Source organism: Mercenaria mercenaria, unplaced genomic scaffold (assembly GCF_021730395.1).
Source record: "Mercenaria mercenaria strain notata unplaced genomic scaffold, MADL_Memer_1 contig_2105, whole genome shotgun sequence".
Taxonomy (NCBI): Eukaryota; Metazoa; Mollusca; class Bivalvia; order Venerida; family Veneridae; genus Mercenaria; species Mercenaria mercenaria.
The window spans coordinates 783-72,871 of NW_026460142.1; the positions used below are offsets into that span (position 1 = coordinate 783).

General features: G+C 35.0%; 2 protein-coding genes across 2 annotated transcripts; one reads left to right on the forward strand and one right to left on the reverse strand.

The window, feature by feature from the left end:
• Nucleotides 1–14,285: 14,285 nt before the first annotated feature.
• On the forward strand, nt 14,286–26,017 carry LOC128552175 (uncharacterized). The gene is made up of 4 exons (XM_053533198.1): nt 14,286–14,417; nt 23,257–23,807; nt 24,085–24,204; nt 25,782–26,017. The coding sequence occupies exons 2-4, from the start codon at nt 23,573–23,575 to the stop codon at nt 26,015–26,017; spliced, it is 591 nt and encodes a 196-aa protein (XP_053389173.1). The 5' UTR covers nt 14,286–14,417; nt 23,257–23,572.
• A 35,817-nt stretch (nt 26,018–61,834) lies between these two features.
• LOC128552174 (uncharacterized) lies at nt 61,835–66,183 on the reverse strand. Its single transcript, XM_053533197.1, has 4 exons — nt 66,082–66,183; nt 64,923–65,450; nt 64,381–64,500; nt 61,835–64,060 (listed from the first exon to the last, which is right to left on the reverse strand). Exons 1-4 carry the CDS (start codon nt 66,143–66,145, stop codon nt 63,930–63,932), a joined length of 843 nt encoding a protein of 280 aa, XP_053389172.1. The 5' UTR covers nt 66,146–66,183; the 3' UTR covers nt 61,835–63,929.
• Nucleotides 66,184–72,089: the final 5,906 nt, after the last annotated feature.

Here is a 72,089-nt window from a genome sequence, read left to right on the forward strand (position 1 = left end):
CTTCCTCCACCATCAAAGCTGGAATGTCGACATATGAACAATAATTGTGTCGGTGCGACGTTAAACCCAACAAAATAAACAAAAGAAATTGATATAGAAGTATGAAACTTAAATTGAATCTCCATAATGTAGTAGTGCATACATAATTTCGTCAGAATCTCTTTAGTTACTTCAGAGTTATTGCACATATCACATAATCACATATTTGTACATAACAAACTAACTATTGGTACTTCTTCTGTTGGTATTGCATCTGCTAACTGCTACTGCTCACTGCTACTTTGATACCGCCGCTGCTGCTACTGCTACTGCTGGAACTGCTTCTGCTGTTACTACTTGCATTGCTACTACTGCTATTGCTTCTGCTGCCACTGCTGCTATTGCCACTGCTCACTATTACTGGTGCTATTGCTTCTGCTGGTACTTCTTCTTCAGTCTACTGCTATTCCTGGTACTGCTAGAGCTGGTACTGCTTCTGCTGGGACTGTTTCTGCACACTGTTACTATTGCTACTTCTGCTGCTGCTACTGCTTATACTGCATGTATCCACTGTTACTGCTTACTGCTACTGCTGGTACTGCTTTTGCTGCTGCTGGCAATGTTTCTGCTGCTTCTTTAACTGCTGTTGTTGCTACTGCTACTCCTACTATTGGCGCACCTTCTGCTGATACTGCTGGTACTGCCTCTGCTCACTGTTACTGCTTATACCGCCTCTGCGGATACTGCATCTGCTGCTACTTCTGGCATGTTTCTGTTGCTACTGCTACTGCTACTGATGAAATTGCTTTTGTCTCTAATGCTACTGATGGTTAAGCTTTGACTACAAATGCTCCAATTACTACTATTGGCACCACTCACTGCTACTGCTGCTTTTTGTTTTTGCTGGTACTTCTACTGGTTTTACTACTATTCCTGGTACTGCTTCTGCTGTTATTGCTGGTATTGCTACTGCTTACTGCTACTGCTACTGCTACTGCTGGTACTTCATTTGCTCACTGCTACCGTTGGTGGTACCGCATCTGCTGTTATTGCTACTGCTTGTACTGCTTCTGCTGCTGCTACTTTCATTGTTTCTGCTGTTACTGCTACTGCTGCCGCTTGTACTGCTGCTATTGCTACTGCTGCTATTGCTGCTGCATAAACTGCTACCGAGCACTGCAACTGCTGCTACCGGTACTGCTACTGTTGGTACTTGTGATGCTCATTGCTACTGCTCACTTACATTTTCTGGTTCTGCCGCTAATGCTGCTGCTAATATTGCTTCTGCCGCTAATGCTACTGGTGGTTAAGCTTTGTCTGCAATTGCTGCTTCTGCTGCTGCTACTGCTACTCTTGCCACCACTCACTACTACTGCTGCTTTTGCTTCTGCTGGTATTTCTACTGCTTTTGCTACTATTGGTGCTGCTACTACTGGTACTGTTATTGCTGGTACTGCTACTCTACTGCTGGTTCATCTTCAGGTACTACTATTGCTGGTATTGCTACTGCTTACTGCTTAGAACTGCTCACTGTTGTTAACCATTCTTCTTGTAGTGCTACTGCTTATTGCTTTTGCTGGTATTTCTACTGCTCCTGTTAGTACTTCTTCTGCTTTTGTAACTACTTCTTATCCTGATATTGTTGCTACTGCTATGCTTCTACTGCTAGTATTTTAATGCCACTACTGCTTCTACTGCTGCTGCTACCACTATTGCTATTGCAGCTGCTGCTAATGCTGGTACTGCTCCTACTACTGCTACTTGCTTTATTTCTGCTGCTACTGCTGTTACAACTCCTGTTGCTACTGCTACCGCTTATATTGTTTCTGTTGCTTCTACTCATTGCTACAGCTGGTACTGCTTAAGATGCTACTGCTACTGATGGTACTGTTATTGGTCACTGCTACTGCTCACTGTTACCGCTGCTATTGCTGGTTTTGCTTTTCCTGCTATTGGTGCTACTCCTGCGACCGTTCACTACAACTGCTGCTGCCGGTACTGCTGCTAAGCGTACTTCTAATGTTCATTGCTACTGCTCACGTTAACCGCTAGTACTGCTTCTGTTACTTCAGCTCACTGCTGCTAACACTTCTGTTTGTAGTGTTACTGGTCACTGCTACTATCAGTACATCTTCTGTTGCTACTGCTATTTCAAGTCCTGCAATTGCTGCTACTACTTCTGCTGCTACTGCTACTGCTGGTATTTCCTATGCTACTTCTGCTATTGCAGCTACTTCTGTTACAGCTTCTGCTGCTACTGCTACCGCAGATACTGTTTCTGTTGCTTCTGCTCATTGCTACAGCTTGTACTTCTTATGCTGCTCCTACTTGTTTTGCTTCTGCTGCTACTGCTAGCAACCAATGATACTGCTACTTCTTGTACTGCTACTGCTGGCACTTATGCTACTCTTTACAACTGATCATTGCTCCTTCGAACTTATACTGCACGTACTGCTTCTGTTACAGCTGGCACTGGAACTACTTACTGTAACTGTTTCTGCTGCTACTACTTATTGTCAATGCTTCTGCTTGTACTTGCCCTGCTGTTACTGCACACTGCTTCTGCTTCTACTGCTACTGCTAACCGCTACTAATTATACTGTTACTGCTCACTCCTACTACTGGTATTGCTTCTGCTGCTTCAAATGCTACTGCAGGTCTGCTTCCGCTGCTGCTTCTGCTCTAGCGCGCTGTTGCTTCTGGTATGCTATTACTGCAGCTCACTGCTACTGCTGGTACTGGTGATAATACTTCTGCTGTCTCTACTGCTACTTCTACTGCTACTGCTACTGTTCACTGATACTGCAGGCACTGCTACTACTGCAGCTTACAGCTACTGCTGGTACTGCTACTACTGGAGGTCACTTCTACTGTTGGTACTGCTACTGTTACTGCCGCAGCTCACTGCTACTGCTGGTACTGATTCTACTTTAGCTCACTATTACTGCTCCTGCTACTGATGCTGCTGCTTCAATTCACTGTTATTGCTAGTACTGCTACCACTAACTCTCGCTCCTACTGCTGCTCCTACTTCTACTGTTCACTGCTGCCGCTGGTACTGCCATTGCTACCTCTGCAGCCCACTGCTACTGCTAGTACTGCTGCTGCAGGCGGTCACTGGTAATGCTGCTTATAACTACTGCTGGTACTGCTTATGCTGCTACCTCTACCTATGGTATTGCTGTTGACCACGGCTATTGCTCACTGCTATTGCTCACTGTTACTTCTGGTTTTGCTTTTCCTGCTATAGCTGCTACTCCTGCGACCGCTAACTGCACCTGCTGCTGCTGGTTCTGCTTCTACTTGTACTAATGTTCATCGCTACTGTTCACTTAAACTGCTAGTACTGCTTCTGTTACTTCTGCTCACTGCTGCTAACCATTCTGTTTGAAGTGTTACTGCTCACTACTACTATTAGTACTTTATCTGTTCCTTCTGCTATTTCTAGTCCTGCAATTGCTGCTACTGCTCCCGCTGCTATTACTACTTTTTGTATTTTCTATGCTGCTACTGCTATTGCAGCTACTGATACTTCTGGTACTTTTTATGCTGCTACTGCTGGTTTTGCTTCTGCTGATAAAGTTAACTCCCACTGCTGCTGCTACTTCTTGTACTGCTACTGCTGGTACTTATACTGTTCAACTGCCCATTGCTCCTTCTCACTTATATTGCTTGTACTGCTTCTGCTGCTATGGGTACTTTAGCTACTTACTGCAACTGCTTCTGCTGCTAGTACATGTACTTACAACCACTGCTCCTGCTTGTACAGACCTTGCTACTACTGCTACTGCTCAATGCTACTATGTGTACTGGTACTGCTTACTCCTACTGCCGCTATTGCTTCTGCTGCTACTAATGCTATAGCTCGCAGCTACTTCTGGTATGCTATTACTGAAGCTCACTTCTACTACAGCGGCTTATAGCTACTGCTGATAATGTTACTGCTCACTGCTACTGCTGGTACTGCTACTGCTGTTACTGTTTCTTCTGCCTCCACTACTGCTACTTCTACTGCTACTGCTACTGTTCACTGATACTGTCGGCACTGCATCTAATGCTACTGCTACTGTTGCAGCTCAATGCTACTGCTGGTACTTCTATTACTGCAGCTCACTGCTACTGCTGGTACTTCTACTAATGGAGCTCACTGCTACTGCTGGTACTTCTACTACTGGAGCTCACTGCTACTGCTAGTACTGACTCTACTGCAACTCACTGTTACTGCTACTGTTACTACTGCTGCTGCATCTATACACTGTTATTGCTAGAACTGCTACCACTGATCCGCACTCCTACTGTTCTTCTTCACTGCTTCTGATGATACTGCTACTTCTGCTTCTGCAGTCCACTGCTACTGCTGGTAGTGCTTCTGCAGGCGATCACTGGTACGACTGCTGCTCACTACTACTGCTGGTACTACTTATCCTGCTACTGCTGATGGTACTGCTATTGATCACTACTACTGCTGGTTTTGCTTTTCCTGCTATTGCTGCTACTCCTGCGACCGCTCACTACAACTGTTGCTGCTAGTACTGCTACTACTTGTACTTCTAATGTTTATTGCTACTGCTCACGTTAACTGCTAGTACTGCTTCTGTTACTTCTGCTCACTGCTGCTAACCTTTCGGCTTGAACTGCTACTGCTCTCTACTACTATAAATACTTCTTCTGTTCCTTCTGCTATTTCTAGTCCTGCAATTGCTGCTACTGCTCCTGCTGCTACTGGTACTTCTTGAATTTCCTATGCTGCAACTGCTATTGCAGCTACTGATACTTCTGGTACTGTTTATGCTGCTACTGCTGGTTTTGCTTCTGCTGCTACTGCTAGCGCTCATTGCTGCGGCTACTTCTTGTACTGCTACTGCTGGTACTTATACTGCTCAACTGCCCATTGCCTCTTCTAACTTATATTGCTTGTAACTGCTTAAGCTGCTGCGGGTACTTAAACTGCTTACTGCAACTGCTTCTGCTGCTACTACTTACTACCACTGCTCCTGCTTATACAGGCCCTGCTGCTACTGCACACTTCATCTGCTACAACTGCTACTGCTCAACACTACTACTTGTACTTGTACTGCTCATTCCTACTGCTGGTATTGCTCCTGCTACTTTCACTGCTACTGTAGGTCTGCTTCTGCTGCTGCTACTGCTATAGCTTGCTCCTGCTACTGCAGCTCACTACTACTATAGCCGCTCACTGCTACCGCTGGAAATGCTACTGCTCGCTTGTATCGTTACTACTGGCACTACAGCTACTGCTACTACTGCTACTGTTACTGCTGCAGCTCACTGCTACTGTTACTGATTCTACTGCAGCTCACTATCACTACTTCTGCTACTACTGCTGCTGCTTCAATTCACTGTTATTGCTAGTACTGCTACCACTGACCCTCGCTCCTACTGTTGCTCCTACTGCTACTACTTCTACTGTTAACTAATACCGCTGGTACTGCTACTCTGTTACCTCTGCAGCCCACTGCTACTGCTGGTTCTGCTCCTGCAGGCTGCCACTGGTACTGCTGCTGCTCATTGCTACTAATGGTACTGCTTATGCTATTACAGCTACCGATGGTACTGCTATTGATCACTGCTACGGCTGGTTTTGCTTTTCCTGTGACCGCTCACTGCAACTGCTGCTACCTGTACTTCTAATGTTCATTGTTACTGCTCACGTTAACTGCTTAGTACTGCTTCTGTTGCTTCTGCTCACTGCTGCTGACCTTTCTGCTTGTACTGCTACTTCTCACTACTTATATTTGAACTTCTTCTGTTGCTACTGCTACTTCTACTGCTCACCGCTACTACTAGTACTGATACTGCTTTTACTGCTTCTACAGATATTCTTCTGTTGCTTTTACTGTTACTGCTATATCTCGCTGTTACTTCTGGTACTGCTATTGATGCAGCTCACTGCTACATCAAAGGTTCACTGCTGTTGCTGGTAATGCTTCTGCTGCTATTTCAGTCTGGTCAGGATCCATGCTGTTCGCTGTCAAAGCCTATTGCATTTAGAGAAACCATTAGCGAACAGCATGGATCCTGACTAGACTGCGCTGGTGCACAGGCTGGTCTGGATCCATGCTGGCCGCAGAGCCACTATGTTGGTTTTCTCATGGCGCGGCTCATAATGTCCGCTCTGTGATAAGAGTGCCGTCTTGACTTTCACATATATATATATGTCATGTGAACTGCGACGCTCTGAGACATACGTATGCCTTCTTACCATGTAACTGCAATGTCTGGCCTCGAATCCAGCAAAAATGTGATAAAGGAAATAGAACTTTTCCGTATGTTATATATCATAGTACACTGGCTACGAGTTAATTTAGCGATTTAAATTTACAAAAACCACAATGTTTGGTGTACGAGAACTCCCTTGCTAAAGACAGATTATACTGTTTGTAAATGTACTGGAGAAAAAGAAACACGTACTTTTTCAATATCATTCTTATGACTAATTACGGCATTACATGTTATCCAAAGCATCAAATTTAAATTCTATTTATTTTTATGCATCAGAAAATGAAACACTGGTCTTTGTACTCTCCAACAAAGATATGGCGATTTTGACTGCAAAAACCTGCTACGGTATTCTTCCACTAAGATTAAATATCACAAATAAAAAGGTTTCATGTTTTTACCCTGTATAAAAGATCGGTGTTTTAAGAAAATCGCAATTTTCAATTCCTTTAAATTTTTCATATCATATATGCAAATTACTGAACTTTGATGTCGTTGATTATGCAATTCATTGTGATAACTTTCAAATGTAAATAATTGTAAATGTGTATAATTGTTAAGTATTTTGATAATTAACAGTGAAAAGATGTTGTAGTCGCCGAAATAATCACGGAAGTTCGTAAAATTTCGAGATTTTCCGATTTTGATATTGGTCTTGAAGTTGCAAGACATGATTTGAAGTTTACTTACCAAACTATGAAACAATACAATCTAATGAAAAATCGTCTCAAGGCGTTTGTAAAGGTTTGTCAAATTTACTTCTAAACGCTCAAAGAAAACATTTCTGCCAAATAATCATACCATTGATTATTGTATGAGATGTTGAGCATTTCCTATCAACATCAGAATATAAAACCACTAACTGATGAGAGATCATTAATACTGCAAGAAATATTTTGTGGTTATAAAATAACCACGGACACCCGCAAAATTTCGAGATTTTCCGACATTGATAATTTGATATTGGTTTTAAGTTGCTAGACTTTAACATCAGGGAATTACGGTGTTCCGTTAGAGCCAGCGGCTGCTCCCTGTGAACGCGAAGCGCAAAGGTACGACGGCACGATGGCGAAGTGCGACGGTACGACAGAACGACGGTGACAACACGACAGTACGATGGCGAAGCGTGACAGGACGATGGTGACAGTCTGTCGTACTGTCGCGCTTCGCCATCGTACTGTCGCGCTTCACCACCGTAGTGTCACGCTTTGCCATTGCACTGTCGCGCTTCACCACCGTAATGTCACCATCGTACTGTCGTGCTTCGCCATCGCACTGTCGCGCTTCACCATCGTAGTGTCACCATCGTACTGTCGTGGTTTGCCATCGCACTGTCGTGCATCACCATCGTAGTGTCACCATCGTACTGTCGTGGTTTGCCATTATACTGTCGCGTTTCACCAACTTTTCTCTGTTTACTTAAGGGCCGAATTTAATGTATAGAATTGTACTGTCAGACGGATGGACAGGCTTTTGACTAAATATCTTGTTCATTAACACACCCTATTACCTGATGTCCACCACGCCGAGGGATGCGGCTGCCACAGAGGTCAGAAATCAATAACGATGAGTAGTGGTGCTAGTCTTTTGAGCTGTATTTTTTCATTTCGACTTTCCATGAAAATATTCTGGTGCAAGCATACGTGTAAATGCCTTAACATATTATATAATTAATCCTGGTCGCCAACTATGCGAAATAAAGAAGTATTCAGCTGTTTAAATTGGACGTTTATTAAAATTGATGCGAAAATCATATTCAACGGCCCAATTCGAAGTGTTTACAAAATATTTTGACCGAATTTACCTCACACGTCAAACGACCAATCATCTGGGGATAATCCTGGCAAGTTTCAAATCTGTCCGTACGTCTATACCGACGTTATGACCCTCCAATGGGACCCGGGTACAGTCACATATGATAAACTTTACCGCAGAGGGCATTTTTAAATGATGCCCATCCCACCGAGGAGTCAAAATATAGGATACCGTTTACGGCAGAGGGGAATTTGGTATAAAAACGTCTATTTTGGCTGTTTGTTCCGCTTGTAAGTCTTGTGAGGTCATGGAATCATTTGCAGTATGCATTGTTTATATACTGATGTTTAATAATTGGCGATTTTCAATGGCGAACACCGCTGTAACACAGTGTTAATCAGTCCAGATTGTATTTCTATCTATCTCCGACATTGCATACTATCTGCTACATGTATAGATGCTGCTGTAAATGTTCATTTTGTAAATTCATTTTTGCTTAAATTTCTTTTATGAGAATTGTTTAAAAAAAGCTAAGACACTGACTTGCAGCTTACGCTAGAGTGATTGACCATTTAAGTACATGGAACTGGAATAAGATGAAAACATTTGGAATGCTGGATATAGGACAGAAAATATATACCGACGTGATTCCAAAGGAAGGTGAAATATTCATTTCAAGTGACCAGCGTGTGGGCATGTATCGAAGTTAAAGGGCAAAATATCAAAATTGAATACATCTTTAAAGTTTTCAAGAGAGACCGATCAGAATGAAATCTTCATTTCAGATAGTAACTCGGTAATAACAGATGGTTTAGTTATTTCCATTGCATTGTGATAGATCTCTCTTGACGTGACAATTAACTAAATGGTCAATCACTCCAGTGTTAACTTCAAAATCATTGTTACAGTAATAACACGTGTATGCCTTCATCTTTGGTTCTGAAAATGAATACAAAATAAATTGTTTAGAACATTTCTGTAAACGATTAATGAATAACAGCTTTATTTAGAACCGATCACTTGACTTATGCCACTGACAACAAATATATTCAAATTTTCTAGCCTAAAAGATCTTTTGTGTAGAACTATGTTACTATCAGTAGCCTCTTAGTATGAAAGCTTGATAATGCAAAACAATTTTATATTTAATATTAACATATATTCAACACTGAAACCAGCAAGAACGCAAGTACCAGGACTTAGGATTTCATTGCTGGCAGCAAATGTCTGTATATTATGATAAAAAAGAAACAAAAATGATTTTACAAAACGAAGACTTTCAGTGGTAAAACAACTCTATACATGTACAGTATCAGATTGTATGCAATGTATATACAATCTAGACTGATTGCAAAACGATTTATCATTTAATATAAACCGTAAATTCAACACTGAATCCAGCAAGAACGCAAGTACCGATACCATCAGGACTTACGATATCATTATTTCTGTATATTTCATTATAAAAGAAATTGAAACAAAATTGAGTTTACAAAACGAAGACTTATAGTAGCAAAACAACGTCGGAGATAGATAGAAGTTCAATCTAGACTGATTAACACCGTGTTACAGCGGTGTCCGCCATTGAAAATCGCCCATTATTAAACATAAGTATAAACAATGCATACTGCAAATAATTCCATGACCTCCCAGGTCTCAAAAGCAAAACAAACAGCCAAAATAGACATTTTTACACAAAATTTCCCTCTGTCGTAAACGATATCCTATATTTTGACTCCTCGGCGGGATGGGCATCATTTAAAAATGCCCTCTGCGGTAAAGTTTATCATACGTGACTGTACCCGAGTCCCTTTGGAGGGTCATAACGTCGGTGTAGACGTACGGACAGACTTGAAACTTGCCAGGATTATCCCCAGATGTTTGGTCGTTTGACGTGTGAGGTAAACCCGATCAAATTATTTTGTAAACACTTCGAATTGGGCCGTTGAATATGATTTTCGCATCAATTTTAATAAACGTCCAATTTAAACAGCTGAATACTTCTTTATTTCGCAAAGTTGGCGGCCAGGATTAATCATATAATATGTTTAGGCATTTACACATATGCCTGCACCAGAATATCTTCATGGAAAGTCGAAATGAAAAAATACAGCTCAAAAAACTAACACCACTATTCACCGTTATTGATTTCCTACCTCTGTGGTAGCCGCATCCCTCGGCGTGGTGGACATCAGGTAATAGGGTGTGATTAACATAAATCTAAATTTTTATCCAATAAGTTTCTTCTCAGTGGTAAAAAGACAGGTCGGTCGGGTAACTGTAAATAAAAATAAAATTTATCCAAAAGCTTTATAAGCAAAATTTATACAACAGTGTTTTTTTATTACTTTTAGCTGACAATACATACTTTTACCATTTCATGACTTGAAATTTATGAGCTGATTAAACAACATTTTCTCACAAAACAATTAATTACATGTAAATACATTTTCATTTATTATTCATAAATAACATTCGGCTGGGTGATATTCGTTTTTATTATCCCTCAAGTAAACATAGACCAACGGAGCCTATTTTGGAGTAGTACATTTCAAACAATATTAAGATATGATATTTGTTTTTAATATCGTCATGCCAGATGATATTCATTTGAGTGATAATCTGGCGGGGGATTTTCATTTGAATAACACCAGGTCTGGTGATATTCATTTCAATAATACCCGTGCCGAAAAGCGCTCCAATTATTTGATCATTGGACAGAGTTGACAATACTATACAATACAGTATTAGAGTTGGTACCTACCCAAGATAATCTAAGGGGAACAACTCTGAATTGACCAATAAACTGAAGCCAACATAAAACATTGGTCAAAAGTGAAAGAAAAATCAAATAGGTCCTTTTAACAACAACTGATCAGGCAGACAAAATATGACCTACCTTTGTTTAAATCTCATTGTATTCAATATACAATATGCACACTTTTCTCATGGCTTACCCTGACAGCTATTTTATAAGTTGTAGTAAGGCCCTGATAGAAAGTTTGGTAGTGCATAAAAATAAAGTAAAGTAATGCATAAATTCCATTAAAGAAATTTTACGACATTAAGAAACGTTATTAAGATTTGATCTTTAAGCCACAGTTATTTATTCTTCCCAATGATGATACATTGGCTTACTCAAAATTTACATACTAAATTTTAAAAAAATAAAATGTATATATCCAACAATGAAAAATTACAAGAAAGTTAAATTGGTATCACGTTTGTGTAACAACGTAGCCAGAATGGTTATATTTGTCATTTCCGTCGATCATTTTGGAATTTTTTCTTATATTTTAGTCATTTTGAAGAATTTTCTCATACTTTTCAGGTGTACCTTGCTGCAAATAATGTAACACAAAAAGTCATTATCATCAAATGAAATCACGACATTTTAAGGTAGTGGTTGTAAGTACAACATGTTAAGGTAACTGATAGGTAATGACTCTGCAATGTATTTTAGCAATTCAACATTTTCTGGATGGAACTCTCACGATTATTGTTTTCCATGAAAATCGAATAAATGCTGAAAAAGCATAATATTATGGAGATTACTTTGATGATTTTCGTTACTGGTCAACTACCCTTAAAAACTACAAGGTGTTTATTTATTCTTGTAAACAAGGTAAGCGGGTAACTTCAGCAGATATCAACATTAATTTACAACTTAACGAAGTAGGTTGATGGCACATTTAGTGTTTAGACAAACCAGTTTTATTTTTGTATGTTAATAAGAACAGCCAAATTGCCTTCTATGGAACTATAACTTTTTTACATCGTTTGCTCACCACACAAGTGTTTTTTTCTAATTCTGCATATCATTTACCAAATCATATTTTTCCGACATTCTTACAATTATTTTTTTTAAAAATGAAATCGCCTAGTAAATATTGGCAAAATACAGAGGAAACCCCCTTAAAACCCTTACAAAGTAATAAAAGCACTAACTAGATATAAAACATATAAACCATTATCAAGAGAAAAGCACAAAATATAAGATTCCACCTTTAACGTGCAGTTTGAAACTCAAAAATCATCGGATAAGGTATTCATTCGCGAAATATTTTAATAAACTTACTGTGTTTGTTTTTAGACATGAATTAAATAATGGAGGTGCGTGCTTTCTTCGTAAAAGTACGGAATTCGACAATTGAAATTTTATTCTACATTTTCATGTTAGAACTATTTTAATTGACTTTTCAGTCTATCTGGCATTATCTAAGAATTATTTTTAGATATTTTCTGAACATTTACACGTAAAATATCGAAGATATTAAAATCCACCATAATCAAACACTGATTTGCTGGTATATTTAAGTGCAAAATGAAGACATATATTGATAAATTATTCGGATTACTTCATTCGATTCAAAAGAAGTTATAGACATTTCAAATTTAATCTTAATTTCCATTTGAAATGATAATCCAAATGACTTCATTGTTTCAATCATATATTATTCCTAAAGATTACGCGATTAATATTGCAATAAAAAGAAGACTTTAAAAAAAATATTCTGTTAGATTCAACGGACAATCCGCAAAAAATACGGCGTGATTTCGAAAAAATCAGCGGCATGCTTCTGTTTCTGATATTTTTTCTTTTAAACTTTTTCTTTGAGTACGTAAATGTCAGGTATAAGTAAATATAATAATATAAAAAAATATAATGACAAACACGCATTTGCTAGTATCTTTTACCGCAAATGGAAGAGACAGCGAATTATGAACAACTTTTTAACATACATTTTAAATTTTTCAAATTGATTTTCAATTTACATTGAAACATTGAAAAATAAACCCAGTCGACTTAATCGTTTCAATGATGTACTGTTTATTTAGATCATACAATAAATATTTCGATGAATAAAACAATTCTGTAGGATGTGGCGGAAATCCGCAAAAAATACGGGATAATTTCGTAAAAATCTGCGACATACTTCTGTTTCTAAAATTTCTTCTTTTCAACATTTTTTTGAAAATTTATATGTAAGATATTATTAAGATATCTGATCACCATTATCAAACACGAATTTGATAGTATTTTTAACCGCGAGAAGGAAAAGACATGATAAATTACGTGCGACTTTGATATAAATTGAAGAATTTTTAATTTAATTTAAAAGTTAAATATTCACTGAATCACCCCCAAACGATCACATATTGTCAATTATTAATCATTCATAACGATATCAAGATACAAAATTCGATATAAAAAAAGTTAAAAGACTTTAAAGACAAAAACGTAGGATTTTACGTGAGATTTCCGCAAAATTTTGAGAAATCAGAAATGTAGTAAGCAGAATAGCTCACCCTGTCACTAAGTGGCAGGTGAGCTAAAAAAACAACACTTTTTTTTGTGCCTTAGAATTTGAGCGCATGAACTAGGTTGATAGGTCAAAGACCATGGTTACAGCAACGTCAAATGTGTCCGTCATGTTTTGTGTCCAGAGCATAACTTAATAACCATTCAAGGTATTGACTTTGAACTGGGCATGTAGGTAAGTCGTAATGAGTCGATGTGCAGAGCGCATGTATATTCAAAGGTCAACGTTACAAATTTAGTCAAAGCTGTATTGAGCACAACTTCAAACATGTTCAAGGTATCGACTTTAAACTTGGAATAAAAGTGGACAGTGATAAAGTGGTTTTAGGAGTGCAATAATCTGTATTACTCACGCACCCCCCCCCCCCCCCCCCCCCCCCCCCCCCCCCCCCCCTCACACACATTAACATCCCACCCAATTCACATTCAGTTTCTTATGCCTTATATAGTATTTTAACACCGCGCCGCGCAAAAGCCCCCAACCTCCCACCCTCTGCCACATTACACCCCCTCCCTCCCATTTATTTAATTTTTTCTTCCTCCTCCTTTGATCTAGAACTTCGGGCGTATCTCCTCTTTGTGGAGCTCTTGTTTTGTATATGGGTTTGCTGAATGTTTGCTTTATGTACAAAGATTATTGCTAAGATATATTTTTACAACAATGATATGCCTGCACGTTATATTCATTTCTTTGTATGTTTATTGAAGATAGTTTTGTTTGGTTGAAACTGATATTGTAGAGTCACGATGAGAATATTTCTATTTTTGAAGAACAAGTTGCAAATGGCTAGTTTCGAAATGTTTACAAAAAGTAATCTGTATACCCTATATTGACGTGGTCTATATTATTCATTCTAAAGATGCAAAACATGTTATTTTCCTGGTTGATTTTGAAAACACTTTAGTAGCTATTGTTTATTTACACTTGCTAAAATATCTATCAACCATACCAGTAGAATTATTCACTTTACTGTCGTCTATCTTAAAAGAAAGACCGAAAGTTAAGCTACGATGCGAGTTGTGATATTAGTTTTTCTTGGAATTTGGACTAACGCTTTAGCAGGAGAAAATCTATCAATTCTTAAACGGGAGATTTATAGACTTTTCACCTTTTATATAGGTAGGTTGAATTACAGTGCATGACATAGTACGATATATGTTGGCGCGCCCGCGCTCTGCGGTGCAGGAGCGTAGCCCAAAAAATCAGGTGCCTATGGTCTTTGGCTGAAGAAGTCTTAAGAAGTCTTATATTTTCTGGTCCTTCGGGATCATTGATTTCAACTCATTTAGATTTGAAGATTGAATACTGCTTTAGCCGGTGCTAGGGGGCGTGGGCAGTGTTGCATTTTCCATTACTGCTCATGAACAGACTCAACCAAACCGAATCTGCAATTTTCACTGTTTGCCTTGTTCTCGGTGCTTCCGAGGGATCTACTTTCCAGATTTTATGAAGAGCCACACTATGTGTTATTAAACTGGTTGTATGTAATCTACTAGATCCATATTATATGTGGAAACAGATAAATAAAATAAACAAGTGACTGTCAATCAGAAAGATCTAGAATCTACAATATTTTATTTCAAAAGTGCAGATCTACTTACTTTCGATTTCGCAAGCTCCGCCATCTTGTCTCTTCAGGCGGCGAATGATGAAATTAAAACGTGCGAATCACGCTTTTCTCCAAAGATGTAATTACACCGATAACAGATATTTGCCCATGGGTATGTCAAGCAAGTTATTAGAGTCTTAAATTAACAAGAAGTTTTACTGAAGAATAATAGGACAGTTTTGAAATAAGCAACTCATTATTTGCACATCGCGGCCATGTTTTTCGTAGATTTTTAGACAAAAAGGTCATTTTCAGAGCGTGTAAATCTTATTATTTTGAGTAGCTATTCACAAACAACAGTCCCAGGCACAATATTTAACACCTCTAGCAAGTTTTAAGACAATCTGATTCGTGAAAAAGATAAGTGACTGTGTTCTGCAAGTTTTTTCAGAAGCACCATAAAAACCGGTAAAATACGTCAAATTGGGCAATATTAAATTCTGAAAGATAGCTTTTGTAACTTACATAATTTGATTTTGATTTTATATTCCTGAAATTTAAATATATTGATTTGAATATGCCATTCAAATCAATATATTTAAATTTCAGGAATATGCCATTCAAATCAATATATTTAAATTTCAGGAGTATAAAATCAAAATCAAATTATGTAAGTTACAAAAGCTATTTTGAGAATTTAATATGCAAAATTTTGCAAATATTGGACAAAGAATAAGCATGTGGGCAGGTTTTGAAAAACATATATAAACCGTGGACCTGGTCACGACCGTGTGATAATCACGCTACACCGGTAAAATATTTGATTTCGTAACAGTAATAGTAAAAATATCAACGAAAATGAGAACAATTTTATGCATGCTTTATATGTTAAGCGTATCTATACAATACCGACAGGTAACAATGTCACACACACACACACACACACACACACACACACACACACAACACAACAACAACAACAACAACAAAAAAGTACAACATCATTTATTCACGTGTTTTCCAACAATTAATTTGATAAACATTTTTTTTTCATATTATATATGTTAAATATTCCAAGTTATTCCCTAACTTCATTGTCCACGTGTATTGAAAAAGGAAGCGAATGAATAACGTATATGGCATGCAATCCGCTGCATTAATATATGAAATGGTGTTAAACGGTCTATCAAAATGTTTAGAATTTTAATTGCATGCGTATTATACAAAATTTTCAAGCCAAAAATCAACCATAGTTGAAATTAAGTCCATAAAACATTTTCTGATTAAAAAAGGCACTTGTTGGATCATAACTGAATGCACGTGCTAATAACTAAAATTGCACGTGCTGACGACAATTAAGAAATTTAATAAGATATTTAGAATATAATCAGTGCAAACAATAGGTATTCATAACTTAATAAAAATATGAAAAATATCAAGTTTCTAATCCTACTACTTTTTGAAATATGACAAAAGAAAGATTTTTAGTTTCCGCGATTACCAGCTTCAGTAGCCGTTTCCATGGTTACGGCACACCGCTAAATTTCTACGACCTCATTTAAAACCTCCATTTGTTGCCGAACTGTATTCTTACATAGGTGAAAAAGTTTTGTATGTTGGGTAAATTAAAATCCTTACGGAGGGCCCGTACACACGAAAGCTTCTTCAGATACAATTTTATTTTATTTTTATTGATATTTATCACAATTTTTGCAATTATTGGAACAGAAATCAATAATGTGTATAGTTAACCAATGTTCTGCCTGTACATTTTGAATAAAGTCGAAGGCACGGAAAAGCATATATCGATATTGCTTATCTCCCCTCACTTCCACAATCTTTAACATACGTTGCAACTACTTTCTCAAAAAGTAAATTCATTGACTAGAGTTTTACACTTGGAAAAAAATGCTGGCTATAAACTTGAGAGGCCCACTACGATCCCTATCGAGCTAAGAAAATAACCTTAATCATATTCAAAAAAAGGCCCCAGGCTGTTAGGAGTTAGGTAAATTAAATTGGATTTCTTGAATTTCGACCATAAGTGTTTGTGTTATAGATAAAATTCTGGTCAAGAACTTTTTAGAATGAATTTGAAATAAGAATTTTACATGTAAATGGTTGTTTGTCATTCTCACGTACATGTACAAGAGTTTTACCATAGCTGAATTAGTGGACCACAATTTGTCCTAAAAGAGTGTCATTTGACAATAATGGCATTTAAAAGAATTGAAATAGTCAGTGTTTAAGATAGCAGGATTATGTAAGTTCAGGTATCTATACTACAAAAGAATATCAGAAGAACATGAGGTTGTTACGCAGGCTTAATGTGTAATTTATTTTTTTTTTTTTTTTTTTTTTTTTTTTTTTTGGTCGTTTTCAAAACTATTTGTAACAAGTGAACTGAAAAGAAACTGTGCATTCCCGGACTCAGAAATTGTATTAGAGAAACAAATTGACAGCAAGGCATGATCGTTGAGGCGCATAGCGCCAAGTGTAAGTTCGTACCGAAGAGGGTATACTGAACAGTTTTAAATATAAGTACGTATGTAATTGGTGGCCTACTGGTACTGATGATAAACCCGGACAGATGATAAAATCGACCACCTTGGAATTATTCGATTGCAATCGGTTATTTATATAATTGAACACACCATCTAATAGCAACCACTTACAACACCAACTATAACAGTAATTCTGGATGGAACAAGTGAATCATTAAATGAAACCTTGACAGAGTTGGACTTTTTTGTAAATATTTCAGGCCTCAAAATCAACTTTGAAAAAGCTCATGTAATATGGTTTGGTTCTAAAAAATTCAGTACCGAGTCCATTAAGACAAAGTTCAAGCTGGCTTGGGGAAAACATGAATTTAAATTACTTGGCATTCAATTTCATGTTGACTTAGAGAAGATGATTATACTTAATTATAAAGATAAATTGAGTAGCTTAGAAAATTCTGTTAAGTTTTAGAATAGGAGATACCTTACGCCAATTGGAAGATGTACAGTTATTAAGAGTTTATTGTTACCAGCCTTTAATCACTTGTTTATCTCTCTCCCAGATCCTGGTGACAAAATACTGAAATCTATTAATGACACCTTGTATAACTTCCTATGGCATGGACCAGCAAAAGTGAAAAAATCAGTCATAATAAAAGATTACTGTGAAGGAGGAATTAAAATGACAAATGTCCAGTGTTTTATTCAAAGTTTGAAAATAACCTGGATAAGAAGATTATTAGCCACACAAGCAAATTGGGCAATTTTGGCAGAACATTTATTTGATAAACACAAACTGATTAATTGCGGGAAACATTATGCAGACAAAATGGAACAAAAAATAACAAATAAATTTTGGAAAAGTGTTTTGCAATCATATTCCAATTTTCTAAAAGTTACTCCTGTGGAAACTAAGACAGACTTTTTAAAGTGTCCAATCTTTTATAATCATAACATTCTTGTTGGAACACAAAGTCTGTTTTTCAAATCCTGGTATGAGAATGGTATAAGATATATTAATGATATGTATAGACAAAACAAGCTTATGTCTTATGAAGAATTTAAAAATAGCACAAAAATACATGTGAACACATAACATTATCTTGGAATAACAAGAGCTATATTGAACTACAGTAAGCAAATTACACTAAAAGACGCAGAAACAGAATCTCAGTGTAATCCATTCATTCCTTTTCCTATAGGAATACTAAAATCAAAATCAGGATGTAAAGACATCTATAATATTCTAAACAGAAACTCTGATACCCCAACAAGCCAAACAAAATGGAATTCAGAATTTCCCTTCAATTATGATGAATGGAAATATTTTTATAGTAAGCCATTTAAAGTAACCAGGGACAGCAATTTACAATGGCTGCAATATAGGCTTCTACATCGTATTTTGCCAGTCAATAAGTATTTAAGAACATTAAGCTTGAAAGATAGTGATCTATGTGACTTTTGTAAGAGTGAATCAGAAACCATAGCACATTTGTTTTGGAAATGTATACACACAAGTTCGTTCCTTCAAGATCTTAAGAGGCAGTTGGAGATTAAAAATATTTCCTTAGCATTAGACAAAATAAGCTTCTTGTTCGGAGCAAAAGGTACTCCAGAATACTAAACATCGCTATATATTAAAAAATTCATATTCTCAAGTAAAAGTCTGGGTAGATTATTATCAGTGAATAATATGAAATATTATCTACAACATGAATTCAATATTAATAAAGAATTGTCAATAAAAAACCAAACTTCCAACAAATTTGAGGCAAATTGGAAAATAATAAACAACCTTATTAATTAGTTGTCAGGTTTTCCATATTGTTTTATTCAGGCAGAGGAATTTTTCTATACTTCAAAAAATAAACAGAAAAAATTCCAGACTATTTAACAAGAAATACAGAGCACAACCCTTTCTCTCACTTATTCTTAAAGGCTTATTTGATACTTTTACTACTTCAGCATTATATGTTAAGCATCATATAGCATTTTCGCATCTGTATTATACTATTTTTTTTGTAAATGCAATGTTACTAGATACATATCATGACATCTGTATATACTTCATAATGATACTTGTGTTGATGCAATGTTTCTAGATATGTTATATGTCATGACAGTTCACACTTTCATATCTGTATATACATCATGTACTTCATAATGATGCAATGATTCTAGATACAGGTTATATATCATGACATATTAAACTCTCATATCTGTATATAGTATGCAATTCATAATGATACTTGTGTTGATGCAGTGTTTCTTGATATGTTATATGTCATGACAGATATGTTATGTCATGACAGTTTACACTTTCATATCTGTATATACTTCATAATGATACTTATGTTGATGCAATGATTCTAGATACATGTTATATATCATGACAGATTGCACTTTCATATCTGTATATACTTCATAATGCTACTTGTGTTAATGCAATGTTAAACTTTCCAGATACATGTTATATATCATGACAGTTCTTTCATATCTATATATAATGATACTATGCCATGAATCACACTTGCATATATTATGCTTATACATATTTATATATAACTTGTAAGGTGTGGAGTGCGGATGGTTCCCCGACCCACACACACCTATGACGGGGATAATAAAAGTATCAGAACAAAAAAAAAAGAAGTGTCATGAAGGCATCAGCAAACGTAAGAAAAAAAAAAAAAAAAAAAAAAAAAAAGAAACACCAACTGGTGTAAACAAAAACAAAATTGGTAATATTATGTATAAATAAATGACTTACATTTATCTGTATAATAAAATATTTATCCAAAATTACTGGGGAAGAGGGTGTTTTTTACGCATGTTCACTGTCAACACATAAAGGCCTTACATAGGGTCACTTTTCATTATTTGATCCAGAATGACTGTTGCAGCATTTTTGGGAAAGTTTCAATATAACACTATGAGGAAAATTTTGTAAATGACAAAGTGGTCGAATTTATCATCAGTCAACGTTCGTACAGTCCCCAATTTATATACCCCTTTCAGGCCATCACTTCGTGTGAGTTTGCTTACTAAATATAAATTTGAATTATGTAAAGTTTTTAGCAAATGTTAAGCATTATTTTGATACCAACCATTGATAACAATTTGCAGGAAAAAAAATGTTACAGGTAAAAAAAACCAACCCGCATTTTCTGTCCGGGTTTATCATCAGTACCAGTATGGGTGCATTTTGGGACTAGATTCTGTGCACCCAAATATCACTATTATCTTTAACTCATGAACACTATTTTCCATTGTCTGTCTATTCTTGACATATTTGAAGAAATGATTCGATCTACGTTCATTTAAACAAAACATTTTAAAACATTTTCCTTTCTTACTTTTTATAACAAGAGCAAAACAATCTGGCTTACTGTCAAAACTGAAAGCCAAACTGAAAATATCAGAAACAACAATTTATGCAGAAAAAAGAAAGAATCCGTATGACTAGGTTTTCCCGTCAGATAGGCAGCGCCTAATTTCATATTATTTGTACAACATAAACATGTTTTTATTTCCTTCGAAATAGTATACAATAATGTATGAGTTTAACCTCCGTCGGGCTTAAAGTTAACGCCATATTATTTTATTATTGAAGATTCACGTTAGTTACGTAAAATATTTTTTTAGATATACACACTGAATTGTTTATATATGTCATAGTGTCAAACAGGAAGTGCGACATTAGCGTTGGTGTTGCGACATATAACGGTGGGCAAATATTTCCGACATTTAACGTTAAAGGTGAGACATTTAGCGGCAGATAATTTTGCGACATTTAGCAGTAGTTGTGACATTTAACGTCAACCTTACGACATTTAACGGTGGAAGCGACATTAAGCGGTGTTGCGACATTTAACGGTGCAACAATGTAAAAGCGAAAGGAACACGCATGATTTTCAAGGGGAGTTTCATCCATCGACAGTTGTTCACCCTTGAACAGATTTATGTTTTTATTAACTTAATTCAAATTTTTTGAACATGATTTATCTAGTCTTTCAGCTACTGAAATAGTTAACAGGGTAAATTGGATAAATTCTATATATTATAAAGCTGTACACTCCAGGTAGTAATATGTCAAATAGAGATCTATTTCTTTCTGAAATTAGATACATGTCTATTCTTTTAAAAGGTGGCCATTTTGCATTAGGGGAGTTATTTTAAACACGCCCAATTCAGTAATTTGTTGATTATATATTTTGAAAAGTAGATTTTGTATAAAAGTCAAGTACAAAATCTACTTAACAAGAGGTAAAAAGAAAAAAGAAAACGTAGAAAGTTTGTAAAATCGAAGGTAAAAGGTTCGAGGGATCTACTTTCCAGATTTTATTTTTTGTTATAATGGGCTTGACACTGAAAAATCATTTATTTTTAAGAGAATGTTTACAAACCAACAGACGGAATGCCACGAAACATTTCATTCTATCCACCGATCTTTTACTTTCAGATCGGGATTACGAGGTGCTGTAAATGTAACTTTTGGAAATGAATGTCTCTGCAAAATTTCCTAAGTTTCTATATATCTTTGGCAGTTTAAACGCGCACAAGTTTGGTATTCTCTACAAAGGTGGAAAAGGAGGCTGAAGTGACAAAAATAAGATCAATGCTTTCATATAATTCAGTTATACATTTTCCGTCGGTAAAGCGAAGCGAATTAGGCAGGTCATATTTTCCTTAAATAGGTATCTTTTTTTATATCAGGCGAATCTTTTATCGATTATAAAATTAAGAATTATTATTGTGTGAAATAAAAATTCTTTATTAAAAAACTTGGCTTGGCTACTTTAGTAAATAGAGTCCAGAGGAGGCAGTTGTTTCAAGCTATTTAATATCCTGTTTGAATATATATTCGCCAGAAGAAGACAGTTATGACCGAGGGCGACATGTGTACATATAATACACTTTGAAACACCGGACATATTCATTGCTAAAAAGTCAACAATTTTTACTATACAAAGTTACCTTTTAGGCTAAATAGCAGTAAACAACATTTGATAGAATAAAACATTAAATAAAAAACTTACCAAATTCAGTAAGTATCAGGAAACAGTCATATGTATGCCTAGTTGATTTATTCGTATCGGAAGCATCCTTTTCATTTTAGCTTTACTCTCAAAATTTCCTTTTTTTTGTTACTTTCATTCTGTTTTGTTCATTTTGATAACACAAGTGAGTGAACATTATCAGGAAGCATTAAACTGATAATAAGGTGGCAAACAGTGAAAACAGGAAGTTGTTTTTCGTAAAGCTAAAACGGCGCACAGTTATACTAGGGACCAAGCAGTTTTCTGTATTCAGGAAAGCTACTGTGTTTTCTTTTTAACCGAAAATATAATGCCTGGTTGAAAGCGAACCATCCATTGGACAGCAAAGGTTGCATTGACCAATCGTTGGAACTTTAATATTTTCCTCCTTAAATGGATTGTGTTTCTCGGCTTCTTCTATTACACTAATCTGCATTCGGGGATTCAAAATAATCGTAAACAAAATAGGTCCAAGCCAATAAAGGAATACCCCTAAGAGACGATCTTATCTAAAAACTTACCTGGGATGACGATAGTAAGTAATTATTAAGTGCATTATTTCATCAAGAGATGGCAGACTGGGTAGAACCAACGACCTTCCGTAATCCAGCTGGATGGCTTCCTCACATGAAGAATTCAACGCCCTGAGTGAGGCTTGAACCTACATTGATGAGAGGCAAGTGATTTGAAGTCTGTGACCTTAACCACTCGGCCACGGAGGACCCTCCAATACTATAGTCCTAAAGACTGCTGAAAAAATGTACAAACCAGAAAAACAAAATGTAAACACCATTTATTCAAAATTACTATGAGCTTTCTTAAATATAGTAGCATTAACTGAGAACAAGTAATGGCACTGTCTGTTTCAGGTATGACCACAATTGGCCATTCGTCAGAATGCTCGCAGTTTCATGCTGTCATCGTATGGAATACAAACACGGATGTGCAGGACATAAGTTTTGTGTACCACAAACGCTTTTTATACGCATTAATATCTAACATGCCGGAGGGTTCATATATAGTTTTGAAAACAGGCGATTTTAACACCGAGCTTGATTTTAGAAAGGACTCAGGATGGACAAACGAGTTGGATGGAATCACGTTTTCATTTACCAAAGAAGCAATGCCATACTCATTGCTGAGAAAAACTGTTAAAATGCCCTTGGTCGACACGAAACAGCTGATATGGATATACAACTGTTCTTATTAGTAAATGATATATCACGTTTAGACAACGAGGAGAAAGCTTTGGAAGCTCTAATGATAGTAAACACATTTGTTGTATTTACTGGAATGATGCAACCGCAAAATATTTGGACAGATTTGGCCTCAGATGAAAAACACTTATATATAACTGACAGCACAAATGATGAAAAATTCCTTAATGGGACAGAACACTTCCTGAATTTATCTTGTCAAAGTAAGTGTTTAAAATAGTTTGTCAAAAATATACTTAATACCACAACAAATCATCTAAGGCAGAAGAGCTGGAAAATAAAGTCTTATGACATTTAGATACATGGTTTCTGTATTCAAATATTTATAATATACATAATAAATGCCTGCTCATTTAAATTTCAACAGAAGGTAATTATTTGTTTATATTTGTATCTACATAATTATTATACGCATTTAATTCAATGATTAAACTTCTTGTCAAAATTGTATGATGTTTGTATTCAATTTGTATTAAACAGATTCAAGATCGGATTGTGGAATAAGTATGTATCTGAACAAGAGCAGATGCTACAAATGTGCGTACATTTGTGGACGGGTCAAGAACACCTTGAGTCAGTTCTGCCTAAATACCTGCCCATGTATGTTATTTTTTCAATAACATCTTTTCTACTTTGGAATACTTCTTAAAATCATATTTTTAATCCCCCGCCGCGAGTGGTGGAGGTTGTAGGAATGGTCTTCGTCTGTCCATCCGTCCTTCCGTCTTTCCGTCCTTCCGTCTTCCGTCCTTCCGTAACATTTTGTGTCCGCCCTGTATCTCCTAAACCCCTTAAAGGATTTTCATGAAACTTGGGTCAGGTAATAATCTCATCAAGAAAATATGTAGAATACATGAGTCAGCCATGTCGGTTCAAAGTCAAGGTCATAAATCAATGTCAAAGGTTTGAGCCTTCCATTTCGTGTCCGCTCTGTATCTCCTAAACCCCTTGAAAGATAATGATGAAATTTTGGTCAAATAATCACCTCATCAAGACGATGTGCAGAACTTATGAGTCAGCCATGCCGGCTCAAGGTCAAGGTCACAACTCAAGGTCAAAGGTTTGAGCCTTCCATTTCGTGTCAGCTCTATATCTCCTTAACTCCTTGAAGGAATTTCATAAAACTTGGGTCAAATGATTATCTCATCATGACAATGTGCAGAACTGATGAATTAACCATGTCAGCTCAATGTCAAGGTCACAACTTAGGGTCAAAGGTTTGAGCCTTCCTTTTTGTGCCCACTCTGCATCTCCTAAATTTTCATAAAGTTTGGGTCAAATGATCACCTCATCAAGACGATGTAAAGAATTCATTGGTTAGCCATGTCAGTTCAAGGTCAAGGTCACAGCTCAAGGTCAAATGTTTACCTTTTAATTATCCATACTAGTGGCGGGGGATTTAGCTGTCTTTCAGACTGCCGTGTAATTACTTGATGACCCCAAGCGATTAGGGATCACTTGACTGTGACCTTGACAAGTTGACATGCAATGAAAACGTATAAGATGAATTCTGTGGAGAGATATCATTGGCGCCCATCGTTCGTGTCCAGAGTTTTGGATACACTTTCTATGTTTTTCACTATGTCTTTGTTATCATTGAATGGATTTGCTTAAGACTTCATCTTACGTCAAATGATAGAAGGTATATAATTTAAATCCAGAAACATTCCTTGAATAATGCAGCCGTTTTCATTCGGAATTTCGTGTTAACGCCTCGGGAACTTGCACTCTATTCAAGTTATTACAATAGATTTTATATCAAATGGAACGGAATTATTTTTCATCACTCCTGCATTATATAATTATGCTAACGTTAAACCAACAAAAACAAAAGACATAATTTATGACAGTGCGCTAATGTATATTCGAGAGCAGCAGCAAAAGATAATGTCTACGTTAATTTGAATAAATTCATTTCAAATGCTAATCTTTTTGATGCCCTTATTTGGAGGTATACAGTATATGATTATATTAAACATGGATTTCTCAGCAAGATATAAATATTTTCCTAACTTAAACGAAAGCTCTTAAGTAAATGTTTTCTGAAATGCACTAATGCCATAAAATTATTAGATAATTTAGCAAATGGCTTCGCCGTTTACTACAAGTGTACCTACTCATATTTATCATATTTGAAGTATTTATATTAATATTAACCAATACAATCTCGACTTCAGATTTCGATTGTCACCTTGATATGCCAAAAGATTGCCACTGTGATATGTCAGATTGTGAGAAAAGTTCCACGGACCCGTTGTTATTTCAGCTGGTAATCGTGTTGTTCACCGTTATAGTAATGGTACTTGGTGTACCTTTAACGTTGATGATGTGCAAATACTTCGAAGCATATAAGGTACAGTCTACAGATAATCCAAATTTTAATCCAGCTTCATTTTTTTACGATCCCGGATGAAAGTTAATTTTATTTAAAAAATACGGAATACAGCAATATTCGTTTATTTTTATAGAAACTAAAACGTTACTACAACACAGTGTATAGATCTACATGTAAATTGTGCTACCATGATATTTTCTCGTGTTTTAGATACACGAGGAGAAAATGAAACTTTTAACAGGCTATCTATATTCAACATGAACCTTGAATTGTACACATTTTATCATTCAATAGTTTAGAAGATTTATCTGACCAAAGATACCATGTAAACCTTGTAATGGTAGACTCAAGTACCTTTGACGGTACACTTAGAGGATTGTATTGAAGAACAAGTATAAACTTGTATTGTGTCACTGAATATAATTATTTACAGGTAACGTTTATTTCATTTTAGGCCCACTCTGGTGAAAATTAAAATGCTTCGAAACAGAAGACACAAAATATCATTCCAATGCAAACTCAAGAAACGGAATAAATCTGCGACAACTGTCAAATGATAAAACAATATTTTTGTTTTTGGCAAATGTGTTTTGCAAATGGTTCGTACGGATAATGTCAACGGCAAAGAAAACTACTGTTGCTAGTGATTGAAATTAACAACTGAAAACACTTAGTAACAGAGAATGATTCAATAAGAGGGAAGGGTAGTAATAAGATACGAACTTAAAAATCCTACAAACTAAATTTAAAACTGAATTTGTTGCATTACCGTTTAATTTTCGTAGAACTCTGGCAAACTTTATGAACATGAACAGACTAAATCAAACCTAGTTTGCTATTATTCTTCTTGGTTGCATTTCTGGCTTCCATAGGATCTTTTTACAGATTTTATTAAGTATGTGTAACTTAAGTCATAGAAACAAGGAGAAGGGAAAAATTAGATGTAATGATAAAACTAGATTTGATTGTATTATATTGATGAGAAACCTATTTTACTCAGTCCATTGAATTCATTTGTAAACATATATTAGAAGGATTTTGAACGAGTTTGATAATTTATCAGATGAGGACAAATATTGTTTACTATGTTTGAATATTTTAAAACAAAAAAAAACTTTTATTGTATTGTAAATAAAGTAAATATTATTTAAAGGTTGTCCATTTTTTCGTATTTTGGAGAAATAGTAGAAACAGTAGATCAGTCTATATCACATTTGCATTGATGTAAAATATAACATATTTATCTCATTATCTTAAAGGTACCAACATAAAGACAAATTAAGAAGCATAGATCTTAAAAAAGACTATACATTTTGAAATATACATCTAAACATTACGATAGCCGTGCAATATTCCCTTCAAGTCAAAACATGTGCAGAGAAACGAATGATTTTTTTTTTGTATTTTCTTAGACTGACATGGGTGGTCATTTTGTCCTACTTACGCGTTTATCGTTTTTCCGTAACCGATCGGAAATTCTTCGGGATCACGTGATTTTATAATAATTCAAACGCATGTCCGTTTAAAGACACGCCATAAAATAACTGTAATTGTTTTTTATTTCCATGATTGATATTATACATGATTTACATGAAAAATATGAGATATACAAGCTTTTAGTTTTAAATTGACAGGGACATATATTAGGCCAAGACAATGCGTTTAATGTATAAAATTTTATTGAATTAATAAAGCAACAGGTACATAAATCAGTGTATGTAGGTATATTTCAATCACATTTTGTTTCTACGGTGTAAGATAGCTATTCATCTATATTCCTAAATATTTTCATGAAGTTTTTGTGAGTTACAAAAATGTTGAATTCCCTATGTTATGTTTGTAAAATCACGTTATCGTTGGATCTATTTATAAATTATAGCCTCGTTTCGAAGCATTCTTCCGAAAAAATCCAAAGATGCGCGATGGATTCGTAAGCAGTCGGCAAACATACTTTCGGTTTGAAATAGGCCAAAGCTTTTTGTTTATTTTTTGGCTATTCTTGAACATATTCACGACTATTTGGTCAAATCCGATGCAGTGGGTCATATTTAAGTGGCAGGGGCCAGTTTCGCATTTGGCCCGGGTACGTTTTTTAAATAAAATAGACATATGTACTTTACAGGCATATATATTCAACTGGTTATTTATGATGTTTATAGAACTAAGGATTCCTGCGTACGAGTGATTATTGTGTAAAATAAATATGTGCATGTATCGATTTTCCTAGCTCCATGTAGACGGCCGGGTCTAAAACTTTACCTGAGGTAACGGAAGTCAGACGAATTTGAAACAGTCCTCCATCCATCCAGCTTCAGCTCAAATTTGCGGAAAAAGTAAACGGTTATGTGATACTTTTCTTCCCACCATTATTTTCGTCTGGTCACATGCTTTAAAAATATGCATGTGTTTTAGGTCAGTCATTTGCAGATAATACGGTACAGGTCGCGCAAGGAGTGCATTTTGGGCCATTTTTGTCTAAAAATTTAGTGTCCTGAAACCTGCGTTTTACTCGTTTTTATCACAGAAGCAACATAATCGGCAGACTGAAAATGTCACATAATGAAGTGCTATGTCTATGCGAGACATTCGCTCAACAATTGCCTTGAATTTGTCGAAATTGGATTTTTTATGACTTTTTTCGCACTGGTATCAGCGCAGAGTTGTGGAGTTTTCAAATTTACTGTCCCTTGCCCCCATAAGTGAATTCGGCCAAAATTAAATTTCGAAAAATCTCTTGATTTTGCGCAGTTTTAAGTATTTAGAACCTCTAGATTGATATTTTAAACTTTCTGGGGACTTAAAACGCTAAATGACGGCACAGCAGCTCAAAACTGTTACGGTGAGGACACATCAAGGTTTGAAAGTCAGTATCTGCACAGACGATTGTTTTTAATTCTACCACCATTAACAGTGTTTTAGCACTGTAAAAACACCGTTTTCATTATTCTTAACCCACGTAGCGCATATTTAGCCAATCAGCTCTGATTTCCATCTATCAGGGGGATGCTTGGAGAGTGGGGACCCCATGAAATAGGCAAATAGGGGGTGGGGGCATTTTATTTTCGCAAAATGATGCGAGTATGACTTTATTTCATTTTTACTGATGGAATACGTTGAATTACGCCAGAAAATGATAAAAACAGACGTATTTTACATTATATGTCTCGTAGCGACAAATTTTAAATTTTGGCTCATTTTGCGCGAGAGGGGTGGGCTAGTTTAGACGCTCACATACAGACATCTTTTCATGCTACTAAAATTATTTTTGTGTGGTTTTATTCGCAAAAGAGGTATTAAAGTTCAGAAACAGTAAAATCCGCTTTTGGTCATAAAAAGAAAAATCTTAAAGTGGCAGGGGCCAGTTTCGCATTTGGCCCGGGTACGTTTTTTAAATAAAATAGACATATGTACTTTACAGGCATATATATTCAACTGGTTATTTATGATGTTTATAGAACTAAGGATTCCTGCGTACGAGTCATTATTGTGTAAAATAAATATGTGCATGTATCGATTTTCCTAGCTCCATGTAGACGGCCGGGTCTAAAACTTTACCTGAGGTAACGGAAGTCAGACGAATTGGAAACAGTCCTCCATCCATCCAGCTTTAGCTCAAATTTGCGGAAAAAGTAAACGGTTATGTGATACTTTTCTTCCCACCATTATTTTCGTCTGGCCACATGCTTTAAAAATATGCATGTGTTTTAGGTCAGTCATTTGCAGATAATACGGTACAGGTCGCGCAAGGAGTGCATTTTGGGCCATTTTGTCTAAAAATTTAGTGTCCTGAAACCTGCGTTTTACTCGTTTTTATCACAGAAACAACATAATCGGCAGACTGAAAATGTCACATAATGAAGTGCTATGTCTATGCGAGACATTCGCTCAAAATTGCCTTGAATTTGTCGAAATTGGATTTTTTATGATTTTTTTCGCACTGGTATCAGCGCAGAGTTGTGGAGTTTTCAAATTTACTGTCCCTTGCCCCCATTACAGTAAATATGAAGTCTCAGCTACAAACTCTATAGCTGGTTTTCATATAATACTTGTTCGGGTTTAAGTAGTGGACCTTTAAGCTATTATCACAGTATTTTAGGCGTAAATTAGACACTTATTATCAATAAGGGTATTATCAATAAGGGTACGCATGCATTTACTTCTGGTTAGTCATAGATAGATTCACAATTTCTCCGTGCTTTTTATCTATGGCAACGTTTTAGGGGTCTAGTTATTAATAGCAATTTAGAAGTTATATGTATATATACCATTTATGTTATACCATTAACTGTTAAGTCTCAGAATGTTTAGATGTATGCCTTTGACTTAATTTACATTCAGTCGTGTCAATAATTAGCACGTTGATTCTCCTAAGATTACTGAGAGAATATTAATATGATATATAATTATAATGCCCTTCCCCCCACTTTCGAAGAAGCGGGAGTACATCATTGCTTGGCATCTGTCGGCCGCGTAGAACCTTCAATCTTGAAAGTAGACGACTCGTATTATATTTGGGGTGTCAAAAGGCCAAAGACCAAGGTCACGGGGACCTGAACATTGTAAACTGTTTCTGAAAGGTAACATGAGAATCACTGAACCAACCTTCAAACTTGATAGCATGATTGGGTTTAATAACGTAGAATTCTATAGAGATTTTTGGGATCAGTAAGTCGAAGGTCAAGGTTAAAAGGGCATGTACTTTAAAATCGTTTCTGTTCAATAACTTGAGAAGCACTTGACCCAGTATTTTCAAACTAGATAGCACGATTGTGCTTATGAAGTTGAAGACCCTTGTTGCTTTGGGGTAAGTAGGTGAAAGGTCAAGGCCATTTGTGATCACGGAACTGAAAACTGGACAACACAATATGGGGGCAAACATGTTTCAGAAACAGCTCTTGTTATACTAAATGTTACATAACATAATAATTTATCAACTGATTCTTCCAGGAATATTAATAGAATACTGATATAATCTGTAATTATTATACTAAATGTTACTTAGCATATAATTTACAAACTGATTCTTCCAGGAATATTCCACTGGCACCAGAACAGAAAGAAAATACCTCTGTACATGTTATACCTTACCCCTAGGTTTTCTATAAGAACCATGGTCATGAAGGGAAAAATATACTAACCCCTTTTTAATCGCGCATTTCATACCTAAAGCGCGCAGTTCGGTAAATGTGTACAATGGATATCAAACAAGTGGTAATTTATCTTCCATTGTGTACCGGTCTCATTTCTTCAATACTTCTTATCTTACAAAAACAACGCGTAGTTTATTATTGTTTTCAACGTTACACAAAAAAAAACTTGCTTGACCTTCCCTGGTGAAGTTCCATTCTAGATTACAAAACCATACTTACTGGCTGTTGTGAAAATGTATGTCAATCGTCATTTTACTACACGTGTTCGCTAATATGTGGAAATGCAGCATAAATGTGCAAAATGAATAAAATAAACAGAACAGATGTAGACCAATGTATGATTTCAAATTAAAAATCATATACAAGATGAATTTCATTATCATTTCGAGTTTTATTGTAAAATTGTGATTTTTTTTAATTCTGTTTTTGTTTGTTTACGTTTCGCCTAACATGTGCACACTGCCGTGACCTCTAGACCGGATGTTCATTAGGGAAGGTCACGCAAGTTTTTTCTGTAACGTTGACGAAAGCATAAAATATGTGGATAATCTCAGCAATATATAATATTGAGACAATGTGACTGGTGCACGTTAGATGATAAATTATCGCTTGTTCAATATACTAGGTACCCATTCACCGAACTGCGCGTTTAAGTTGAGAAATGTACGATTGAAACGGGTTAGTATATTTTCCCGTTCATGACCATGGTTCTTATAGAATACCTAGGGGTAGGGTATAACATGTACAGAGGCATTTTCTTTCTGGTCTGGCGCCAGTGAAATATTCAAGGAATATTGATACCAATCCCCAGTGATAACATTATTCTCGCCGAAACGAGAGGACGGGTCCATTTTATGATAATTGATAAAATAACAATTCATAAGTGATTGAGAAGTAAATATTAGTATGTGTTCTATTTTAAATAATTTGGTAATAAATTGCAGCATACCTCAGTCGGGTAAAATGCGGATAATAACTGGATATAAGCCAATCGTTTTGTGAGTTCGAATCCTCATGAGATTTTTTTTTCAATTTTTTTATCCTATATGTTTTCATTTTTGTTCCCATATTTTCGTTTCTTTCTTTAATGGTTTGCATTAGCATATAATTATGTCTTTATATAACATAGTATTATGTTTATTATTCGCTTACGTGCATGCACTTAACAGACATCATCTCTGATATGATGCTAAACTTTCTCATCTTTCATATCGGCTTTTTGATATTTCTCTGTCGTGTTGTCACAAAACATATTTTTTTTTATGCAAAAATGAAATAAAAATTAAACGTCGATGATGATTTTTGGACCTACACGGCAAAAGATCTATTTAACATCGACAGTATGCTTTACCTCTGAGCACAGGTGTTTGAAGCTCAATCAATAAAAAAAGTTTATGCAGGTAAGATCTCTTGAGGAGATCGTAGATCTCTGTTCAAGAGATCCAGGTTGGCAACTTAACGCCGCGATGCGATTTTACGAACAGCGATTTTGAAGGCAAATGATGACGGATTGCTGTCAGCTAAACACCATTTGAAACACAGAAAGTTAATTTTCAAAAGTACTTACATAACGGGTCATAATTTTATTTAAAAGTTACATGTTTGATCTAAGATATACATGAGCAGTTTTGGTATTCGGACATTCCGTGTTCAGCTCCCGGTCTATTAGGAGTGAATGGTCCGTAGCACTGGCACCAGACCAGAAAGAAAATGCCTCTGTACATGTTATACCCTACCCCTAGGTATTCTATAAGAACCATGGTCATGAACGGAAAAATATACTAACCAATTTCAATCGCGCATTTCATATCTAAACCGCACAGTTTGGTTAATGTGTACTATGAATATTGAACAAGTGTTAATTTATCTTCCATTGTGTACCGGTCACGTCTCTTCAATATTTCTAACCTTAGAGAAATAACGCATAGTTTATACTTTTTCAACGTTGCAGAAAAAAACTTGGTTGAACTTCCCTGGTGAAGTTCCGGTCTAGATTACAAAACTATTCTCATTGGTTGACGTGAAAATGTATGTCAGTCATCAGTTAACTCCACGTGTATGCTAAAACGTGATATATTCAGCATAAATGTGCAGTATGAATTTGATAAACAGTACAGATGTACACAAATGTATGACTTCAAATTCAAAATCATTTCTAAAATGAATTTCATTCATCATTTCGAGTTTTAGTGTAAATTTGTGAATATTTTGCATTCTGTTTTTGTTTGTTTACATTTCGCCTAACATGCGCACACTGCTGTGACCCCTAGACTGGATGTTCATTAGGGGAGTTCACGCAAGTTTTTTTCTGTAATACCGACGAAAGCATAAAATATGCGAAGTGTCTCTGCAATATGAAATATTGAAACAATTTGTTTGGTGCACGATGGAAGATAAATTACCGCTTGTTCAATATGCTTGATACCCAATCACCGAACAGCGCGTTTTAGGTGAGAAATGTACGATTGAAATGGGTTAGTGTACTTCTCCCGTTCATGACCATGGTTTTTATAGAATACCTAGGGGTAGGGTATAACATGTAAAGAGGCATTTTCTTTCTGGTCTGGTGCCAGTGGTCCGTAGGCATTGCTTAGCAACAATTTAAGAATCTTTGCATCACATAATTTATGGGCTAACAAGGTAATTGTTCAGTGATCCAAAATTACGAAGTGGGAAGTGTCATTCATGGTTCAAGAAAAAAAAACGCAAAAAGAAAAAAAATCTGTAAAATATACCTTATAGAATCTACAATAATCATTGAATCTTAATACTGGTACCCAAGTGGTGAAATGTTTAATGAATATATTTTACACACGCTAACAGAATTAATATTTCTACATATATTAGCCTACGATGTGTAACCCATGCTGAAACCACCGACATTTCCAAGTATTATGTGACGTCATTTGCTATAACTTACGTCAGAAGTTAAATGGAAAAAAAACAGAGACACGTCCAAATGTTTTTGTACATAAATGTAATGCCCAATGAATGGTGTTACGATTACTTAACATATGTGTGTTTCTTATTCAAATTCGTAATTTTTAAGATTTTACACACCAGTTTCAGAACGCAAATACCCCCGGTACTTTTTCCAAAACTTTACATGAAATAGAACATTAGCCTTGAACTCGAGACAATCACAATTCAGATTTTTCTCCATTTAGTAAGTCTAAATGCGTTTACTAATAATTAGAATAAGCCTTGCAACTTTAATTTCTGCACATATAGAAGAAATATGTACATGATGTATATCTCTCTTTTTTATTTAATAAAACACCGTAACTTTAATAAGCATGAAACGCACGTGCACTTTTCCCGCTAAAGTAAACGCTTATGTTTGTTTGCGACAACAAACAACATTTGGGTAAACCGTGCGTATCCTTCAAAGCGTGAAATTCGGAGAATTCTATCATGCCATTAAAAAGATTCCGTAACTGAAATATAAGTAATGATATCAAGCTGTCCCTTGACATATTTTAATACAGATCTTTTAATTTGAAACCCTACAAAATTAGTTTTTAGTTTCAGCATTCTATCATCACGCCGAGGAAGTCGAAAAATCAGAACGACCAATCATCACAAAGCAGAGACTCATTATCTTCAAGCTGTAATGCTTCTAGCTGTAACAAGTCAAATGGTTTATCGCGGCCAGAAATTTGTACAAACCGGACAGAAGTTGCGAAATTCTCATTTGTGCAGGAAAGAAGCGTTTACCATAATGTCCAGTACTGGACAGGTATAGTGACCATGCACGGACACAGCCAATTTTCTCAGATGTTGCCTTTTTCGAAAAACATTTTCTTTCCTTCTTGTCTTCTTTCCTTTTTTAAAGATTTTTTTAAAGATTTTCCAGAAGGGGTCCGGACCCCCGGTCCCTCTCCCCTCTGGATCCGCGCATGGTGACATATCATTCTTTCTGTTTGTGCAGGTAAACTTGTGTTTGGTTAAATTTCAACAGAGCACAATTGTCTGAACAGTGTACAAACTCATTACTGTTTTTTCAGGCAAGGGTGGAAAAAAAGTGGTAGACAATAAACTTGAGGATGAAAAAAAACGTGTTTTTTAAATGTTGCTCTTAAACAAGGGTGGCGGTTGAACTACTAAAAGTACAACAACAGTTAATTCACAACAAATCGTACGGTATGTTTTATAATCAGTAGAAGCTAGTCGTATTTACGCTTCTGAGACCTGTTTCACCCATAAGTAAAGAATTCACAGATCCATCATGAAATATTTTCCCCAGCGCGCATATACTTCACCTATTCAATATGATCGCGGCCAATAATACGTCACAATTATTGAAACCGTTGGGGTTTTCCAAAGTAAACAAATGTTTCTTTTGGTGTAATCGGCTCGGGATGTTTGAAGGTAGTCTTTATTTAATTGTTCAATCACCTTTGTTTTTGGTAAGAATTGTTAATGATGAATTAATGTTTTCTTTCGAAAGTGATTTACCTCGTTTTTTACAACCGAAGGCTGGATAAGGTATGGCGGACTACCTGAATAGCGATTTTGATAGTGCTAGTTAGCTGGTAAATTGAACGATTTTAATATCTTTATCGTTAGTTGGGGTCAGCGTTACAGAGGATGAATGTTTTTTCTTTCATCTGAAAGTTTGTTTACATTGATAATTAAGATGCTGTTCGAGTTATCAACTGGTATAAAATGACTAAAAATACGCGATTTACTTGCCAACCTGTGGTATATTAGGTGGGCGGGATATGATAGTGCATATATTTATTGATAGAGCTTAAGCGCCTGTGCTGCTCTGAGCTAATTTGTTATTGGTAATAAAAGTAGAAATATTTAGATTTTAACATGTTAGAAAAATGTTGAATTCCCTATGTTCCATTTTAATCTATTTATGGTCATGTTAGTAAGCATCAAGGTTATGAAATTTTCGATAACGTTATGAAATTTTCGTTGTTTGAAAGAAGTGAATAAGATGAACATTGATTTCCAATGGTAAGGTAAATCTGAAAGAGGTCGCTGTAGATATTGCACGTGTATTTATATGTAGTTTTGGTGCTAAATAGACATTCAGCTTTGGGAACGACCGACAGCAATTTGTGATTTTCTTGCGACCATGGATAATCCTGTACACACAGACACTGGTAATGGCGATTCAGGGTGATGATACAAAATACCTTATTTGTGAAATAAGATGACAAAAATATGATTTAATGCGTTAAGAGAAGTTCGAGATATTCGTTGCCAGTATCTTCTGAAGTGATAAAAATGAAGGACTGAGAGACAATACGAAGGAAATCGCATTCAGTATGATTTTAAAATGAAGTTTCAAGATGAGTTTTCTATTTACAGATCTTTATAGTATGATAGATTAGGTTTAAAGACATTCTCTTTGAATGATTATGAAGCAGGACAGACAGATATCATATTTTGAAGGCCATTGGTGCAAGATATTTTAGATACTATATTTTTTGTGGATACAAAATCCTTTTTTACAAGTGGATCTTAGTCTGGTAATAACTTACCTGCTTTGAAAGAAATTTTGTTAAAGAGGCTTTCCAGAGATTGTTAGACAGAGGTAAGGAAATCCTTTTCCTGTTTCTACTCAAAATAATGACAAAAACGTCTATTTTTAGACTTAAGATAAGTAAAGATACATGTAGTTAAAATAGAAGATAATCACTCGTGTATATTAAAAGGGACATTTGATATTCACTCTGCATATCATTTTGTGGATATATTTTATATTTTCATTCAGAATTTTTTGTTATATAGATATAATGTAAAGCTGTTTAGTTTTACTATTTGGATTAAGAGAAGCTCCTTATTTGTATACTAATAAAGACCCGCTCTTTAATTGCAAAATGAAGAGGGGACGGGGAAGGGGTAATTATGTTTCATGTTGACGGTTTTGGATTTGCAGATAATGCAGTTTAATTTAAAAATTGTCTGTGGATATTTCTTACAAGGTTTGCTGATTTGGATTTCATAAGTCAAGCTGATAAGTAACAGCTGGTTTCGGTATAAATTTAAAGTGGTATGGTGCTATTCTAAACTCTGTCGAATTCTCTGTTTGTATTTATCAGAGAAAGAATGGTAAAGTAATTTAAACACTTTGTGAGTTGCAATTGTCTAAATAGGTACCGGTAAGAAAGGCTGCTAGTTTTGTCAAACAAATTATTTCTAGGAATATTGTAGTAGGTCCTGTATCACAAATTATGGCGTAAAAATTTCAGCATGTATATTTTACAAGGCTCGTACGTAGAACTCATACATAAAATTTCCACTGAAAGTCAACAGCAGTTAGTTAGCATTTTGGGAGAATACATTGCTTTTTCTTAATGGTAGGTTCTTCATTACTCCTTATTTTGATCTAGGATCTTTAGAAGCGATACCTATAATACGGCGTCCGCTAGGTATGAAGTTAGAACTATTCAGGGATGTCTCACTGGACTTGGTTTTAATAAGAGGCCGTTAAATCCTCAACATGGAGGGACCTATTTGCAGTTTATATGGTATTGCGACCTTTAGTTCATATATTATGGAATTAAAGAATGAAATGGTTTACAGACAATATGGCCGTATGCAGTATTGTTCAGAAAGATTTATAAAGCCATAATTGCAAGACTTGCCCTTAAAGATTTTTTTTCCTCCATTCATTTAGAGACGGAATGGATACAAAGGAGTTTGTATGATAGGACAGATAGGCAGAAATTGCAGAAACAGATTTTGACTTTCACGTCTAAACATAATGCGGAATTGTCAATTGGTACAGATTGCGTTAAATTTCGACTGAAACCGGAACCAGATATTTGGATGATATGGTCCTCCTAACATTTGAACAAGCAGGAAGAATGCACTTGGGATTCTTTTGTAGAGGACTGGATTTATTTACCTGCAGATAATGGGAACTTGTACAGCGTAAGGTAAATAACCTTGAGTTCATAAACATAAATTATTTGCATATTTTAAACCAAATGTTCTCCCCTGGTATATTGTCGTGTTTATCTTTTCTAGGAACAGCATGTTATTGTTTCATGCTGGGAATTATGTGTGGATATACACTGTAGTTACACTGACATCAGTCGTTAGAGTCCTTCAAGATAAACATCTCTGCCATATAATCCTCATAAATAGCGCTTTCTGGGAAGAAAAAAAAAACAATATCTCTTGTCTCTGTTTTGTTTTTCTAAAACAATAACAGTATCAGTTTGAAGAAAGAAATAAACTTTATTATAGGTTACTATTTATATCAACAGACATTGAAAGTCTAGGATATAAGTATATAGGTTAGTAATATCGTATTTCATTGATAAACCTTTTATCATGTTTAAAGATGGAGAGTAATTTCAGACTTAGCCCGGTATTATATGTTTTACAAATAGGGATGTTGTAAACATGTTTGTGGAATTCTATTTTATTGATATACTTGTGTGTGAATATTGATTTGGTTTAAACAATATTTATTTTCAGCAGATATACAGCAAACATACATTTACATAAATCAAGGATTGAATAGAAAGCTAAGCTTATTTAGAAACTCGTTCATTATAGATAGCAGGGATAGCTGGTAACTTAGAGAATAAAGTATTTATAAACTATGGAAAACATGCAAATGAAACATGCATATCAATAATACAAGACAACTATTTATCTCATTTTGTTTGTTTTAAAATGGTAATGTAGTAACTGCATATATTTAAACGTACTTAGAAACAATAAGTATTCCTTACACTGGTTTGGTTGTCAATCTACATTTATAACTAAGAGATATATGAGGGAAGTAAAAAAGGTAGAAATGAGAGTGTGGTGGAGATAGAGGTGGCCTAAGACCACAGTTATTTTTACTATATGTTCTATATAGGCACTGGACACTATAGCAATTTTGCATGCATTCCAACCCCTATAAAAATACCTGAACTCAACAGAACTATCCAAGAGAAAAAAATCCAGCCACAGTAAACATTGGGTTGACCGGCTCTTTTTTCCACCATTTTGAACCAAATCACATGCGTATGAAGAATACTCCCTAGATGGCCGCAAACAGGCAAAACAGGACCTATCAAAAAGTCATGTTATGCATATTCTGACATTTTCATTCTGTCAAATTGTACATGTACGTACTATTTCATATCTCCTCTATTAAATCATGCCATTTATTGCAGGTCTTTCACTCAAAAATTCACCAATATTCACCATCAAACAGAGGAACTATTTTCCGCGTAACCACTTCCATATTGTGGTCAACCAAGGGCAAATTACTGTGGTCTTGTGCCTATAGAGAAATATAGAGATATAGTCACGTACACGAGCTGGGAGTGCGGTTGGTTCTAAAATTATCAGCATGGAAAAATTGAGCAAGATGATACATAATATCCAATAATTAATAGTTTATTGTATTATATAGTTGTATTATACAGTGTATATAAAGAGGAATGCTATGTATCAAAACGCTTGGTTGTTCTGATGTAATTAAGGACATGTGCGAAGATTTCACTATTTGAATCATCCGAGAGGTTTGGGTCTCCAAATAGAAGTGTGGACAGAGAAGGTGTGGTGAGGTTTAGAATGTGATTGGAAAGTAGAGTGCGTTGTTGCCGATAGGAATGACAATCAAAAAAGTAATGGTGAGTACTTTCGGTTTGGCCACATTCACATAGAGGACTGGTGATTATGTTTTTTGAAAATAGATGTTCATTTAAGGTGCTGCAATGAGTTCTGAGACGAGTGTGTAGAATTTGGTGCTTACGGTTGCCAATGTAGTAATGAGAGGGAACCTTGGGTTTGTTGGCACTGTGTTTGCTTTTGAAAGAATTGAGTGTAGTGCAGTTTCGGTGTTTAATAGGAAGCTGATTCCAGGCATTTACAACCGATGGCAGGAATGAATTTGCGTAGAGTTGTGTATGACAATGGATATCCCTTGTGTTGTTGGCGTTCCGTAGGTTGTACGTAGTCGTATCGCCCACATTATCAGGTACGAGAGAATTGAGATATGAAGGAGATAGGTTGTTTGTCATTTTATAAAAGAGTGTGAGTTTGTGTTTTTCTCTTCTTTGTTTGAGAGTTTCAAAGCAGCTTTCCCTATAGAGATTATTGATAGAAACTAGTTTGGTTGCCCCACAGATAATTCTGCACGCCTCATGTTGTATTTTCTCTAACTCATATTGATAATGGAGAGAAAGATTGTCCCAAACGACGTCAGAATACTCTAGGAGAGGGCGAATGAAAGATGTATAGATAGTTTCTAATGATTTTCTGTCAAGAGTAAATTTGAGTGTGCGCATAATACTGATACGTTGCCATGCTTTTGTTTTGATTGTCTCGATGTGCTTATGACAAGTTCCATCGTGAGAAAATGTGACTCCTAGATGCTTGTGAGAGTTTACTTCTGCTATAACTGTGCCATTCATTGAGAGAGGAGGGTGATATGGTTTGTTGTGTGTTTCGTGAAATGAGCAAAGAAGTTGTTTTATTTTGATTGAAGTCAACTAGCCATTTTTCGGCCCAGTTTGTGATAGTATTGAGATCTGTGTTGAGTGTAATTGCTGATTGTATAGGATCATCAACAGTTATGTAGAGGCTTGTGTCATCAGCAAAGAGACGAATAGTAGAACCGATGTCCGTAACGATGTCGTTGATATAGAGAATAAAAGGAAGAGGACCAAGGATGGAACCTTGTGGAACACCAGCAGATATAAGTACAGTTTCAGAAGAAGAACCACAAAGAACGACCCTTTGCCTTCTACTCGATAGATAGTCCTTGAACCACAGAAGAAGCTGACCTGAAATGCCTTTTGATTCCGGTTTATGAAGGAGACCACGATGCCAAACTCGGTCGAATGCTTTCAAATGTCACAAAATACAGCCCTGACCTCTTTGCCCTCGTCTAGGGCTTGACAGAAAGAATTGTAGATTGAAACAAGTTGATAGGAAGTTGAGTCGTTGGGAACAAAGCTTGACTGAAGTGAAGAGATGTTGTTGACATGAAGAAGTTGTATGTGTGCTTATGAATGATTTTTTCAAGAGTTTTACTGACAGTGCTTAGTAGTGATATAGGTCTGTAATTTGAGACTGTATGAGAATAGTTTTTCTTATGAATAGCGCAGACATTTGCTAATTTCCAAAGAGATGGTACCTTGCCTAAATGAAGAGATCTGTTGAAAAGAGAGCTTAGAGGACTTGCTATTTAGGTGGAGAGTTCTTTGAATATTCTACTGTTTATGTTGTATGGACCTGATGCCTTGCCTGTATTAAGTGATTTAAGTGTAATCTCTACTTCGTCTTCTGTGATTTGAATGTTAGTGAGGACATTTTCATCTGGGTTTACATGTAGTGGTGGAAGTGTTTTATTCTGATCGTTGAGTTGTGTTTGGGTTTGAAAAAAATTGTTAAGAAGGTTGGCTTTGTCTGTGTTGTCTGTGACTATGATTCCATTATCATGGAATGCATCGATGCTTGATTTGTTGGCGGATGCTATGAATTGTTTGAGTATTCTCCAATAGTCTGTTGTTTTAAGATCTGGCTGTTTTAGTTTATCTGAAATCTTTAGGGATAAGTGGTGTTTGGCTTGTCTGAGCATGTCAATTGTTTTGTTTCTAAGCTGTTTGTGTGCTTGCCAGTGTCGAGGGTTTTTCCGTTTTGGGGAGGCTGCGTTTTTGGTACGTGGCATTCCCTGTTTGATATTTGTCTTTGTTTTTTGTGATATTTTGGCTTTGTCATATGCACGTTTTCTTTTTCTGATATATTTGCGTATGTCGTTGTGTATCCATGGTGATTCTGATTGTCGTATTGTAACAATTTTGTTTGGAATGTATTTGTTAGGCACAGACAGTATTTGGTTGGTAATATTGCTTGTGTATGTGTCGATATCATGATCAAAGAGCGACTGCCAATCAAATATTGACGTTTCTTGACGTAGACCTTCATAGTCCCCTTGATCAAATTTCCAGACTCTCGTTTAAACGTCGCTGGTTTTGGCTTTGTAACATCGAGGCAGCAAACGATAGGACAGTAGAATCTTATATTTTGGTCAAGAAAGGGTTTGCCGACCCCAGAAGTTTTGATCGGACAGGTAGGAAATAGTATAAAAGGTCAATTAAAGAGTTAGAGTGTTCTGTGTAGTGTGTAGATTCTGTGCTTACTTGCTTCATGTTGTATTGTATCATTATGTCTTGTATTTTGGAACATGTTGAGGGTTTGTGGATGTCTAGATTGAAATCACCTGTGATGATAATGTCGGATATAGAAGTATCATAAGCAAGACCAATAGAATTTTCTATTTTAGTAAGAACTATAGGAGACGAGTTAGGTGGTCGGTAGAAAGTACCAAATAGAATTTTTCTGTGTTTAATGTGAATCTCTAGCCAAATGCACACAATGCCATCTACTTCTAAGTCAGTGCGCCTAATTGCGGGAAATGAACATCTGACGTACACGATTACACCTCCATGATTATCGTCATTACGATCCTTCCGGAATGGTGGTGCAAAGTTTTCAAATATGAGAGAAGAAGACTCAATCTGATCACTTAGCCAAGTTTCAGAAAAAGAAAGAACGTCGAAATTTTGTAGTTCAGCCTGGAGAATATCCCTTTTATGAAAGAAGCTTTGTACGTTATAATGGACAAATGACAGTGAGTTTTGGAAATCCTCGAAAATGTAAGAATCTGAAAGAGAGTTGTCAGTGGAAGACGTCGTGGTTGTACTTGGTCCGGGGTTTTGATGAATGTCACCAGCTCTCAAAAGAAGCATTGACAACCAAATAATAAGTTCAAAGGTTGTGAAACATGCTAGACCTTTAAATGACATTTGAAAGGAAGCAAAAAGACCAACCCTCACCCTGTATGATTGTAAGTCTGTACCCATCAGGTGATGTCAGGAGAAAATTCGTGTTTGGGTGAGTTGTTCCAGTTGCATATGTGACCGTAAGAAGACAGAGGGGAAGTAACCGTAGAAGATGCAGGAAGAATAAGAGTTGTAAGGCTGGTAGAGTCCGACATATTGTTTCGAATTGCGACCTCCACACGTTGGAATGGCATTATCATATACGTTTTCAGTGTGAGTATTAAACAGATTTGTATTTGTTTGAAAGTGTTTGCGATAAAAGAATTGTTTTCCATGTTGACATATCGTAGCTGGACAACGGAATCTGTGCAATATAGCTAGATGACAATGTCCTTAATTATGTATTCGATATTTGTATTGCAAAATGACTACGGATTTAATAAATGATAAATTATAAAATAAGTCTATATTGAGACGTATAGTATTTTGTACTAAATCAGTTTTGAAAATTACTATCAATCGAATCAATGAAATTAAATCAATGGATTATTATAGTATCTATACAACCATGGCAGATCAAGCGATTCATTGGTTGAATAATTGTGTTATTATTTAGTACATTGCGTGTTTCATTCACTTATTTAATTACAAAGGCGTGACATTTATGAATGGAAACGTTTGAAGCGTACGATGTGTACTATACAGTAGAATTCCGCTATTAAGACCACCCATGGTTCTTTGTACAACTGGTCTTATTAGCGGTCTGGTCTGATTAGTGGACAAGGCTGTACGGGGAAGGTCTGGCAGATAATAACAATTGGAATACAATTAAGACGCAATAATGGCAAACACAGTGTTCAATTTATATGTAGCTTTATTTTCTTACGGATCAAACTGTGTATTAATTAAGGACGCACGTAACTGATAATGATTTGAATTTTGTTCAATTAAAGACAATTACAACAATATCAAACCTTTTCAAACTTCATTCTCCGCTGAAATCCCAAACGTATTTACATTAATAATAACAAACAAACACCGTTTAGATCTAATTAAATCCGTTTTAATCCAGTCAATTCGATCAGCGGGCATTCGTCTGATTACAAACAAATTAATTATTTCAACAATTTCTTATGTTAAAATAGCGATGTAAAACACCAAACATCTTTAAATAACAATTTCAAACAATCAAACACTTTGATACGTTGTTTTGATAACGTTGAAAGACTTGTTAGCAATTAACGGATAAATACACAATGTACACGCTTAACGTGTTAACACGATGTCGCATGTGTTAATTTCCGCCGCGATTCGCGGTAACATACAGAAACATTTGAGTGGTCGTAATTGCGGTGATTAATTAAGTGTGAAAAAATCAAACAGTTCTGAAATTGGTGGTCGCATTAGTGGATTAGCGGTCTGGTCGCACTTTCGGACAAATGACCATTGGTTTTAAAAAGGAAATATTTCGTTCTTTGCAAAATCGGTCGTATTAGCGGTGCGGTCGTAATTTCGGCGTGGTCGTAAGTAGGAATTTTACTGTATTATGTTAAAATGAACATGGATAGCAAAAAAATATTGATGTTTTAGCATCTGTATTTTCTGAAATACAATCGTTGGAATTTATGTGTCGTAATTATTATAGTTTGGAGTGTTCTATAAATTATGTGATGGTTGAAGAATGTGTTTTGTAACAGTCAGTTATTGAAATGTATTCCATGGAATGAGTGAGCATATAAAATAAAAGGAGTAAGAGGAAAGATGTTTCTAAATGGGAACTAAAAGTCATGAGATTATCAGTGATTATATTTTGATTGTGAAGAGAACGTGTTTTGAAACAGTCAGTTATTGAAATATATTCCATGGAATGAGTAAGCATATAAAATAAAAGGAAAAAGAGGAGAGATGTTAAAATGGGAACTAAAAGTCATGTGATTAACGGTGATTATATTTTGATTGTGAAGAGAACGTGTTTTGTAACAGTCAGTTATTGAAATGTATTCCATGGAAAGAGTGAGCATATAAAAACAAAAGGAATAAGAGGAGAGATGTTTCTAAATGGGAACTAAAAGTCATGTGATTAACAGTAATTATATTTTGATTGTGAAGCAGAATATTACAGAATTATAACAACTTTATATTTGAAAATGCATATAGATATTGTACCATAGATATCCATGTTTCATGTTTGTGATGCAATTTTATATAGTACAAATATAAAAACATTAGAGTATGGTTTTGTGTCTTAAAGTGTATTTTGGAACTTTAAGACAACAATTATTTTATGGAACTGGGGACTGTGTAAAGAGGTTTTCATAGTGATGTGAGGGGCTTTTATCAGGGGTTGAGATAATTGAGTATTTTAACTCATACCTTGGTCTACTTTCTTAATTTGGAGGCTGCAGTTTTTAAATAAGCTTAGAGTTAATAAAAAGGCACAAAAATATATTCTACATACAATGATTTGACAAGTAAAAATGGAATATACAGAAATATGAGTATTACATTAATATCAATATTATATTGCCATGAGCTATGCAAGTGTCATATGATATGTGTTTCCATGTTTTTGTTTCATTTCAAAATGATTACTCATCTGTCATTTTCTTTTCCAGAATGATTATTCAGATTTATAAATAAAGACAAAACAAAAACATAGCAATATAGATAAGAAACAAAACTGTTTAGAAGGAATATAACATGTCATAACTGCACTTAGAAACAATCATCATCACCTTCAATTTTCATCATCATGTGAAACTTCTTCTAGTGTATACATTCTAGTAAAACTTTTCAGCATTTTTAAGCCGCATGAAGAAAACATGTGAAACACAAATGCAAATCTGTCAAAAAAGTATTAACATAAGCATCACTTTATCATATTTATAACTTGAACGTTCAAATAACTGATATCATCAGTCATATTAAAATGACTTGATATTTTTACATGTATATTCACACTTGTTACAACCTAAATCGTGCAATATAAGCATAAATGCAACTGAAATTCATGGTCATTTAATACTAATAATACTCATTGTTACCAAAACAAGTCAGCACTGAGGTTAATGCTGCCATCAACAGCCATATGTATACTTGATATTATTAGCATGTATATTCAAACTTGTCACTTCAATCATGGTTCATACATTCAATATAATCATAAATGCATTTGTCATTCATATTGGTATAATACTAAGCTATACTCATTCAAGTTTACCTACACTGAAATTAATATTTATCCAAAAAAGTATGACCTATGTAAATGTAGTATCATATATGTTTTTTCGTGTTGGAATTTTTTTCATAATTTCACACTCATTATTTTCCTTATATTTTCATAATTGTTATCAAAATCATCATGATGCATGTACTGTTTCCTATTGGTATCAAAAGTATCAATTGACATGTAGATTTAATCATATTCAATATTAGCATAAATGCAAAAGAAATTCATGGCCATTTAATATTTAAAATACTTATTTGTACCAAAACTAGTCAACACTGAGGTTAATACTGCCACCAACAGTTATATACTTGATATTGTTGGCATATATATTCAAACTGGTCACTTCAATCATGGATCATACATTTAATATAAGCATAAATGCAACTGGCATTCATATTGGTATAATACTAAGCTATACTCATATCAAATCTACCTTCACTAAAATTAAAATTAACCAGAAAAGTAAGACCTATGTAAATGTAGTATCATTGTATATGCTTATTCATTTTAAAATGTTTTCATCATTTCATATTTATTATTTTCCTTATATTTTCATAATTGTTATCAAAATCATCATCATGCATGTACTGTTTCCTATTGGTAACAAAAGTATCAATTGACATGAAGTTTTAATCATATTCATAACTTTAACATTCAAATAACTGCCATCAACAGTCATTTTATAATGACTTGATATTTTTACATGTATATTCACACTTGTTACAACCTGAATCATGCAATATAAGCATAAATGCAACTGAAATTCATGGTCATTTAGTACTAAGAATACTCACTGTTACCAAAACAAGTCAGCACTGAGGTTAATACTGCCATCAACAGCCATATGTATACTTGATATTATTAGCATGTATATTCAAACTTGTCACTTCAATCATGGATCGTGCATTAATATAAGCATAAATGCAACTGTCATTCATATTGGAATATTACTAAACTATAATCATATCAAATACTATTACTTAATATTTGCCATGTATATTCACTCTTGTTACAAACTGAAACATGCAATATAAGCATAAATGCAACTGAACATCATAGTCATTTGATACTATTACTACTCATTGTTAGTATTTTCATGTTAAAATATTTTCATCATTACAAAAATATTATTTTCTGACATTTTCATAATTGTTATCAAAATCATTATCATACATGTACTGATTCTTAGTGGTATCAAAAGTATCAATTGACATGTAGGTTCAATCATATTCATAATTTGAACATAACTGACATCGTCAGTCATATTAAAATGACTTGATATTTTTACATGTATATTCACACTTGTTACAACTTGAATCATGCAATATAAGCATAAATGCAACTGAAATCCATGGTCATTTAATACTAATAATACTCATTGTTACCAAAACAAGTCAGCACTGAGGTTAATACTGCCATCAACAGCCATATATATACTTAATATTATTAGCATGTATATTCAAACTTGTCACTTCAATCATGGATCAAACATTCAATATAAGCATAAATGCAAATGTCATTTATATTGTTATTATACTATGCTATACTCATACCAAGTTTACCTACACTGAAATTAATATTTATCCAGAAAAGTATGACCTATGTAAATGAAGTATCATATATGTTTTTCATGTTAAAATGTTTTTCATCATTTCAAAAATATTATTTTTCTGACATTTTCATAATTGTTATCAAAATCATCATGATGCATGTACTGTTTCCTATTGGTATCAAAAGTATCAATTGACATGTAAGTTTAATCATATTCATAATTTGAACATTCAAATAACTGCCATCAACAGTCATATTATAATGACTTGATATTTTTACCATGTATATTCACTCTTGTTACAACCTGAATCATGTAATATAAGCATAAATGCAACTGAAATTCATGGTCATTTAGTACTAAGAATACTCATTTTTACCGAAACAAATCAGCACTGAGGATAATTCTGCCATCAACAGTCATATATATACTTTATATATATATTAGCATGTATATTTAAAAAGTGTCATTTCAATCATGAATCATCCATTAATATAAGCATAAATGCAACTGTCATTCATATTGGTATATTTCTAAGCTATAATCATATCAAATACAATTACTTGATATTTGCCATGTATATTCACTCTTGTTACAACCTGAATCGTGCAATATAAGCATAAATGCAACTGAAATTCATGGTCATTTAATACTAATAATACTCATTGTTACCAAAACAAGTCAGCACTGAGGTTAATACTGCCATCAACAGCCATATTCTTCCTTGAGTACTGTTCCATTTGATCAACATATTGATTTAGCACTAAGACATTGATTGATAGGCCTGTGCCGCCTTACAGTTTCTAATACGTAAATTGAGTATTGTATGTAAGCATTGCATATATCGTGTATTTAATATAATTTCGTTTTTTTGGTACTTTATTATGGGTCTTTAATCGGTTTTCCAGATTTGCTGACATAGAACAAATGCCGTACGTCCTGGTGGACAAGTTCTCCATTTTACCAGATATACTCAAGGTATCTAGAGCTGAAAACATATGTTTGACTTACATTGGTTAATTCAAACATAGGACAGCTTTGGCTTTGAATAATGGACTAAAGAGTAAGAATACATTGCCCACTAGGGAATTCCAAGTAGCGTTGTATCTGACGTGTTCGGCACAAGCCGCAAATAACACAATCCTATTACAAATGCCTTTATAGCACTTTTCCTATTCTTATTATGTAAATGTGTTAGCTGCAGCTAAAATAAAGTTTACCATACAGTGGATGTTAAAAATGTTTACAAGTAAATTTTAAAAAAATCAAATAACTACTTGTGCATGTTTATTTTCTTTTGCTTGTTTTAAAGAAGTAATGAAATTTGGAAATTGTGTAGTTGTGACATTATTCTCAATACTGTTAATAGAATTATTATGAATGCGTTTATAGTCACGAGTAAAACGAACAAATATTGCGGCAAAGCTGCTCATAGCTAGAGCTGGCACTGTAGTGTGTCCCTGTACTGAACTTTGAACGTTATTTTCAATGCTCATTCAGATATTTATAAATTCATCATTCAAGTGCAACCACGACTGTTAACGTACTTAGAAACATTGGTAAACATTTAGTTAATAGTAACCTTCTTACACTCGTTTTAGAAGCACTGAAACCTCAATTAAGAGACATCAGTCAGTATTGTTTGCATTCATTGTGATCAAGTGGGGTTACCACTGCGGCTAACTGTGGCATTCTTGATAGACTGTTTAAGTACCATGGTAGATGTTTAGTGATTCAGTAAAAGATGGCTTTAAATTTTTTAATGTTCGCTTCAATGCAGATTGTTCAAAGAGTAGTCCAGAATATGAGATTGATAATATCTTTAAAACAAAATAAAAAACATACTAGTTTTATTCCTTTTCTACTGTTACAATGTGAAAGGTATTATTTCTATCTTAATCAGGATGCAGCATTACTTTTTCTTATCTGTGTACGCCAGTTACAGTCTTCACACGATTTTGTCTCTGACTTTCAGTGATTGGCTTATTTGGAAAGAAGAGCTCAAAGAACGGGTTCCTGAAAAATATTATACGAGATTAGCTTTGACATCGATAGATTGAACAAATATACAGCACTTTACAATAGGTAAATAGCTGACATTCATGTATGATATAAAGATTGAAACTATTTAATTTGGCTTGTCCAATTACGTGCTAAGTTAACAATAATACAAGATGTCGTAAATGTGACAATTAACTGAAAGGCGGACGAAATACCTCCTGTGCTTTATATGTTACAGCTTAAAATGATGATTTTTTATCTGCCGCTGTGAACAGGCATTATGTGTATACCCATTTGTTCGTTTAGTGTAAAATTTTCTCAAACGAACTGATTAAAGCACTAGAAGAAAATGTTTCCTTGTAACATCTCTGAATGATGATGAAGAAGTGGGTGCAGTTTTATCGTTGGCTTACAATTATGCCTATTTCAAATACAAACTCAAATGACTGTCCTACGATAATAATTTTATTACGACTCTTTGTCATGTAGTTAACAAGTTATATATTTTTGATATATACCGATTATGAGCAAGTGTATTTTTATACCCCCACCAAACATGTTTGAAGGGGATATATAGGAGTCAGTTTTGTCGCATCCCGTCGCGTCCTATCCCGTCGCGTCCCGAAATTTATTATCTCAGTTATTACCAAATGGATTTGATTCAAACTTAAAATACATGTTCCACCTTATCACCCACATCATGTGACACAAGGTGCATAACTCTTGGCACCAAGTTTTCATGAATTATGTCCCCTTTTACTTAGAATTTAAGGTTAATTTTGTTGTATTTTCACTATATCTCAGTTATTACTAAATGGATTTGATTCAAACTTAAAACAGATGATGTGACATAAGGTGCTTAACTCTGACATAAATTTTTTATGAATTATGTCCCCTTTTACTTTAAATTTAAGGTTGATTTTGATGTATTTTCACTATATCTCAATTATTACAAAATGGATTTGATTCAAACTTAAAATAGATGTTCCACCTCATCACCCACATCATGTGACACAAGGTGCATAACTCTGACACCAAGTTTTTATGAATTATGTCCCCTTTTACTTAGAATTCAAGGTTAATTTTCTTGTATTTTCACTATATCTCAGTTACTACTGAATGGATTTGATTCAAACTTAAAATAGATGTTCCACCTCATCACCCACATCATGTGACACAAGGTGCATAACTCTGACACTAATTTTTCTTGAATTGTGTCCCCTTTTACCTAGAATTTAAGGTTAATTTTGATGTATTTTCACTATATCTCATTCTGATTGGCTTAGAGCAAAAGGGAAGTAACCTTTTTTTAACTTTTGTACTGAGTTTCTTCCCCTTAAATTCCAGGAATTAGTCTATTTTTAGAAATCCTATTTTTAGATTTTCAATATTTTAAGTATTTTTCTAACTTTTTTATTATAAGTCCTATGTAAATAGTAAATACATTTTTCTGTGGTAACATGGGTCGGTAAGACATTTTTTTGTATTCACTTTTAGTGTATCTCTAATATTAGAGATTTAATATATTTACTAGTATTACTATACTAGTATTATACTAGTATTACTTATATGTGGAAGCCCAGGATGAAGTACTCCAAAGTATTTTTAAGATTTCTTATGGTTGCCATTCTTCTGTGACAAGACCGTGTGGTGGGGGTATGAGTCACTCCTGTGACAGTTCTAGTTGAAATTGAATTCATTATAAGTTATAATCCATACAAGAGCATTGATTTTTTGTGGCGTGTATTGCGATGAACGAACTAATACAGTAAACCGAAACGGGGTGCATACTTTATTCCACAGACGTCACTGTTCTGTCGATTGATAGTTCCTCATTGTTTAACAGTTTCCATTTTTCATTATTATAATTGTTAAGGTAGGACCCCTAATAGTAATGTTTAAAAAATGGCATTTGCTTGGTATATTCCTAAAGTTGACCATGTTTCGCACTGTGATGCAAATTTTAAACAACTTTTACCGTGCCGTTTTTTGTAAATTTTGTATCATTTATGGTATTTCCTCAAGTTCACTTGGAGACAAATTTCAATGTGATGGCCACTATCTAAAACGTTTGCTGAGAATTAATTACAGCATTTATTATGATAAAAGAAACATCAAACTATTGTTAAACAATTATAAAACACAAAATAAAACTGTAAATATTTTTTTTTCTAGGGTACCTCAAGTAAACAGGATAAATGAGACAGAATTCTAACTCCAACATTGAAAAATTAAGGTCGAATCCTGTGGGTCTGTTTTGAATTTTGCTCACTTAATTCAAAAATAACCTTGGGGCAGAAATAAAAACTACCTGCATTTCTTCCACAATATGTAATCTAAAGAATAGAGGCAAAATAGAGAACGTTTACCGCATGTAACTCAGTATTTTTAAAGATGTCTAACTGTACCCCTCCTGATTCAGAAGTAAATTCACTTTGAACAGCAAGAAATCGCTTATAAAATGAAAATTGTCCACTTTTGTACAATACATCCATAATAAGTCTTGAAAGAAGTAAAAATTTACTAGAAAAAAAGGAAAATATGGAGAAAAAAATGTTTGGTCCCAGTGGGGCTTGAACCTACGCCCCCTGAAAATTGCAGTCAAAGTAGGTTTATGGTAGGAATTGAAAACTCTTCGCAAAGGAGGTACTCTATTACGGGTCCAATACCTTAAATTTCCCGTCAATACTATGATAACATCTACATAGAAATAAAAGGACTTATGTAATGACTTATGTAATGAAGCATCGCATGCAGTTTGTTTTGTAACTATATTTTCTATGTAACACTAAGTCAGTTTTACTACATGTGCACATCGTTGTTTCATACTAGCAAGTAGTAACTAATAATGTAATATTGTACATGTACTTTATAGTTAATTGTATTTATATCATTGTTACAATGCTGACCATACATGCCTACATATCTCTCTGCACCCCTGAATGCCTGCCTGTCTGCCTTACTTCCTACCTACCTTACAGATAAATCTCTCGTTAGATTATGAATCATCTCCTAGACCATTTTCTTTGGCCAGTCAATCTTTATTAATACAACAAGTATTGTTTACAGTTGGCTCAGTTCAAATTTCATATTGAATATGATCAAATGACTGTCCAACTGCTATTTAATTAGTGAAAACATCACAAAGTAACGCATATTTAATTATTAAATAATCGTGCAGTCTGTTTTATTTGTATAAACCTAATGCCACACTAAATGCTACTCTAAACACTGATAAGTACTTCGTTTAGTCAGTTCAAACATAAATCGTTGAGCAGCTGTTATTATTTATTGCTATAAAAGTACATACTTGAAAACTTATATTGTCATGCCTCTTATTCACTTCTTTTAGATATTTTCTGGCAACACAAGATATGAACACAATTGAAGCTATTGTAATAATGAAAAATACAAGGTCCATCAGAAATAGTAACAGGCTCATGCCGTTGTTCTCGTCATCTTGAGACACACCAAGGCTTGGGCTAAATTGACTAAAATCTGAAGTCAAGATTTTATGATTGTATTAATTAACTATTGTAATTGGTAAAATACTTTAAGCTTTTATTCAGATCTAACGAGCAACTACCAGTAGAAATAACCAAACGATCTAATTTGAACGGGAATTTCTTTTTTCGAGATAATACATTATTTCCATAAATATTTATGGATACATTGGCAATAGGTGTCTCGCATAATTAACCAAATATTAAGCAAATGAACGAAGTCAGACTTCCTGTGGTCCGCAAGCTCTTTACAAAAAGAGTAGTTGCTGGCGTACTTAACCACTTAAAAAATAAAGATAACCCTTTTCTTTGTACGTTAAAAAATATTTTATGAAATAGTCTCTAAATTATAGAAAATTAAAGGATATGCTGATATGATTAACTACAATATTAAGAATGAGCTATGTCCAGTTAGTTTAAACATGGGTTGAACTGGTTGTTCAGTGAAAATACGATTGAAAACATAAAATATTTGTGTCAGATACGACGGGCAGATGATAGAATTTTAATATCTAAAGATGCAAAATTTCAGCTGCCTACCTGATTTTGATGTATTTTAAGTGCTCGAGTACATTAAAAATCAAGGTTCAATGTCAGACATAATGCCGCTGATTAACGTGTTTCGAATAAGTCATTTTAATAACAGACTAATTTACAAAATTAAATCATTAAGAACTGCATACCTGGACAAGTTTTTAGGCAGAAATGAGGTGAAGTGGCCTTGGTCCGTACACAAATGAAACCACATTTGCAGCATCTGCTTTTGTTTAGATACATATTTGTTCCGCAATCTGACCTTGCATCTATGAAATAAAGCAAAATCAACTGTACAGAATTCACATAAGCGACTGAAAATACTTTTTGGATTGGTACATATCATTTCGATTTTAGAATAAACTTCTTGCATGCTCCTTCACTTTATATCGTGATGGTATTCTAAAACGAGTTACTTCGTAGTTGATACTATCTATCCATGAGAGCTCTTTGTAAACAAAATAATTTGTTACAACTTCCCTTCTTATATGATACCATGGTAAATATACAAAGAAAAAAATAGAAATATTAAACGAAGGAAGAATTAACTTTAATGTGATAAACTTCTATCATTCAGATAGATATGCACTTCTAGTAAAATCTTATAGTATACATATTTCTCCATTAATAAGATATGGGGGCCTCCGTGGCCGCGTGGTTAAGGTCGCTGACTTCAAATCACTTACCCCTCATCGATGTGGGTTCGAGCCTCACTCGGGCCGTTGAATTCTTCATATGAGGAAGCCATCCAGCTGGCTTACGGAAGGTCGGTGGTTCTACCCAGGGTGCCCACTTGTGATGACATAATGTACGGAGGGGCACCTGGGGTCTACCATTAAAGCTGAAAAGTCGCAATATGACCTATCATGTGTCGGTGCGACGTTAAATAAAAAAAAAAAGAAATACTAGAGAGGGCAATGAAAATGAAGTCCTAAATAAACCTTATAAATATTTCAACGGTAAGTTACCGTGTTCATAAACTGCAAACTGCAAAGCTGTGTCGCTAAATTTTACTATCCTTACACAAAGATTTTGGTTTTGAAATTATAAAGTAATTCTAAAAAAAAAAAAAAAATCTGGAAAGTAGATCCCTCGGAAGCATCGAGAACAAGGCAAATAGTGAAAATTGCAGACTCGGTTTGATTGAGTCTGTTCATGGGCAGTAGTGGAAAAAGCAACACTGCCCACGCCCCCTAGCACCGGCTTAAGCAGTATTCAATCTTCAAATCTAAATGAGTTGAAATCAATGATCCCGAAGGACCAGAAAATATAACAACACTGAGATGAAGTCGGGGCGACTTTTTACGGCCGCCACACAGCACTTAACACCCGCTGTTGTGAAGTAAATAAAATCTGGAAAGTAGATCCCTCGGAAGCATCGAGAACAAGGCAAATAGTGAAAATTGCAGACTCGGTTTGATTGAGTCTGTTCATGGGCAATAGTGGAAAAAGCAACACTGCCCACGCCCCCTAGCACCGGCTTAAGCAGTATTCAATCTTCAAATCTAAATGAGTTGAAATCAATGATCCCGAAGGACCAGAAAATATAACAACTTCAATAAAATTTAGAAAATATAAAACACTTCTGCGTCAAAGTATATCGCATTTTGACTTTATGGAGACATTTTTTACAATTTCATAAAATTCTTGGTCAATGTATTACTTTTCTTTCTTTTTTACCCAGTAAAACATAACGTTTTCTAAAAATAGATAATGACGCGAAAAGCTGTTCAGCCCGTTGTGGGCTCTAAACATCTTTTTTAATTGTGTCTGGTGGGACGGAAGGAAACTTTCGTAATTGGCAGTTCTTGGATTCAACTGCGATGATTCAGTTTAATGCTTATCGGTTGCTTTGTTTCACTGGGCCCTTATTTGTGTTTTCTTGTTGCTCTGCCTTCCGCAAAACTATTGAATATATGTGTATTGTTATTTATTTATTGGTTTTACATGAACGATTTTGTAGAAGGGAATTGAAACGTTCCTTAGTACCAATATTCTGTGTTTTTGCCCATTTCTTTTCATGGAGTCAAGTCAGTGTTTTTATATCTGAAATTCTGTTTACAACAGTGCTAGTGGCGTAAGAGGTCGATCATTTCATAAACTGTTATGAATAGACCAAGTTTATTATTATTTTGCTTCCAAAGTTGTATTACATTTCTTGCCTTAAGGTATCATAGCTTATGCTAGGATTTCATCAGGCGGATAAAACTTTTATTAAAATGGAACATAGTGGTAGTTAAGAATGAAATTTGGTTGGCACAATTAACTAGTTATAACTCTACAGTGTTGTGTTGCTATTTACATTTACAAAGCGGTGTCCCACTGTTTTGCTTTATTTGATTTTTGTCGTTGTTTTTAAACGATTTACTTTGTCTATGATTTGTATGCAAATATTATTAATTGCTCAGCCTTACATTCACGGCTTTTCGGATTGATTTTTGTATTCAATTGTAGGAAGATCCGATTAAGATAACGTATCTGATCTGTGTACACCGAAGTACAAAAAAAACGCATTTTACTCATCAATAAAACTCCATTTTATAGGCCATCTTTGATATATCATTCCGCTCCCGCATTAGACCCTGACGTATCTCCTATAAAATGTTAGTTTTCTGTTGGTGTTCAAACGCCCGCTTAAATTCTTTCATTCCGCCAAGATATTCTCTGTTAGTTGCGAAATATTTTTTTTTTACATAATTACATCGCGGGTTCACGAGAAATTGACGTTTTGTACATTTTGTTACTTGGGATAAGGTACTCTTGCTACCGACTAAATAAACTTTTTTTTTTGAAAAAACAAAAATAATTCTTTTATATATTCTAACTTCATCAGTCTTGGCTCTGATTATCTCCTTTGTTTTGAGAAGACAAGGGGCATAAATATACAAAATCTGAATAGCCTCAGGAGTTATCCCCTGTGACCAAAACACAGACACAGGCTCTCAACACAGACTAGGAACAAATGAAATCTGTAGTAAAAATTATTTCATATAGATGAAATTTTCATAGAATATAGTTATGATACAGAGGGAATAAAAAGTTCTTACTTTGTCAAGACAGATCGAGGATTAATCCTGTATCGTGACGGAAATCTTCCTCACTTGGGTAGCGAGTTATATATACATGTTTTTCGTCTGGTTCCATACTGGTCCAAATTGTTTGTGGTTGGTCTGTTCCAGTAAATACGTGTTTATCATCATTAGAGCTTCAGATGCTTTTTCTTCATTGTCTACACGTGATTTGTCATTTACTAATAAGAATAGCTGTATACCTGTATCAGCTGATTCATGTGGACCCAAGTAATTTTCAATTATGTTTCTAAATAGTGAATATGGAATTGATGCTTCGGTAAAAGACAACGTAATACCCTGTAACCTTTCCTGCCAATTTTTGTCCTTTTCAAATTCGAGTACGGTCTTTATATCTCCTGTTGTTTTCAAAACTACATGTGAACCCTCGAGTATGTCAGCTATCAATGCGTATACAAATCGTTTGTGGTAGAATCTCATATCATCCACATTTGTATCCCATATGATGGCAGTATCAAATGGTGGGCATTCCGCCAAATGATCATTTCTTTGCATACCTGAAATAGACAATATCGTTATTTACTATTAGACTGAAGGGAAATGCAACGATCTAATGTTCATTGAGTCTATTTGCTTATTATTTCTATATCATTTAAAGTAATGAAATGATTTATTTATTTTCAAATTGGGTTTAAAAAGAAAACTTTTATGAGCATTCCAATATGGCTTAAAAGCCAAATGCTAAATTCTAGCGAGCTTTTAGGCTAACATTATCAGTAATTATCAGCTTTATTCAATATATTGAAGCCAGAATATTGTTTCCAACAAAACCAAAGTCAGGCATTTTATTTTTTTTATATGACCCAAGCAGCCCCTCCCCCGAGAATATGAAATGGTCGGTCCCTAAAAGGAAATGAATACTCTTTATCTGTGGGTTAATTAAATTACCTCGGTCAATATTTATAATAGTTACCATAGAATCTTGACTTCAGAACAAATAAGATCCTTATTCTACTGAACAAACTATTTTCATAAACATTTTTTCCTATATTTCAATGATCGCAAACTCCTTTCATATGATAACACTTTTATTTTCCTATATATGACTACATAATTTAGTTAGAGACGGAGATCAACCAAATAATGACTTGAGCAACGAACAACCTGACTTATATACACGGTATTACTAGAGGTGATTTAATCAGATTGTGTAACAAGTCTTTCAAACAAAATTGAATATTGCATGATGGTGTCTTTTAAAAAAGGCATATTGTATTGTGTTTCAATTTATTTCCATCGTCATGTCACTGCATTTATTTTACGTTATTATTGTAACGGTACAATAGTGTCATATTTGGTAGTCATTATCCCGTACAATTGTTTTACACTACATATCTTGTGCATGATTTTAAAATTTATGCTGAATTTTCTCTCAAATTACTGTTTTCCGTTAGCTGCGACTCTTTTCTAAAATGCTGCTCCAGTTTTAATTTAGACCTCTGTGGCCATGCCAAGTGAAAAAATTAGTGTTAAAAACCTCTTCGCCATTACGCGACTAGACCAGAAGGGTCCCATGCTTGTTCCTTTACTATAATTTGGCCTATAAGTTATGTATCCCTCTTCAGCAGACAAAGCCGATGGGCTACTACTCGTCGCGTACGTGGGAATCCTTAGTTCTATAAATATCTTGAATAACCAGTTGAATATAAATACATCTAGTCCTTGCCACTAAATAAGACTCTGACTTGGCTGGGAAAAGGATCATATGAACGTGACTCCTTATCTGCTCTCGCTTTCATCACGCAAAGAACCAAGCGAGCCGCATTCAAGCTTTTAAAAAGCGAATCTTGTGAACTAAACTTTTAAAAAACATTCTAAAAGTAGAATAATTATGGCTGGTTTCCTTATTAAATCTTAAAATAGTATTTTATGCGATCATTTTCTGTGCCTGAATTGACATGTATCGATATATCAAAAATATACCTTTCCCAGTCAAACCACTAGCTAGTATTCCCAGAAGAACCACCAACACTACTAGTGTCTCCATATTATATATTTCACTTGTAAACATAGTTTGTTTATGTGAGCGCATTTAAATATTTGGTTGTACAAATGTATAAATCGATTGATAGATAGATAATTTGGTCTATTGCTTAACGTACTAGATCACTAATAGAGAGCCTCATTTTTGAAGAGTATTCAATTCCTACCATAAATCTACTTTTACTGCAATTCTTGGCGGGGGGAGGGGGAGCGCATAGGTTCTTTATTTTATTTATTTTCCTTTTTTCTAGTAAGTTTTTACTTCTTTCAAGACTTATTATTGACTTCTTGTACAAAAATGGAAAAAGATGAATCTTATTTTCTTGGTGTTCAAAGTGAATTTACTACTTAAATAGAAGGGGTAGAGTTACACATCTTTAAAAATATTAAGTTACACGCGGTGAAAGTTCTCTATTTTGTTTTCACTCTTAGATCATATATTGTGGAAGGTAGGTTTTACGTCTGCCCTAAGGTTATTTTTAAATGAAGTAAGCAAAATTCAAAACAGAAACACAGCATTCGACCTTATTTTTTCAATGTTGAAGTATGAATTCTGTCTCATTAAATCCGTTTACTTGAGGCACCATAGAAAAAATGATATTGACATTTTTATTTTGTGTTTTATAATTGTTTACAAATATTTTATTAGAATTTATGGTAAAATGAGTTCTCTGCAAACGTTTTGGATAGTGGCTATCACTTTGAAATTTGTCTCTACTTGAGCTTGAGGAGATACCATAAGTTATACAAAATTAATAAAAAAACGCCATGGTAAAAGTTGTTTAAAAATTGCAAAATGGTGCATAACAAGGTTACTTTTCAGAATATACCAAGCAAAGGCCATTTTATAAACATTACTATTAGTGAACTAATACCTTAACAAGATCATGCAATTTGTACTATAATAAAGTACTTCCTCTTCGTATACATTAATATCGCTGCATAACTACCTAGCTATGAATTATATGGCTCGCTGAGTTTTTAGCAGAAGAATATCATAAATATATGTTATCATTTTCAGATTATTGACAGATGTAAGTAAACTACTAAATGAGTTTTCTGATTGGAGTCAGGCGTTTTTCAGAACAGTCTCTACTTGAAATGTTTCCCGATTCAATACTTGGCTGGCGACTGTATTTGATAAGCTCTATAATTTTGTTCATGGTGAAATAGCCTCTAAACATGAAGATGTAAATCTTTACAGGAAAAAACGTTACACAGAAGATATTTGTTTGTTTGCAGTGATATATCGAAATATATCTTCACCGATAAGGGAGATAATTCAATATTTTTGCGAAGGCAGAGTCTGAGTGAAAATATCAGAACTGCCGGTGAAGATATATTTCGATATGTGACACTGAAAACAAACACATTTTCTTTTTATTTTATGCTAATTTGTGAGGATCAACGAATTTAATGTTTATTACATACTTACATATTCAAGTAAGATACTTCGTGACAAATTCGGATTTATTTAGGCTACCGTGTTACATAATATTATGATTCATCCGCTAAATAACTATGGTCACTTATGTCGAGTGATATCGAATATTGGTGATCATGTCCGTGAAATCAACACGACGCCATTTTGTTTTTAAAGACTGTAATTGCGTCAGTTTGTTCAATGGCCGGAAGCTTGCTTTGTTTACCACGCAAACATATGCGAAGGTCAAATTAAAAAAAAAAAACACGAAAAACGTAAACAACTGGGGAATAACCGAAAGGCCTATGCCAATCAAGCTGCAGAATTAAATATTATCATGGATTCAACAGAAACGGCGAGGAAATATTGATCTATGAGCTGCACATCATCACAAATAATGTCGCGAAATAGGATGGAACGCAACTGGCACCTGGCTGGAAAAGTACTTCCACGAAAATGCTGGCATATTACGTAAGTTTGAGTTGATGTCTTGAGAGGATAGACTAAGACAACAGCCAACTAAATGTACTGTCGCCAGTGTAATCTATCAAACGATACTAAACAGACGAATGATGGAGGAAGCACACGTATGAATTGCAAGTTCAAACAACCAAGGTAACATTTCTAGAGCATTACATTATTTCTTTTAAAACCTTTAGTATAGCTACCTTGTTCTATATAGGAGTGTCTACCTATACATGACTTGTGTATGGCTTGAAGGGTACCAGTAATTCTAAAGGCAACAAAGGAAGGTAATGAAAAAGTATATTTCAAGGAAGATAATTTTATCTGCAAAAAAAGAAGTTCGGCACTTTGAGTGAAATAGATAAATATTTCGCCGATAATTTTCAGTGTTTCATCAGTTAGCATAGAATAAAAAATTACATCACGAAGTGAACCTTTGAATCAAAGTAACCTATAAAATTTATTTAGACTTTAAGAATTTCTCTCTTTAAAATCCACTAAAATTCATTTTCAATCTGAAGAAATGTAACTTATCTTTATTGAACAAAACTATTGTGTAAGCTAGGAGGCTGGACAAAATAACCATTGAGGATATCGTTCATGATTGCTGCTATTAGTACTACAGTCTGTACTATGAGCACATCAAATACAACTTGCAAGGGAATCTCAATCCTATCCCACACATTACGCATTCTTATTCGTGATATACTGTTGGCTTGACAAGCAAAATCTCTCAATATTTTTAGATATTTAGATAGTAGGTGTTGAAAATCACCAGACTACGTTTGTATGCGAAAACTGCAACGCCTCACTTCACTGTTTCGTGGAATAAACCTTTTTTCAACATCTTTCGTAGTTATTTATAAGAATGTCTAACTGCTTTTGTCATGATATCGAGAGAGCATGCTGTAGATGTTTTTTCAAGCTGAGGACTTGTATACAATCAATTTGCCACATCTTTCTTTTCATTTAAACGTTTAAAGAAATTGGATTTAATTCATTCTTACAAAATTGACAGAGATAAGTGCTTGCAAACTGAATTCAATTTTACTCCTTTCAAAGAATTACTCATGTGTTTGGTATGTTGGATTTTAAATCACACGACAGTTATAGGTATTATTAAAGGCACAGCCGAGCACCTTCTTCCCGTAGAACAGGTGAATGGCACCATCCCACTTGGTTAGAGGTACACATGAAGTAATAACAAATAGTCAAAAGTTCCAAATATATATTGCGACAAAAGTATATATATCATAAACTCTCCACAAAATGTATATAATACAGATTCTCCACAAAGGAGTATACAGCACAGATTCCCTATAAAAGTATATACAACACAGACTCCCAACAAAAGTGAAAGCAGCACATACTCCACAGAAGTATATATAGCAAAGATTTTCCACAAAAGTATATACAACACACACTCTCCACACTAATAATGTCACTAGTTTTAGATGCTATTCGTATTTAGAATAAATTCAAAAAACCAAAAATACACTCAGTTCTATTTGTAGCACAAATCTAAACTTTTCAAAATATTAAAATTATGCCTAATATAAACAATCCATTGAAACGAAATTCATTAATTATAAAAGAATTGGTTTGATTCATTTACTAGGAAATAAAACTGAAAGGTGCATTGTAACTGATTGAACATTTACATTCTCTATCTATTTTAACTTTGAAGATAATCAACCTTATGCCATACAAAATTGGATCTACATTTAGAATTTCAATCGTTTTTTTTTTAATTTTCTGACACTCTGACACGCAGGAAAAAAACAACAGAAAACGAAGTGTTGAAGAAAACACGTTTCTTTCTAATAAAATTTACACCCCTGAAAAATATGCCTAGCTTAAGCAACAAATGCAACATGCAAGCATTTATAAATTTGAATAGTTGAAAATTAATGTAGATAGAAACGGCCATTCTGATTATATTTTATACATGATTACTAACATTTTAACCATTCCAACTCCGCTTTTCGGTCAGGCGGAAACCTACCAACCCAACGACACTAATCATAAATTTGTTGATTGATTTTTTGCAACGGCATGAAACGTTAATGCTGTTAAAATTAAACACAATGCATATATAGTGTATCACTATTTGTGCATAGATTACAGACATACACTTCAATGTTATTTTATATTGAAGTAATTGTACATTAAATTCATAACGACAACACAAATTTCCTATAAATTCAAAAACTAAACTATTCTGAAACAATCTATTCAGTATGATGTAACAAACATGTTCGATTCCAACACAATATAGAAACTAATACATCCAAATAGGTTACATTTTTATGTCTTACAAGCACAGGCTTTTTGTGTGTTGTTAATGGAAAGATATAACAGCTTATATGACAAGAGCTGTTTGTAGGAAACCCCTCCTGATGGCTCGTCAGGGACAAATGTGTATGTAGCTTGGTATGCTGTGGCATTGACCTTCGACTAAATGACCTCAAATAAAACATGCGTACTCTATTGACTAAATGTGACAGCCAAAGCGCACGGGAACCGTTTACAGGCTAGATGCCGCTGTGCCATTAACCTCTGACCTATGACCCCCAAAACAATACAGATCATCTACCGACCACATGCACTCATATTATGAAGTTTGACGGCTTTTGCCAACGCGTTCTTTAGTTAATGAGCCGAAACCGTCTTCAGTCTCAAGTTCACGGCGACCTTGACATACTGACCCACAATAATAATGGGGGTCCACTGACCACAGATAACCATCCTACGAAGTTTAATGACTGTAGACTAAAGCGTTCTTTAGTTACTAAAGGCCATTGTGACTTTGATCTTCTATGAAGTTCTATAGCCAAATGGTTGTCCGACAGACAGACCAACAATGAGGGGAATCAATATACCCGCTTCGTCTTCGAAGGAGGCACAATAATGTAAATGGTTGATATGTGTATTTACTGTCTTGTCGGCTCTTGCTATGTATTGTCTGTAATCAATAAGAACAGTTTATGTAGTAGAAACCTCTATTTCACATGTACAAAGTGAATGTTAATATATTCCTAATCGTTAATGGATTCTAATTCTAGCTCTTTTTCCTATGCCATCGAGGTTGTTTTGGCCGTTCTCACTGCTTTTGTTTTTATTCCACTTTCTGAGTAGCAACTGTATGGACAAGACGTATGAACAAAACGTGATATTACGACTGTTTCATAAACTGTAAATTATTATGTGACATTCAGACTTTTCGTCATATCAAGTTCAATTCAGACTGTGTCCATAAACCGGCTACCCAAAAGTGTAATTTGTTTTTGTTTTTGTTTTTTTTTTTCTTATCGAAGTAATTGACTCATCAATATCAAGACAGAAACAGAAAACACGTATATCAGTTTATCATGGGGAACTAGACTGTTACATCCAACGTTCTCTGGTTGGTCTCTTCTGTTGTCTCGGTGTCTAAAATCTGAAAGCAAGACATATGTACCTATGTTAGCTAGCACGTAGCAGTGTAAAATTTAAATGAATAAAATGAATAGTCCAATTTTGATTGTGAATAAAAATAAATTGTGCCAGCCTATCGCTCATAATATTTAGGTATTTAATAAATGCCTAGTTTACTATAGAAAATTATAGATACTCTAAGTATGTAAAGTCCAGTCTAAATATGAATATTGATGAAAAGTATTTCTAAAAAGATCAATAAAGAGATGATTTAACTTCATGACACATTAATATACATATAATATATCAAAATGATCAAATATATTGAATAAATGGACATACAAGGACATTTCTGGACACAATACGGAGACGCTTCTGTGTATGTTTTCGAACAGATGAATGTATATGTTCTGCATTCTTTTCCAGTCCAGTACCTGTTAGTATCACACTGCAGTTTAGAATCTGCGAGGAAAATAAAAGCATATCAAAATTTACCATGGTATATTGGCACAGCCTGTGACCCAGTACGGTAAAATGTAAGTACAGTTGCGATTGTTAATACCTCCACATAATAAGTTAACATAAGACAAAATAAAACAAATCTTCAAAAAAAGATCCCAGTGCATGTAGTAAAACAACATGTAAACAAGACGGTATAACATGAATATATACAATACAAGTTAACTACATTTTTCTTGAAGATTTTTTTCATCGACAGTCATAATATTGCCGCTGTTAAAACAAACCATTTAATTAACACTCAGTTGTGTGTCTGATAAACAGATTAGTTTTTAACAGATGCGCAAAATTATATAATAATACCTTTATTTTCTATTTGGTCATATATAAAGTGCTCTAATGGGAGAAGTACAGTGAACAGTTACCTTGACATGTAAGGTTTAGGAATTTAGTAAAGTTGTCGTTAAGTTCAAGCAGACGGTGTTTATCTGTGGCGAGATTTGTCCAGAACTTTGGTGGTGTCTTTTCTCCGTAGAATACAACATACGTCTTGAATCGCTTCAATTCTTTTATTGCAATTTCATCGTCATCTAGCTTTGATTTGTCATTCACCACAAAGAATAATTCTGTTGCTACTGATACAGTTTCATTTGTAAAGTTGGATATTGTTCCCACCAAGGACTTGTATGGAATTATATTTTGTTCCGAACTTCCACGTTTAACCTTAGTTATGGATTCAATCCAGTCGTTTGTGTTGTCCTTTTTCATACTTAATACATTTCTTACTTTTGTGTCTATTACGTCCAAACGAATATTTGTGCCTTCACGTGTATTGTTTATAATTCGAGATATTAAGTGTCGTTGTACATCAAATATATATTTTATCATGTTGAGGTGCCAGAAGATAAGAGCCCTTACCGGTCTGCATGTCTGCTGATATTTTATCTGTAGCTCTGAAATAGAATCACATCATCAAAAACAACCATACATGTATTAAGTAAGTGGCCTTAGACAATGAAAAGAATCTTTTTTTGATATTGTGATTGAAAATATGCAAGCTTGAACTGAGATTCAATATATACGAAATTGTGATATTGGTTTCCACATTTTCTATTTTGAATAATTCGTCAGGCGAAACCAAGATCTAAAAATAACTCAAGTAATCTTTACAAATAAACTACTGAGGACAATAGAACTAACTGATTTGATTCATGTCATGTGCTGTCTTTCAAAAATATTTACGTCTTTGATTCTTTCTAAGTCCATGGTATAAGGGTAGTGGATTGGTGGTCCGACAAAATGGTACCATTTCTCAGATGATTCCTGTGCTAATAAAAACTGTAAAAAGATCCCTTTGAAGCATAGAATGCAAACAAAAAAGATAATAGCAGACTCGGTTTGACTGCGTCTGTTCATGAGAGGTAACAAAATGTGCAACACCTCTCACGCCCCCTAGCACCGGCTTAAGCGGAACTCCATTACACATCTATTTAATGGACTCCATAATCCCAAAGGACCATAAAATAAAAAAATACTATAGTCCATAGACTTAACTTACATACAGATAATTTAAATTAATCATACCTTTCTGAGTCAAAACAGCAGGTAAAATTCCAATAAATACGATAATTACAACTACTGGCCGCATAGTTTAAGAACACTTTATGTCCTTCCACTTTAATCTTAAAGTGTTTATGTGAATAAACAAGGAAATACCCGATATTTACCTTATGTATTTCACAACAAATTAGAAAGTTACACTATAAGAGAGTTCAGAAACTATAAACCTCGAGTATTCACAGATTGAGTAAATAGAACGTTATGCGAATTCGAAATAGAAAAGGGAACTTAAATGCAACAAAATCCGCTCAAAATATGATGTAAGACGTAAAAGGGACCTTATTTCGATTTTTAATGCGTAAGTCAAAGGTCGATTTTTTTTAAATAAACAAAAGAAATAATATTATTTTGAATAAAAAATAATTCATTTTATTTTTGCGAAAAATAGCGTTCCATTGTAATAATAGCTACGCCACTGTAGAGCGATGGTCACGCTTGTAGTCACAAAACTGGTTTTCATTCCCGGTTCTTTTAAGCGTAGTATGTGGGAACCAGTCCATGTAAAGAAAAACTCACGTGTAACGCTCTCAGTCGAATTTCTACAAGACAGAAGTCTAGTACGAAGCTCTAAACTTTAATTCAAAGTCAATTTGTTTGCTAAATATGCCACGTCGCAGGCGAGAGAGGAGACGGCCACCACAGCGTGAGGTAAGTAATAGAAGAGAGCACGCACCAGTGCCGGTAAATAGACGAATGCCGGCGCCGGCTCCAGAAATTAGAAGGACGAGAGCACAAGCTCGTGCACAACCGCCAGCAGCAGCGAAAGCACCAGTACCTGAAATACCTGACACTGACGATGAACAGGACCTAGAGGCAGGAAGAGTCACACAACCGTGGAACGCCGGGCGGGGCACCCCGCCGGCGGATGACTTGAACCGGAGCCGGAAGCGCAGGTCAGATGAAGCAGAGCTGGACCATTTTGGCGATGATCCCCTGCTACAGAACGATACCGGTAGGTGCTCTGTTATAAATGTTGAACAATTAATGCACGAGTCACAATTTATTAACACAGGTTCTACCAGAAACCCTGAAGTTTCAGGGAATACTTGTCAAATAAGATGTGGCAATGCTAACATGGCGAATGTTAATGTATCGAACCATTTACCCCAATTTGCAAGGGATACCGTGTCGACTTCTGTCACCTGTGTTAACTTACAGTTTATTCGTAAAAGACCCATGATTTGTCTTCCATTGTGTTTCCTTGAGGGTAGTTGTGACTGCAGCTATAAATTGGCTATACATTATTGTACACGAAACAATATTAAAATTAATGGATCAAAATGACTTCAGCTGATTAACCTTATCTGATTTACCTTTTTGTTTGCGTATTAAGAGTCATGATGAAATTAATAAAAAATATCGAGTCACCTGAATCTTATGTAACCGTTTTGAGTAAGATGGTTGTTGTTGTATCGCCAAGGGTCAAGCAAGTGCTTTTATGGCCGGTAGGACACACCGGTCAAGGCCAAATAGATATATGACCTCGCACCAGCCGATCCCGTGAGGCAGAATGACTCTATCTCTCGATTTCAACCTGTGTTCGGTATGTGGACTTACCCTGATGGACTGAATGGGTATATGACCTTACAGTAGCAGATCCCGGGAGGTAGAATGATTCTTTCTCCCGAGTTCAACCTGTGTTCGGTATGTGGACCTTATCCTACCGGTCTTCCAACTTTGTCTGACCCTGGCAATAAGATTTGCTGTGTTATATCAGGGAGGTTACTGTCCCCTAGGTTCGACTCTGGGTATATCCATTGACTCTAAAATCCAGCCAACAAAGAAAGAACCAAGCTGATAAACAGTTTATGACTTTATTCAATTTAAGAAAAACTCCAGCTATTAACGTATTTATACTAATTTTACTAGTAGTAAACCTTAAGTGTTATCCGTAAAATTTGACAGATTAACCTTAAACAACTATATAGTGACCTTGATAATTTAAGAACAGAAGGCTTATCTCTAATACACAAAATACACAATCAAACAGAATATTTCCCTTAAAGGCAAGTAACAAATGTGACCCTATAATAGTAACACATAAGTAGGAAATCAGAACCTACAAAAGTAATAATAAAACACCTTTAGATAAGCGATTGCCCTTAAATATTATCAGCCGACTATAATTAAAAAGGCCATCTATCAAAACGTTCGGGAATCCACTGTCGGAACCTTCCCTAGTAGCACAGATCGGAATTTGGCCGTCTGTTTACCTCTTTGTAAATGCAAATGAGCGTGAATACAGAAAAACCTAAATTGACTATAAATTATGACCAGCTAAAATAGAATAAAGTGAAAGTTTTACAAATGCAATGCGCTGGACAGAATAATGCTGCCAGAACTGTGAAACACCCTTAAATGCAGTGTGAGACTTATAATGTATGCTCCAGAACGGAATATGACCGTCTGGGACCGTGAACTGATTGCGTATACATAGGACAGGAGTTAAACTTTTCTCCTAGATTAGAGCTGAATAAGAGATTATAAATAAGTCGAGAAACAACAATCTTAACAAAGTTCACAGTTTGTATCTAATAAAACAACTAATAAAAAGACATGAAATTTTAAAGTGTGGAGCATTTCATAGTTTAATACATAAAATAAATTGCATTATACAGGTCTTGAGAAAAACAAGGGAGGTAATTCAAGTAGTATTGATTTAGTTTTTGTTACAAGAGTTACCATACGATGAATAAAAGTCAAAACCGCTACACTTAAACCAAATGCTTAATAAATGCATGGGATTCACGTTTTATCAGGAAAAGACGGTCATTAAACAGCCACCCATATCATATTCCCTTTTGAATTTGTAAAACGTATACGTTTTCAAGACATACGAGCACAAATAAGAGCCGCTGCCTTAAACAGGCACCCGGAAAGGCACAGCAGTGTCGGATTTAAATGGGAGCAAATTGTAGACAGTATTTTAAACGCAGTTGAGGATGGAGACAGCGATGATGGAGAAAAGTATGTTCTCAATGGTTGGTATTCTGGGCTTGGCTCTAAAAGACACAGAAGAATAGGGGGTGGGAAGAGGTATGCACATGCAGGACTTTTTAGAGCCGAACACCGGAACGGTAGATACAGTGCACACGTTAAAGGTCTATATACGCACGCAATGCATAAATCCACTCGCATCGGACATGAGGTGAGGGTTGATGTCTCTGCGTGCAGCCTTGGGGTGCAATATGGACACCGGCTAGGGGTTTCATTGACCGGTCCGTATGCTGGGGCAGAAGCGCAAGCTAAATGGACGGGTGTTGGTGGTGGACTCTACGCGGGAAAAGTATCTGCAAGAGCTGGTCCGATAACTGTAAATGCTGGATATGACATTGATACTGAAGGTAGTGTCGGTCTAGATGGAATAAAACTGAAAGTTTTAGGAAATGGAATAAACATACGAAATAATGGTGTAGAAGCCAACGTACTAGGGATTGGGTATTGGTTTAAACGCACCAGTATTGGAGCCAATCAACTTATAAGACACAGTAATACAGTTGTGTTCAAAAAAGCACATCAGTGATAAGTAAAACTTATAATAACTATATAGAGAAGATTGATTTAGAAACCTTTTACAGTAACCAATTTAGGTATATTATTAATATAGTGTATCAATGAATGTCATGTGACATTGCACATAGCATAAGCTAAACGCATGTGTGGAAAATAAGTATGGCAACAGACGAAATTATGATATATTTGTGGATCCCACGTGCAGGGAGGAAACAAATTGATTTAGTGCTGTCTGTCCGTCAGTCTGTCACAAAGTTTGCCAACACTACTTCTCTGACGTCACTGGTCAGATTTACACCAAACTTCACATCAGTGATAATTGCTAAGACTAGCTGTGCATATCGCCGGCATTATATGGTTTGGTGATTTTAGGAGTTATTGCTCTTGATTTTTTAAGATTTTTTGGTCACTTCTTTTATATTATTGAAAAGATTTCCACCAAACCTTACAGGTGTGACCAATACGAAGCCTCATTGTGCATATTGTCGGCATGTTCCTGTTCATTGGTTTTTCAATGATTTACCTTGTCCGCGGCGAAACTGTCCGGATACCACCAGGAGACATTACACCAAACTTCCCCAAAAAGGGCCATTGCCAAGCCTAGTTGAGTTATGGTGACGTTTTTGCCACTTCTCTTATATCATCTGGTGGATTTCCACCAAACGTTTGTACAAAATTGGATTTTTTTTATTTGATGAGCGATTTCTTGCTGTTCAAAGTGAATTTACCTCTGAGTTACATGCGGTAAAAGTTCTCTATTTTGCCTTTACTCTTTATATTACATATTGTGGAGGAAGTGTAGGTAGGTTCTACTTCTGCCCCAAGCTTATTTTTGAATGAAGTGACAAATTTAAACAGTCCCATAGGACTCGACCTTAATTTTTCAATGTTGGAGTTAGAATTCTGTCTCAATAAATCCTTTTACTTTAGGTACCCTAGAAAATTATGATACTATCAGTTTTATTTTGTGTTTCATAATTAATTATATAGTTAGACGTTTCTTTCATCAAACTTACTGGGATAATGAATTCTCTGCAAACATTTTGGACAATGGCCATCACTTTAAAATTTGTCTCTACTTGACATTGAGGAAATATCATAAATGATACAAAATTTATAAAAAAATCGGACGGTAAAAATTGTTTAAAAATTGCAACACAGGGCAAAACAAGGTCAACATTAAGAATATACCAAGCGAATGCCATTTTTTAAACTCTAATACCTTAATCGTTGCATAAACATGGATTTAGTAGTTGGTGTCAAAAAAGAGAGTGTCGTTTTGAAAGTTAGTCGAATATGAAGTCCGTCAAATATTTTAAATAAAGCAAAATTCATAATACCCCAAGAGTATGCATGAACGTATATACTGTTCATTATATAATAATGAAAACCAATCATTAGAAAATAACATGTATTCGTGCTAAGGATTTTTTCTAAATGGCAAGGGAGTAAATGCTTTATAATATGAAACATCCGTATTAGTAATGTGTCATTTTTCAAAAGCTGGGACAATAATTGAAGGCTTCGGCTTTTTTTTTACAGGGTCAGCCCTTGCGAACGCAAAGCTCTTAAACCATCGCCAACAGTGTGAAAAATGGAACTGTATACATTTTAACAACGGAGGTAGGTTGTTTCTAAATTGACATTTTTATTGCCCCTGGCTCGGAACATGGGCGTGGTGTAGCCAACAGATAAAATGGGCGTTAAATTTACTAATAAAATGTTTGCAGTATTTAAGAAAAATATCCATGGGTGAAGATATTGATTTCTCGCTAATATATATAATAGTCAATATGAAACTAATATATACTGACGAGATAAAGAAACGCCTCATTCAAACTCGGTATACAATTTTTCGTTAACCGTGATTCAAAATTAGAAAAGAACAATTCCATTCGCAAATTAGATGCTTTACAAGAATTTATGGTCAATAAGAAATCATTTCATTGTCGCATTAAGCTTAAATCTTGAATTTTAATAGCCCGGTCGGAGAAATTGCATTAGAAAAATCAGTAGCGCGTGTGGCCACCTCTGCTAGCAACCACAGCAGCAAGGCGACGCCTCATAGAGCCGCACCAGTTGCGTAACAGATACCGTGGGATTCTGGCCCACTCCTGGTGCAGCGCTGCTACCAGTTCCCGGACGTTTGCTGGCTGGGGTTGACGTTGGCGTAACCGCCGTCCGAGATAATCCCACGCGTGTTCAATCGGGTTGCAGTCCGGTGAACACGCCGGCCAAGGTAAAACATTAATGTTTCTAGCCTGTAGAAAGTCCCTGGTGACGCGTGCAACGTGAGGTCGCGCGTTGTCGTGCTGATAGACTAATCCTTGACGTTGACGGAATAAAGGGACAACTACATGACGTAATATCTGGTCGATGTAACGCCTGGCTGTGAGATTACCTTGGCAAACGACGAGTTGGGACTTAAACCTATGGTTGATTGCTGCCCACACCATTAC

Coding starts and splice junctions, on each gene's coding strand:
- LOC128552175 (XM_053533198.1), top strand. CDS start 23,573: ATGGATATACAACTGTTCTTATTAGTAAATGATATATCACGTTTAGAC. Junction 23,808..24,084: donor CCTGAATTTATCTTGTCAAA/GTAAGTGTTTAA, acceptor TGTATTAAACAG/ATTCAAGATCGGATTGTGGA. Junction 24,205..25,781: donor CTGCCTAAATACCTGCCCAT/GTATGTTATTTT, acceptor TCTCGACTTCAG/ATTTCGATTGTCACCTTGAT.
- LOC128552174 (XM_053533197.1), bottom strand. CDS start 66,145: ATGCGGCCAGTAGTTGTAATTATCGTATTTATTGGAATTTTACCTGCT. Junction 65,451..66,081: donor TGCTGTTTTGACTCAGAAAG/GTATGATTAATT, acceptor ATTCTATTTCAG/AGCTACAGATAAAATATCAG. Junction 64,501..64,922: donor CCTAAACCTTACATGTCAAG/GTAACTGTTCAC, acceptor TTTTCCTCGCAG/ATTCTAAACTGCAGTGTGAT.